The sequence below is a fragment of the Gossypium hirsutum genome, chromosome D09, assembly GCF_007990345.1.
Source record: "Gossypium hirsutum isolate 1008001.06 chromosome D09, Gossypium_hirsutum_v2.1, whole genome shotgun sequence".
In the NCBI taxonomy this organism is placed as follows: Eukaryota; Viridiplantae; Streptophyta; class Magnoliopsida; order Malvales; family Malvaceae; genus Gossypium; species Gossypium hirsutum.
The window spans coordinates 32,385,941-32,458,029 of record NC_053445.1 but is presented as its reverse complement, the minus strand read 5'-3'; the positions used below and the strand labels follow the sequence as shown (position 1 = coordinate 32,458,029).

The 72,089-nt window shown below is 30.6% G+C and overlaps 4 protein-coding genes and 2 long non-coding RNA genes across 6 annotated transcripts; 2 read left to right on the top strand and 4 right to left on the bottom strand.

Annotated features, from left to right (window-relative positions):
• Window positions 1–1,799: 1,799 nt before the first annotated feature.
• On the bottom strand, window positions 1,800–6,756 carry LOC107891917 (probable serine/threonine-protein kinase DDB_G0282963). Its single transcript, XM_016816840.2, has 13 exons — window positions 6,112–6,756; window positions 5,604–6,009; window positions 4,857–5,508; window positions 4,495–4,535; window positions 4,216–4,284; window positions 3,919–4,019; window positions 3,675–3,753; window positions 3,399–3,497; window positions 3,209–3,277; window positions 3,042–3,091; window positions 2,851–2,932; window positions 2,667–2,761; window positions 1,800–2,430 (listed from the first exon to the last, which is right to left on the bottom strand). The coding sequence occupies exons 1-13, from the start codon at window positions 6,537–6,539 to the stop codon at window positions 2,304–2,306; spliced, it is 2,298 nt and encodes a 765-aa protein (XP_016672329.1). The 5' UTR covers window positions 6,540–6,756; the 3' UTR covers window positions 1,800–2,303.
• Window positions 6,757–31,545: 24,789 nt separating this feature from the next.
• LOC107891918 (universal stress protein PHOS34) lies at window positions 31,546–33,258 on the top strand. Its single transcript, XM_016816841.2, has 4 exons — window positions 31,546–32,104; window positions 32,224–32,333; window positions 32,629–32,747; window positions 33,010–33,258. Exons 1-4 carry the CDS (start codon window positions 31,924–31,926, stop codon window positions 33,092–33,094), a joined length of 495 nt encoding a protein of 164 aa, XP_016672330.1. The 5' UTR covers window positions 31,546–31,923; the 3' UTR covers window positions 33,095–33,258.
• Window positions 33,259–36,653: 3,395 nt separating this feature from the next.
• LOC107891919 (universal stress protein PHOS32) lies at window positions 36,654–37,911 on the top strand. Its single transcript, XM_016816842.2, has 4 exons — window positions 36,654–36,977; window positions 37,084–37,193; window positions 37,304–37,422; window positions 37,620–37,911. The coding sequence occupies exons 1-4, from the start codon at window positions 36,797–36,799 to the stop codon at window positions 37,696–37,698; spliced, it is 489 nt and encodes a 162-aa protein (XP_016672331.1). The 5' UTR covers window positions 36,654–36,796; the 3' UTR covers window positions 37,699–37,911.
• Window positions 37,912–45,940: 8,029 nt separating this feature from the next.
• LOC107892967 (basic leucine zipper 1) lies at window positions 45,941–46,826 on the bottom strand. The gene has a single exon (XM_016817977.2). It carries the CDS (start codon window positions 46,525–46,527, stop codon window positions 46,057–46,059), a length of 471 nt encoding a protein of 156 aa, XP_016673466.1. The 5' UTR covers window positions 46,528–46,826; the 3' UTR covers window positions 45,941–46,056.
• A 4,646-nt stretch (window positions 46,827–51,472) lies between these two features.
• LOC107892968 (uncharacterized) lies at window positions 51,473–55,766 on the bottom strand. The gene is made up of 5 exons (XR_001682680.2): window positions 55,732–55,766; window positions 55,535–55,573; window positions 54,995–55,045; window positions 53,503–53,642; window positions 51,473–51,790 (listed from the first exon to the last, which is right to left on the bottom strand). It is a non-coding gene; the product is annotated as an uncharacterized lncRNA (long non-coding RNA).
• A 6,184-nt stretch (window positions 55,767–61,950) lies between these two features.
• On the bottom strand, window positions 61,951–68,441 carry LOC107891920 (uncharacterized). Its single transcript, XR_005918007.1, has 6 exons — window positions 68,185–68,441; window positions 67,961–68,078; window positions 66,277–66,354; window positions 64,727–64,808; window positions 62,564–62,935; window positions 61,951–62,488 (listed from the first exon to the last, which is right to left on the bottom strand). It is a non-coding gene; the product is annotated as an uncharacterized lncRNA (long non-coding RNA).
• Between the last annotated feature and the right edge of the window lie 3,648 nt (window positions 68,442–72,089).

Here is a 72,089-nt window from a genome sequence, read left to right as displayed (position 1 = left end):
CCTCTTTATATTATAAATTTTGTTGAATTGACAAATGGGTTTTTTTATAATACAATTTAATTAAAAAAAAACTAAGCAAACATGATATTAAAGCTTCAACACAATTTCCTTATCATATAATAAAAACACCAACTTCATACAATAATAATGTTAGATTTTTTTTATACAGGAAAATACATTTCAAACATACATAAACCCTAATTACATAAACCACAAACCCTATGCACCTCCGTCCTTCTTCGATTTAATCTTCTTACAAAGCTTAGGAATGGAGTTAATAAAATCGTCCCAAAACCCACCAATGTCTATATTCCCCATCTATGAAAAACAATGAGGATTTGGATTTCTCCTATGGATATGGTTACCTATAATCAGCTGGGAAGTTCTTTTGCACCATCTTTTGTGATGGCCTTCACAAATTCTTAGATTAAGATCTCATACCATTTTGTTCTATTTTTCTTGTTGGAAGATACCATCAATAACAAACTATCGAACCTAACTTTATGTTCAACATATATAAATGTTTCTCTTAGGAAACTATATTTTTGAACTTCTCACCTAAGACTAGTATAACATGAACAAATTAACTCTTGCAACAACGTAATCGTTGTTTGGGTCCATCTTATAATTTCGTAATTTTTCTACCAAAATGTCAACAGCCTCTCGTTGCTATTTAGTTCTTATCTTTTTTTCAGTTCAGGTATTCGTAGCCATTTTTCTATGCACAAAACATTTAAAAAGCATTAAATTTATTAAAATATATACCCTAACCCTAAACCATTTGACCATTTCAACCCTATTACGTACATTCTAAACCCTGTTATCTCATGTCACAAATAAATTTATATAATGTCATTTTACTCTATTCATAAACCGTAAAATCATAATATAATTACATTATAAAATTTATCTCGAAATTTGTCTATTCTAACATTGATCCTGAAAAAAGATCTTACTTCCACCAATTAATACAATGATGACCACTAATTGTTTATAGCATTTAATTTTTTTTCTATATTCAACATTTATAATTTTCCATATTTTTTTCTTTAATAAATCGATTTTTGTTGGAAAAAATAAAACATTTAAAATCAATATATCATTGTAACATTTGCAATTTCATGTTTTTTTTAGGTAAACAATCTTCTTTTTTCTAAAAAAAAAAGTTAAAAACATTTACAATTTAAATCTATGAATAATAATAAATTATTTCTACCAAAAAAAAAACTAGTTGCTGGTTTTCGACACTTTAAAATATTAATCCTCTTTCTCTAAGCAAACTATCTTCTAATAAATTTAAAAACTCTTTTAATTTTTTTTTCTTTCCTTCACTTACTCTCAATTTTTTTTCAACTTTCAAAATATTTTTCCAAATTGATACCAATATATCCCAAAAAATTGAGACTTTTTAAAGAGCCCTATGAGTGGTAGATCCAGAAATCCCATAACTTTAAGTCATGTTGGTACAGGAAACAAAGATTCTCTCCTCCTTAGGAGACCTCAAATCGACATGACAACTACCATTTTAGACTCCCTACACAGTAGAGAATCTCTACCCCTACACCATGACAAAACATGGAAAACACCATATTGGTATGATAGCAGTCGATTGGGATCCCAATGAACCAGGTGCTTCGATTTTAACCTCAAATTGACAACCGCTATGTTAATTTGGGATTCAATTTTTCTCTTATATTATTTTGATAAAAAAACCATATTATTTAGATAAATAATTATTTTTTTGTATTATTTCAGAAAGAAAGCCACATTTAAGCCTATATAAAATTAACAAAAGAAGGAAAGCAAGACAATACTCACTTTATTATTTTTACTCCAATAAATGTAAGATTGATGATTTGTATATATTCTGTACAACTTTCCCTAATTAGTGGCTCCTGACTGACATAATGACGTACTCTCTTTTAGAAAAATCATAGCTCATAAGAAGACTCCAATTCTCACAAACACCACTTGTGGCACTACATTATATATATATATAAAAAGATGCCACATTATAACAACACATCTCACAACCAGCCAATGAGCATCCAACTTGAGAGGGGCAGCAGCTCACATGGTGCCAACTACTGCCTCCTTTTTTCGTCTCTCTCTCTGTCTGCTCTCACCTTTTTTTTCGATGCCAATTGCAAAATGGCAACACCACAAACTTTGTGCCAATTTTGTGGTAACCAGCACCTCAACGAATAGCAATGGTGCAAAAAGATATAACAAATGCCCATGCTTCTACAACTTTTGCTGATATGGTTAAAAAAGGGCACAAAAAAAGAAAATATATATTTGGTTCATGATTCCCTTTGTGACCCATCTCCACCCATGTTACGTACTTGCTGATATTGGAGAATATATTGTCTTTGAAGATCTCTAAGCTTGTTGAGCAGTTCCTGGAACGTTGGCCGGCACTGCGGATCACTGGTTTTCAGGATGTTTTAGATTCATATATCAAACCATGTTTATATGACATGAGGGAAGAAAGAAAATCGGATTTACTTCTGAAGACTAGTACTACCCTAAGTCAATGAGCTACGAATAAACCTTCGATTTCAAACACATGAAAAAGTTGGCTTAAAATGAATATGCGACTCATCATGAAATCCCAAGATAATTTTGGTTTAAAATAATATAAGTATATGTAAAGTGATAAGCACCTGTGCCAGCAACTCTCAATTATAGAAGCCCACCGTGGATCAACTCCATTTGGTATCTCTAGTCGTTGGTTCATGAACCCTACAGCTCCTATCACCTATAAATATTCCAATGTAGGACCTTGTTTTTAGCAGAGAGCAGTTGGTTCAATGATTTTCAACTCTTCGGAAAAGATAAAAACTATACCTGCATTGAGTTGAGATTTTCCCAAGGTATCTTCTCTGTAGCAAGCTCCCATAATACCACTCCAAAGCTATAAATATCAGACCTAAGTGTTTTCGAGAAGATCGAGGTCAGCAGAGGGAGAAAGGCAAATGTGATGGGGCATGGGGATTTGTTGTATGTGAGTGAAAAAGAGAGGAAAGGGAGAAACATACTTCTCATCCGAGAGTTCATTACGAAGAACTTCAGGGGCCATCCATTGAGGCTACAGAAAAAGTCACGGTACGCCAATTAAGAAACTAAAAAGATATTCCTCGGGAAAATGATTAAGATATTAGATAAAATATTTATTGATGAAGCAAATGAAGGTTTCAGTAAATACCGTTCCTTTCCCGGTCCTTGTAGTGAGATATGTTTCGTGCTTGAGACGTGACAAACCAAAATCACCAACCTGTCCAAAATAGAATTACCAAAACCTTTTATTTCAAGTAAAAAAAAATGGTATCCTCAAAACCTGAAGTAAACTAAAACAAGATTTGCATTTAGAAAGATGGACATCAGTAATGGCAAACCTTCACAGTCCAATTCTTATCAACAAGGAGATTTGAAGACTTCAAATCCCGATGAATTATAGGTGGATTGCAATGGTGAAGATAATTCATTCCTCGTGCCTGAAAAAGTTCAATCAAAAAGAAGGAAGTGAATGAGGGAAGGGCTACCCCAGCGATGCAAGCAAACATGAAATAGAAACAAATGCAGAACAAAGGGTGATGGCACTACATCCATCATAACCAGTGAACCATCATGAAATTGAAGGAAAAGGAAAATCCAAATCAACCAATGCTTACAACATCCAAAGCCATATGAATACGCCGTCTCCAATCTAATTTGGTAGTATTTCTCTGTAGTAGTCTAAACAAACTCCCACTGCATCATTAAGATACAAATATAAGCATTCATCAACCCAAGTAAACCATACTATAATTTAAATCAACAAAACTACTGTCCCGCGGAGCAAAAGATATGCAATGTGAAAGCCGAAAAATGAGTGCCAGCATAAAAGGAATTTCAAAAGTAAAGTTGAGATCATACCGTGGAACGAACTCTGTGACAATGCAGAGACGTTGAGGTGAAGTCACAGCTCCCATGAACAGCAGAACATTTGGATGCCGAAGTCTTTTCATCAGAGATACCTTCAAAGAGAAGTCAAAATAGTGAGAGCAGCATTTGAAAGAGGAAGAAAGAACTCAGAACAAAAACAAATGCAGCAACTTCGGTCTGTTGGCCGGGGCATGTACTACATGACTCCACAATTACCAAAAAAGCAAAAGAAATCATGTAACGAAGTATGAAAATACGGTGAAAATGAAATGTAACAATTAAGCGCACCTCCTGTCTAAAGGCATGTATAATATCATCCAAATATTCCTGCTTTGAAAATACCTTGACAGCAACATCCTGCAATAAAATGAATATGGTTCGTTTATGCAAATAATAAGATGATTACAGTTTTTTTTTTCCTAGAGCTCCCTACCATTTTCCATTAATCCATGCCAGCATCTTTCCATTTTAGGCAAAACTTTACATGAGCATATAGATATGTTAGATAGAAAAAAAAAAGGCAAAGTAACAGAAAGGAAACAAAGGAGAAGGAGAATAAGAACGTACTGATCCATACCACAGAGCATGATACACAGTTCCACAAGAACCTGAGAGAAAAGGCAAAGTAACATCAAGTAAATACTAGAATAATATATATCCATGAAAAACATCATTAACAGAAACGATAGAGTAAAAAAAAAGTAAAACATGGACTGCAAGCTTTGAGTCAATTATCAATTTCTCAGTCACTCGCATAATTGTCTAATGGACATTTGGGTTTCGGTTCATGTGCTTTGATATTAGCCATATCAAAGAATGAAGATGATAGGATCGGCATAAAGTTCAATGCATAAAGTAGAGGATCTACTTATTAACAAGTTCATAATTCCATCACATCTCCCAGTTGCAGTTCAGCCAAAAGAATTTACCTTGCCCTATTTGCTCTCCAATCGTCAAGTCTTCCCACAAGATCTCGTAATCTAAACAATCAGAATCCATGTCAACTTTATTAACAGCACTACTGCTGGTGCTTCCACAGCTGCTGGCACTGCTTGTGCTGTTAACATTAATAGATGATGACCAGGAACCCGATGCCTCGTTATTAACGGGTCTATTACCTTCATTAACATGGCCTTCAGTTTTTGCACTAGAATATGGGCACTTGGGTTCAAGCGTTTCATTCTCTTGATCATTGCCCAACCAAGGCCAAACAAAACGTGCAGTCCTTGCCTCCGATCCTTCTCGATCATTCCCTTTCCAAGGCCATGATAACCCTTTCTTATTCATTAAGGTCATAATCTTTTGGATTGCAGGCTTTCCTTCACTCGCATCACCAGAATCTCTCGAGGTTTTAACTGCAGGCTTCTCCTCAAAAGGAGAAAATACACCAAAGGCAGATGGGTGTACATCTCCCCTCGGTGTACTGGCTGCACTCGAAGTTGCATCTTCTTTATGATCAAAACGTACGGCATCGGAGAAACCATGATCAGAATGATGACTATCTCCACTTCCCCCTTCCGAATCAATGCAATTCTCTCCAGTCCTAATGCTGGACTTTACTTTGTTGCTCACCTTGGACGCCTGCATTAGTAACTCTTTCACAATCAACCCATGACAAACTACAATAACAATAAAAAACCAACCAGAAACATACATGAAAGTTAAGGAACCAATACCAAATTCGTTATCTTCAACGCAATTGCAGCTTGCAAAGGTTGCTGAGGATCAAGACCGAGTTTAGCCGAAACAGCATTTTTGGACCGGCTGAAGGTCGAATCTCCTTCCAGTTGCTTTTCAGCCGAAAATGCAACTTGAAAAGGCCGAGAATCACTGGATACACAAATAATTCCAACCAAAGAACCATCATCATCATAAAAAGGAGTATCAGTTACAAGAGCTGAGAACCTCTCCCCCATTTTATTCTTAACAGGAAATTGCCCAGTCCAACTCTCACCCATCATAACACGATGAACTATATTATTCGCCATCGCAAAGTCCCTGGGATCGACAAGAAGTTCAACGGCATCTTGCCCTAAAGCCTCCGCCGCTGAATAACCATAAAGTTTTTCAGCAGTTCGGTTCCTGCAAAAAATGCCCAATTTAATAAGAATGCTACTTACATTTACTAATAACAAAGGTTAATCACTGACTAGAACATTAAAGGCATGAAAGAAACCCTCTTACCAATAAATTATACGGCCATTAAGGTCAAATATATGAACAGATTGTCCCATAGACTGCAATATATTTAAATACTGACTGTTAGTGAAATTAACGGCAACCGGACCGGTATTCCGGCTTTCTCCATCACCTCCGCCGCCGCCATTTCCGGTATCACACCTTCTGCTCTCTCTTTGCAACGGCGACGAATGCCGAAACGAGCAAGAACTTTTCTTCAAAGCAGCAGCCGTCGTAGCCGCCGCCGCGGCCGAATTCCCCGGGAAGCGGCGGCGTTGAGGGGAAGTAGAGTGGGATCTTTGACGAATGTGGTCGGGCTTTGACTGACCGGCGCCGGATTGTTTTAATCTAGACATTTCTTGCTGGAGATGCTCATGTCCTGCCTCCAGTTCTTGGATCTTCCTCAAAAGCTCCTCCGCTGTAGGTGTTTCCATGTTTGCTACTCTTTTTTCTTTCTTTTTTTTTTTTTTGTTGGTACACTTCACCAAATCAAAAAGTCAAACCATAGGAAGGGGCTTCAAAGTTCAAAGCTTTGATAAGATATAAAGATCTCACTTTCTGTAGAAACAAACACTCCTCCTCCTCTTTTAAGAGAGGTCAAAGACTCAAAGACTTTAACTTTTTCTCTTTTCCTTTTTTCTATTTATCTTTTCTTTTTTTCTTGCCTTCTTTGTTTTGGGACAGTTTCTATCTGGTTTTTTTTTTTTCCTTTTTCGGGTTAATTCCTTATGATGTTGTCGCATTATATTCTAAATTTTAAATAGGTTTCTAAATTTTAAAATACTTTAATTGAATCCAAGTATCAATTAGGTCTTTCATCAATTAGGTTTTTAACCATAAAATGCAAAGTTCTAAGCTAACAAGAAAGTCAATTTAAATGTGTGAAGTATATTTTAAAAATACATACATACTTTTTTTTATGTTGAGCTTTAAAACGATATTGTTGGAAATGGTAGCTTTGAATCCCGAACTTAAATAGTAAAATAAACATGAACAACACCAAAAGATAAAATATATATATAAAAACAAAAGTGAAAAAAAATGTTTTACATGTTTAAATGATCTTCACGTTAGATACAAGTTGATAGTTAACATTCAATTTAATGGTTAGACTAGTGAATTGGCTTAATCGACATGATACATTTGGTTTTTCGATTTTCAGTTGAGTAGGTTGATTTTTCAAACTTATCCAACAACCTCCGATATGAATCGAATTGACTAACCAACTTAAGTTTAAACCAAGATTATAAACGATTTAATCAGTAAAACCTTAATAGACACCAACCTAACTCGCCCTTAGATGATACTTCAAAAATCAGGACCAAATTAAAATCAGGTCTATAATTTCGGGAGGTGTCATAAAATTAGCCCCTTTTTTATCTCATCGTGAATCTGAACATAATGTTAACCAGATGCTTTAAATACACTAAGGAGTAGGGTAGCATCCCCACGAGCTAAAATTCACGTGATTGAAATCATCCAATTAAGTGATAGAATTTGAGGTGAATGTCCAATCGACGTGGCGCGTCGTCACAAACGCAAACTTCAAGGTTTCTCCTTGGATATGCAATGTTTCCGCTAAGGGTATTAATTGAAAAGTCAAAATCATTCTTTTTCATTTTTTATAATTTGTTTTTCCTTGTAACCAACAATCAAATGTTCTAGTTTTGTGGCTTTTTATGGTAAGTATTTGGTCCAAGGCTACAAGTTGCCCTTTCAAAGTAGAATATAGGGGATAATTTTCAATTCAATACTTCCCCCTAATTTGGTTTTTGAAGTCTCCGTTACATTTTATAAACAAATTCAATTATATCTAATAAAATTATTTAATTTATTTTAAAAGCTTTAAAAATCCTTTCAAAGAACTATCTTTTTTAAATAAAATAAAAAAAAACACTTACGAGTAGATGTCTAGAATAATGTGAATAAATGGAGGTTTGAGTCTTTTTTTCAACTTCATTCTACATGTATTTTTAAATAATTTTATATTTTTCTATAATTTCAAAAATAACAATTTTAAATGGATTCTCAATTTATATAATTTTTTGAATTTTTATGGATGAATTGAGATGTGCGTTGGTAATTCCTAATTTTTTTGAATATATATATTTTTTATGTTTTCCTAATTTTAAAACAAATAATTTAGAATTTCTTTACGATTACTATCCCTCGTTTAACTTAGTATTTCCTTTCATGTAAATATTATCCTTCTAAATAAACTCACAAATGTGGGAAATTATCAATGTTTGTTCTAAGTCCAATCAAAATGTTTATTTTCTCTACAACCAAAAACGAGAAATCAAACTAATCAAATTATTATCTTATAGTGACAATTTTAGGGATAGCCCCTATTTCAACCACATGACCCTTGAACAACTTTGGTGGTATGCCTTTTGTAAAGGGATCAACTATATTTAACTTTGTACTTATGTGTTTTATGAGCAATTTCATGATTTAATGTGTTCCCTAATTACGAAATATTTAATGTTAATGTGTTTACTTTGACACATCCCTATCATAGTGTCATAATATATCCATATGGGTCTAGAGATATATTGAACACTTTAAAACTCGCAATAAAACTTCTCAACCAAATATCCTGCAAGGTAGCTTCAAAACATGAAACTAGCTTAGCCTCTATAGTAGAGGTTGCTGCTAGTGTCTATTCAACACTTCTCCAAGATATGACTCCACTGGCCAACTTAAATGTAGATGCTGATTTCCAAGAATTAGCACAACAAACAAAATCTAAATCCGAATATCTGGCAACTTTTAAAATTTTAGATTACCTACAAGTAAGCATGTGAATTTTAGTTCCTTGAAGATATCTCATCATGTTCTTTGCAACTCTCTAGTGGTCTATCCTAGGATTGCTTTCATATTTTCTCAACATTCCCATTGCAAATGCAATGTTAGGTTTGGTATAGACTTGAGCATACATCAAGCTTCCAACGGCTAAAATGAGTTTTTTTTTTCATTTATTCCTTCCTAATTTCGAGTTTCAAACATTGGTTTAAATTGAACTTATCACCCTTAACAACGGGTGCAACACTCGGTGAACAATCTTTCATCTAAAACCTCTTAAGAACTATATTAATATAAGTTTCTTATGATAACCCCAACATTTGGTGAGATCTATCCCTTTGGATCTTAATGTCAATGACATAATATGTCTTTCTCAGTCGAAAAAATGTTTCTCTTCAATGTCTTTCAACACCTTTTGATTTTTCTATTTAAGCACATAATTCTCATCAATAACCTTGACGTTAATTTTATAAACCTGTTTACATTTGTCAAGCATGGTTTTGTATATCTTTATAAAGTCTTTTTTCTATTAAGCTTCACCATTATTGCTAGTTTCAGAATCAATTATAACTTTTGTCAGCAACTAGGAAGTAAAAACAACATAATTGTTTAAGTTCTCATCATCTTTATCATTCTCACTTGCTGAGTATTCATCTCTCTGAGTCACGTCAAAGATTTCTTTTTTCATAGTGTTTGCACACTCAGCTTGCACATGACCAAAACCATGACATTCATGGCATTGGATGCCCTTCTTCTTCTTTTTCTTGTGCTCCTCGTTGATCACAACCCCATTGTCTTTGTTTTTGAAGAAGTTTTTCGCAGTATCAAACTTATTTCCTCCTTGACAACTTCTTAAAAGCTTTGTTAAAATTTTGTGTTAGCAATGTCATTTGTTCTTGCAATTCCTCAGTGGTAGTGGCACCCTCAATTGTAATTAGTGTTGTCACTTATAGGGCTTGCCCGGCTCAATTTGTTTTTCTTAAGACTTTTAACTCAAGTGTTACTTAGTCTAGATAAATTTATATTAAAGTTTGAATGACCTTACTCGAAATTAAAGCTTAGTATCGAATTGTAAGAAAGGAGAGAATAAAGTAGTCCTCCTAGAAATTGACGGGTTGGTTAGGCTAAAAGGGTGCTAATGAGACCCTTTAGAATTTAACTATCTAGTTACAAACACATGAAGTCATAAGGGTTATTAGTGGCCCATTTAATTTATGAACTCATTTTATGCTTTAATTGGATGCATACAAAGATATTGGTGTTCGACCAAGGGATTTCTTTTATTATTTTTTATCTTAAGGAAAAAATGAGTAAAGAAAGAAGGGGGAGGACTGATAGAAAAAAAAAAGGAACACTTAAGCATTATTTTTATTTTCTTTTCTTAATATTCTCTTGACTTGTTCGAATGAATGGGGCAGAAGGATGAATGGTTTGCATGTTGGTGAAATGAATGTTCTAGCTTGATCAAGAGGAAATCTAGAGTTTTGGTGAGATTTTTCACTCTCCTCACCTATTAATTTTTTGTTAAAATTAAATTGGTAGTTTTTGGTTGGTGTGGCTGTGAGATGTGGGGGAAGAACATTCTTGCATAGCTAAAGGAAAACTTCTATTTGATGTTATAAAGCTTGTTGTTTCCTTGAGAAGTTCCATTGATGATAAAAATTGATTTGTTTAGCTAGCAAGGAAGGAGAGAGACCAAGCGGCAAAGGCAAGGCCAAGCTTGAGTAAAAGTTTCGACCCTTATTGGAAGATTTTCTTGGTAAGCTTTTGAGTTTAACTTATTCTGTTATAGGTAAATTGTGAACCTCTCTTTCAAGTTGTAGATGGTACAAAAACATCCCAAGTGTGTTGTTTCACTCGATTTGGTAGTGGTGTATTTTTGTTCATATTGTTGTTGTTTATTGTTATTTATTATTGGAATTAAGTTGTAAAAAGGGTGTTTTATTGTTGTTGTTCATTGTTATTTATTACTGGAATTAAGTTGTCAAAAAGGGTGTTTAATTATTGTTCTTCATTTTTATTTATTTTTGGAATTAAACTGTCAAAAATGGTATTTAATTGTTGTTGTCCATTGTTGTTTATTACCAAAATAATACTTAAATTGAGCTGGCTAAATGGTGAATAACTTGTTGTTGTTCAATGGTGCTTTGTCACCAAATTTAAGTTGTTCAAATGATAAATAATGATTGTTAAAATAGTGTTTGATATTTTGTCCAAGATATGGATAATTATTACTGTTTAAATGGTGTTCAGGCTTATTTAAGTTGTCCAAATGTGATGAAATTGGTGTTGTCTGAATGGTGGTAAACTGTTTTGTTTATTATTGTAACACCCCTAACCCGTATTCGTCGCCAAATTAGGGTTACGAGGCATTACCGAACAAAACATAGTTCATCACGATCATTTATTACAATTCATGCACAAAATTATAATGACTTCTTTACAATAGTTATCAAATTCAAATAGCAACCATTCACTCATTCATGTAAGTCAAATTCATATATATAAAGCACATAACCAAATAATTCAAACATGCATTATTAATCATATTACAAATACGAACCATGCTTCAAATTCAATCATATCAATGTCCTCCATTCAATCAAATTTTCGAACCAGCTAACATGCATCAAAGTCATACAACACGTTCTTTATAAATATGATTTTCGAACAATATGAACATCACATTCATGGTATTCGACTATCTAAATTAAAACTAAGCATGTATCATTTCATATGTGGTACCTAGCACATAGATTATGATCTTTAATTTTATAAATCTATTTCATTAGCAAATTGTCAAACGTACATTTTACATACCTATGCACATTCAAATTATTAAGTCAAAACAAGACACACCATACAGCTTAAATATCATCCATACATAAGACATTATCAAACATTACCAAACAATTAAATATGATCTTGTACTTTACTAATTCATGCGCAATTTACTATTTATGTTCATACCTAGATAACCATCCAATAAATTATAAAACATATTCGTATTTTTCCATCACAAACCGTACCTAAACAACAAATATGCAAGCAATCACTTATACATAACTTAGCTTATGGGAACATATGCATTATAGTAAAAACACATCCATCAACTAAACCGTTACTCAACCAAAACATATAACCAATACACCATACATATATACCATGAAACATACTTCCCAAAATGAGCTTATACCATGATCGAGTATACACAAACATTAGCATCATTATCAAGCCATTTTCGCATGACCACATATATACAGATCAAAATGAACCATATCGAAACTAGCCTATACATGCCATACGTCAAAAGTAAAAACTCTTAAAGTACTGAAATAGCAATCGATAGTGTGACGATGATCCTTGACGATCCCCGAGCTCGAAACTAGCTTTCAAAATCTATAAAATAATGAAAAGACACACAAAGTAAGCTTTGAAAACTTAGTAAGTCATGAGCAATTATATTATCACAATGACATTAATATTTCAATTCAAATAGGCCAAATTTAATCAATCTCATACACATATAAAATCATCTTACTTATATAATTACATATTACCACATTAAATATTACACTTACCTTGATCTTTCATGAATATACAAACTTCTCACATACCTGAACCATTTAGCTCAATTTCATATTTGGTCTTGTTTTGTCAATGCCCGAAGAACCATTCAGAATTGTTAAGGATACACAGAAATCATATAAAGCTCGTACAATGCCATATCCTAAATATGGTCTTACATGTTAACACATTTCGATGCCATTGTCCCAGACAAGGTCTTATACGACTCTTATACGATGCCAATGTCCAATACATGGTCTTATACGTTCTCTCACTTCGGTGCCAATGTTCCAAACATGGTCTTACATGAAATCACATCTTGGAAGTCCTTATGTCATGACATCCTTATCCTATACATTTCCTAAGGTTCATTCAGGGGTTTCGACTTCGTGATTAAATCAATTCATGCTCGAAACTAGTCATCCAATGCTCAAATCAATTCGGCAATATATATATCAATAAATACAATTCAATTCGGCTACATATAATATATATACACTTGAATTTGAAAACATTTAATTACTTATGAACTTACCTCGTACGAAAATGAACGGATCGGAACGACTATTCAACAACTTTTGACTTCTCCCGATCTAAATTTGATTTCTTCCTTTCTTGATCTAAATCAATTCAAATTTAACTTATTTAAAGACATGTTCATTCAATTTCATCCAAAAACACATAAATGGACATTTTTCACTTTAGCCTCTGACATTTCACATTTTCACAATTTAGTCTCTATTTCAAAACAGCACAAAATACTCAAAATTTCATTTAACCCATGTTTGGCCGAATATTCCTTAGGTCCTTAGCAGCCCATTAATTTCATTTATTTCACATTTAAACCTCTCAATTTACAAATTTCACATTTTAATCCTTAATAAGCATTTTTATCAAAAATTACTTAGTAACACATGATAATCTAACATCAAATATTTATTTTTCATCATCAAAAAACAAAAACATCAAGCTATCATCAATTGCAACTCACAAACTCATCAACCAATCCAAAAATTAAGGCATGGGCTAGCTAGAATACGAAGCAACGATCTCAAAAACGTAGAAATTATTAAAAACGGAGTTGAAACCGTACCTATTTGAGCAAAAACACCATGGTCGGATGTCAAGCTCTTCAATGACTGTTTTAAACCCTATTTTCGATTGTAAATGGATGGAAGATGATGATATTTGGCTTTGTTTTATTTATTATTAACTTAATTACCTATTTACCCTTTTACCCTTTAAAAACATTAATAATAACACCAATTGCCACTCCACTATCATCCACTATCTCATAAATGAGATATTTACTACATAAGGATCTTCATTTTTAAGTTCTATAGCTATTTGATACCTTTAGCTTATAGAACACAACTTTTACGCTTTACGCCATTTAGTCCTTTTTACCGAATTAAACACTTAAACGATAAATTTCTTTACAAAAATTTCACACAACTCTAATATCATGTTGTAAATTTTAAAATAATAATAAAATAAATTTTATGACCTCGAATTTGTGGTTCTAAAACCACTATTCTGATTTAGCTAAAACCGGGCTGTTACAATTATTATTAATTACTGTCTAATCGTGATGAATTCTAGTACAACCGAATTGGTTGATTGCCCTGGTCATGTTATCTAAATGCTAAAATTTTTATAATTGTTCAAATGACCTATTTCCTTTTATATGTTTGAACTTGATGTTGTATATTGTCAGAATTAGACTTCGAATGCGAAGAGTTGTGGTATGTTTGTTGATGATGATGCAAATCTTATTCAAAAGAAAATTATTAATGTTATGGCTTTGCAGAGGTTCGGATGGATGATAATATGGCTATGCAGAGTATGACCATTACGATAATACAACTTTGCTGAGGTTCGGATGGCTAATATTAGGCCTTGAAATGTTGAAATTGTAATAATAATGTGGCTTTGCAGAGGTTTGGTTGGGTGATAAAAAGGCGTTAGAAGCTTAAATTTTTTAAGAAAAATGATTGAATGATGTTAAAAGGTCTTGAAGAGACTCATTTTAAGACATCCCAAATAACACCTCTTAATGACTATCTGCACATATATGAGTATATGGGTGGATTAAAGAAATTTAGTTATCTTGTTTGGTGGTGAAACAATGTATGTTAATTTGGATACGTACTAGTTGGCTTGATTGTTGCATTTAATAAATTTGTATGCATTCTAGGAATTTGGCTTATCCTAGTGCTATAATGAGGATTGTTGATATGGTAATTAAGGAAACTTGCTATTTTTGAATCAGTTGGTAATCAATAGTTGTTTGTTGTTAATATTGAAAAAGAATTTTACATGTTATAGCCAATTAGCTAGCCAGAGACTATATCGTGAGCCTTTCTCTTTTTTTTGTGATATGTATTTATCGAGGTAAAGTTGAAAGTTGGTCAAAGTTACATTTCGTGTACAACTTTATGTAATTGAATCTTTTGTAATTATTTTAGTTAATTTTCATCAAGTAGTCTTTCTTATTGGCTCAATTTAAATAAGTTCAATAGCAAGTTTAACTTACAAATCAGTGGAATCATCACTTACCCAAGATTTTTGAGTTCATTTATTTTCCTTGTAACCTCGCCATCGAGTAGTCGGTCGACCATTCGGACCACAGGTCATTACAGGGCTATACTATTTTCACCTTTTGATATAATTTTCTTTTATTCATCAATATTCATTTCAAATGTTTGCAATGATCTAATGAGCTCATCTATCCGCATGTTGTCAACGTCCTGAACTTATTCAATATTAGTGATTTTGATGGCCAACCTCATCAATAGTTATCTAAAGACTTTTCTCACTAGTTTAGAATTTGAGTATTTGTTACCAATTGCAAATGTTTGGTTTGACATATCCTACAACATGACATAAATTTTTCTAATGGTCTCACTCTTTTGCATTCTGAGAGTTTCAAATTTAGTAGTCAACATCTCTAACTTTGACTGTTTCACAATGTGGTGCACTTGGATATCTTCTTGAATTCTTAGCCATCAACTCCATAGGATATGGCATTAAGTTCTTTGGAATTTGCATTGACCAAATTTTCCTCATAAGTTGTTTACGTAAGTTTAAATTTGGGAGTTTTAACTCTTAAGGTTTTAGTTGTAGACAACTCTCATCTAGTAAGAACTATATGCCAAGCCTTTCATCCATTAAGTTTATGAATACCTTCATCCTTGCCTTCTATTACATGTAGTTGGATCCATCCAACACTAATGGACATGAGACAAACGAACCTTTCATTGCTAGCAAAAATCAACACTAGAAACATCACTTACTACATCAAGTGTTAGACTCTAATGTCAAATGTAAGAATAGTCTATTTGCAAGTAATATTATTGAGCAGTTATACTTGAGGTGTATAAAAAATGAATAACAATAATACAAAAGTAATTGGTTATGTTGTTCAGTAAACACCTATGTCTACAGTGCCTTACTTAAAGAATCAACCCGCTATTTCAACCATGTACAGTGAATGATTTAAGTCTTACCACTCACCTGTGTAGCAATTGGTTTTAGTTGTAGGTGGCTCCTATTTAGTAAAAATTGTACACCAGGCCTGTTCATCCATTAACTTTATAAGTGCATTCATCTTTGCCCTCTAGTACGTGTAATTGGATCCATCCAACACTAAGGGACATGAGACAGATGAACCTTCCATTACTAGCAAAAATCAACACCAGAAACACCACTTACTATGTCAAGTGTTAGACTTTAATATCAAATGCAAGAATAGTTTAATTTTGTAAGTAATATTATATGAGCAGTTATACTTGAGGTGTATAACAAATAAAGAACAGTAATACAAAAACAGTTGGTTATGTTGTTCGATAAACACCAATGACTACAATGCCTTGCCTAGAGAATCAACCCACTATTTCAACAATGTACAATGAATGATTTAAGTCTTAGAACTTACCAATGTAGCAACCTCACACTTATACTTACGATTTAGATCACTCTCTGCTAAGTTTTCCCCCTAAAAACTTAATTTGTAAAACCAAGTGACTCATTTATTTTACTTACAAAATGCACTTACTGATACGAGTTCCCAATGAACAAAATAACATGCTAAATTCTCTTACCCTTTTTAACCAATACAAGCCTCACATATGTAAGAGTTTAAGTCTTGCTAAAATACAGATCAATTATAATACAAATCCCTGCCAAAGTAGCATGCAAAACAAGACTAAAAATTCCTATTAAAGTCTAAGATAAATAATAGATTTTCAAGCTATTATTTAAGTCTTTCGATCCAATCTCCATAAGGCACAAGATTCAATTTGTACGATTAGTTTTGACCCAATCCTCTTTGATTTGTTTCTCCATTAGAATGATCTTCATAGGTGGGCCAACACACTTCCACACGATCAACTTAGTCATGACCCAACTGTTTTGGTTCAAAAGGATTACTAACAACAAATATGGCAAGTCATGGTTTCTGAGCAGTTATAGGCACAATTGTAATTGATGCTATAACTGAAACCATATTAGCTCAACAATTTCTTCCAATGTTGAACAAGGCCTCCATATAAAGAGTTAGAGTCTAAATTCACTAAGTAAGCTTCAATCTTTTCTAATCTACCTAGATTTCATCAAATCAATTTCCCTTAAAGTATGAATGTAAAGAATTGAGATCAATCTTTATCAAGTAAGCCCATATCTTCTAGTGATTTCATATCTCAGTATATAAAGTAAATAGGTCATATTAAGATTCTTAAAAAGTAATATTGCTTGGTCCAATCTTTTCTCCAATTATAATATTGAGATTGGCTGCACAAAATCCTCAAAAAGATATAAGCAAATATCCAAGATATGTTGATCAAATATACCAACAAATAAGACAAGCTTTATCATATTACTACCTAAACCTCAAGTTACACTTGTCTCTATATCTAGAAAGTAATACATGCACTAACTTCAAGTTACTTAGCATCTTTTGACAAATGACTAGTTAGACGCAATGTACTTTGTTGTTGTCAAAGTGTTGTTTAGAACACTAAAGTACAAATTTCTTGGTATATGTATTCCTCTATGTATATACTTGATCTCTTAGACCTTGGATAATTGTGTACATACATCTTGGTAGTCCATTTTGTGTATTGTTGTCGAGAGGAATAAGATCATTAAATGTCTCTTAGTATTCCAACCATGTTATTTTTTCATAAATGGGTTTGCTTTTTGTAAACTGTCGGTGTAATTCTATTATACACATGCAGTATTAGGATCTCATGAACAATTATTATTACATAGAGACCAACATACCTCTTTATTATTTCCCATGCTTCTCACTTTCTCAAAAAAATTTAGAAATAATATCCTTTTTTTACCTTAAATAATTTGATTTGAGCATACGATTTATTAGCATATCATTGGTATAGACTGACTATTGCATAAAGGAATTGTGTTTGATAATATAAAAATATGAATATAATAAAGTCTCAAATCAATATTGCTTCACTTGTACAACTTTAGCACCATATGGCATCTTCAATGGCTAACATGCAACCCACCTATAAATAATGTTTCAATTTGAAGTCTCATCTTCCTCTCTTTAACTCTCGTTCTCATAGTTGAATTTTTCCCACAGAAGGGGGGGGGGCAATTTGAGGACATCAAATGGTTACTCAAAGGTGGATAATGAAGACCCAGAGGAGATATTCCATCTACAAACTCAATTCTTAATTTATAAAGCGCAGGAGCAAGCAGGTTGTAGAATAAAACCAACATCATTTTTTTTTTATTTTTAATATATGTATTTTAAAATTTATGTATTTTTTGTATATATATAATTTTCAGAAAATTAAATATTTTTATTTTATAAAAAATTGTATTATTTTTGAAATTTTTAGAATGAAGACTAAATTGATAGAATATATAAATTTAGAGCCAAATTTATTAAATTTTCTTAACAAAAGTGTGGAGAGAGGTATTGGCCTCTCCCAAAATGGTAAACCACCCATTTAGCCCCTTAAAAATTTGTTAAGTTGCAAATTAGTATAATACTAAAATTGTATTTTAACTCCGTCAAAAATTTATAGTTCATTTGTGACCTCCTTAAAGTAATTTCTGATTTCACTCCTGTCATCATTCTATATCAAAAATTTTTTAAGTTGAATGACCAAAAAAAAATACATTAATAATTAGATCACTACTACTAGTATACTTTAGCATAATGTAATTCATATTGTACATAACTGATTTTAGAACAGGATGCAAGTTGCGGCCTCCCTTTTAGCTTTCACCTTAAAAAAATCACTTCCAACAACGATATAAATTTATTTTAATTTTACAAATTTTTATTTATTTTTATATGAATAATATTCAATGATCCAACCAGGTGGTTTTGTTTATTTTATTTGCGTGCGCAAGGTGAAGAGGTGCATGCACCCACAAAGGATTTTAAAGGTTTGATAGAGACCATAGCTAAACCTATCCATGGATCCAACAGAGAGGGGTCTTTTACATTAAAGTTTGTTTTTAACTAGGCCTGATTCATCTTTTCAAGTTAATTATTCATTTAATATTAATATACATATATTTTAAAATTAAATTTAATTAAAAAATATTTTATAATTAATGAAGAATAATTGGAACTGATCCGAAATCAAAAAATCTTGAACCAATTGTAAAAGTCCGGCAACAACCACAAAATCTTTATTTTTCCTTTAATCCAAAGATAATATATACACACATTTTACTACTGATTTTATGAATTTTGAGACTCAAAAGTAAAAAAAGTATTTCATTTTAAGGGTCAAACCCCTAACATGTAATATCATCCCTCATAATGTGTGATTCATTTTTGTACGTTATTGAGTGGAAAGTCAAGTTCAAATGCTCAATTTTATTGGTAATATTCCAACTTTTATACTCCTTAGAATACGAATGAGTAGTCAGACAATTGAATCACTCCATGTCAGGAGGAGAAAGCAGCAGCCTTAGCCCCTAGTTAAATGGAATAACATTATTCAATTTAAGACAAAATTATATTTTTGACCAACCAATAAATTAATTTAAGTTATTTCAACAAAAAAACTTTTTTATCCCAGCTGCCTTAAATAAAATTCTTGTTTCACCCCTGCATGTTCGCCATAACTTCCAATATACATACACATACTAAAATTATATTCATGAATGAAAATGTATTTTTTGAAGCACAAATTTTACAAATTTAATGTCATATTGAGCTTACAGCGTGTTTGGTTCATCGGAATAAAGCAGTGAAGCGAAGGTTTTGCTGGAATGAGGTATTCCTCCCTTGTTACATGCCAGGCTGTAATAGCGATTCTGTGAGGGGACATCGAATAACAAAAGAAATGTTATGTACAATTTTATCTCACTTAAAACTGTAGGCAAACCCAATAGAAAGCTATGGAGGAATTAGAAAGAAAAGACCACAACTCGCTGAAAAAAATTAATACAAGAAAACCTTTAAAAGGCCATAAAAATCAACATCTTCCTCAAACACAAACATGCAATCATCTAAAAAATAACAAGGGACATTGAAGTGAAAACTTAAAAATACCATTAAAATCAGAATCTTCCTCGAACACAAACATGCAATCATCTAAACACGGTTGATGATCTCCAGTAGAGACATAAAAGTGAAAACTCGAGACATTTGGACCCGGCAAGTTTCTGGGACGGGCTTCGTCTCGGGCGTATTATATGCAGAGGCAGTTGCAGCAACGTTTTGATAGCTGCAGTTATGTTGGTAAACATGCTCTGCAAATTTTGGGTGTTTCTCAATGCAATTTTCCTTCTCTCTTTAGCTTTGATTGCTTGTGGTTTGACTTGTATCTTGAAGTTCTTTCAACTTAAAAATGATAACTTTAGCCTGTTATTGCTTGGTGGATTGTTTGTAATTGTAGCTTTCGTTGAATGAGGAGGAAAAAAATTGCAGACATCAAGGTTGGGTTTTGGTTGTAGAAAGTTGAGCTTCAAATCGTTATAGAGGAAAAGCAAATCTCTTAAGGATTGGAAATATGTTTAAATCTTTGATAACTTTGATTTGGGTTTGTAAAAATTTCTAATATTGTTATCATATGGAGTAATTTGAAGAAGAGAAGAAATGGATATGGAGTATGGACCCATTAAACCCTGTATAAATGTTTCATATCTATCTTTTTTTAATATAGATTAAACAAAGAATAGTAGTTGGATTAAATGGGAAGGGTTAGGATAAAATAAATAAAAGAATAATTTATATTAGCCATTTTGAACTTTTTTTTTATGATTTTTATACTTTTATAAATATATATATATATTTGTCATTTTGATTTTTTAATATTTATAAAAAAATATAATTTAATTTATTAAAAAACATATTTATCATTTAAAATTTTATATTACATATTTATTTCTATCAACCAAACACATAAATATTATTACCGTATTTATTTCATTCTATTTAATGAAGCCAATACCATACTTAATTCAATTTTGTTACAGCGTATTATTATAACCCTATTTCATTGGGGTAAGCCGAATAGCATTATTGTTGGGTTGGTAACGCAAAAGCAAAAATGAATGGTGCTGCTTTGCTCTCCAAATGGCGGACAACAAGATATAAGGAAAAACCATATAATAATAATTAATCAAATATAGAAAATTTTCTTATGACATTTGGGATCAATATTTACCGAAGAAGTAATAAATACAATTTATTTTCTAGAACAAGTAAAATATTTAAAAAAAAAACAAATTAACATTAGTATTTTTAAAAATTAATAAATAACTTTAAAATTATAAACATTTCTTCCGACTTAAAATTGACAAATTTATAACAACCAATTTGTTTTAGAAAAATACCAAGATTATTACATTATTAAATATCAATTTATTCAATCTTTGGAGGTACCAACATTTTCAACCATCTAAATGCCTTATATTCAGCATTTTTATCTTTTAAGTTTCAATATAAGTTTTTATATAAATGGTTTTATACAAATTAATGCATGTAAAAAAGCCAACTAATATTTACTTTATGAATTTTTTATAAATTATTAAAAAATTATATCTGATAAGATTTGACCCTAAAACATAATAATTTTTAAACTTTTAATTTATCATTTCAACTTTTTATATAAACTTTTAATAAATATATTTATTACATAAATTTTTATTTACTCACATTGTGAGTGTGTCACAAGAGATTGATTTCTCAATAATAGTAGGCGACAACAATAGTTTCTCTTGTTTTCTAACTTTGACATTGGGAATGTTGAAATGGTCAATTTAGTTATTGGTTAAATCCAAATTTAATTACTGAAATTGTTAATCAAATTGTAGTTTTGGTAAAATAATTAACAGAATCAAACTAATTTAAGCTAATTTGGTTAGTCTCTATTCAACTTAAGCCTACACCAATTTCAAATCCCTTTTTTAATGCATAATTTAGAATCCAATGTATAATAACTATCCTCTATAACAACTAAATTTGTTATACAACTTATTTTTTATATTTTATTTTTATCTTCTATAACAGAAACAATTATAAAATATGAAGTACACTTTGTATTAAATTAGCTCCCTACAATAGCCTATTGCCTCAAAATTTATTAAAATAATTATCTCAAATATAATTTGAATCTCAAATGTTGTTAGAGGTGTATAATAGCCACCTCTTTATAACATAAAAGATTTTAGTACGTAAATAAGATTATTATAAAGAGAGTTGATTGTATTATCTTAAAAGATGACTATTTAGAACACTAGCGGGGAATTTTCTAACTCTGTTTAAGAAACTACCATCGGACTCATTTATTATTTATTATTTTTCTAAATATAATCAAATAATTTAAACAAAATGAAGACAATTTTTCTAAAATTGTATTAAAAATAATTAAATTCTTTTATCAAATTTTATGATATTTAATTAATTTCTAATATTTTTTTATAAATTATTTTACCAATAAGCCTATATATTATAATGACTTCTTTGCAACATATAAAATTATATTGTTATATATTTAATATTGATTTAAATAAACAAATGCCACAAAAAAACTTATGACATATCACGACGAGTGTATACAGAAAGTCACAGAAAAACAATTATATAGTTGAAGTTTTTAGGGGTCACGGAAAGATGCTGAAAACATCATCAAAAGATTTAACATTGGTGAGATTCCAAACGTCACAAAAATCTTCAAAAGCGTCACGAATTGGTCACTCTTCCGTGATGTTTTAGAATGTCATGACTATTATACAAAAATGTCACTAAAAGTGCACTCTTCTATAACATTTATCTTTACTAATTTTTTTCGAAAACGTCATTGAACTATAATTTACCGTGACACGTACTAAAAATGTCATTGAAAGTCAAATTTTTTGTGATGTCTTTAAAAACTCACAAAAATGAAACACCCCAAAACCCAGTTGAAAAGTTTTGACTAGATTCCGTAGGTTACATTGGCCATCGAAATGGCCCAGACAAAATACTGTTCAAATTACTAAACTCCTTGTCAAAAATCATTTTCTCCTTAAGCTTAATAAAATTCGATTAAAACTTATTTTACGCTTCGAAAACAGTGAGTAAATTTTCGACAAGATTAAAGTAAAACCAATTTGATGTCTCTTGTTTGGTTTGCAAACACTTCAAGTTTTGCTAATTAGAAATCGAAATTTCAAAATTTCTGTAGCAGTGGAAAATCTGTCTTTTACTTTTTAACAGAAAACCATAAATTATCACTAAAAAAACGTACTTGGAAACTACGATTTTAGTTCGGAGACCAAAAAATCAAAGCTTGATGAAAGTCCAAAGGAAAATTTCATACCATTGTTCATATAAACTTATTACAATCCCAAATAAAAACCATTAATTATATCTTATGAAAACTTATTAAAAATCAAATCAAGATGAGAAAAATCCTGAGACCTCTGATTCGCTGAGTCCTACGCCTAAGCTTATGGATTATTTGAAAAGGAAAACTAAGGGAGTGAGCTACAAAAGCTCAGCATAATTCTAAAATAAACGTAATCACCCAGAGTCAAACAATTAACTAAATATTTACAAAATAACTTAATCGAATCGTTAACAGAAATCATATCAGATTGGCATATCGCATTTTTATAACACTTGACGGATAAGCTAAAACGAATACACATAGAACTACTCAAACTCGCAATAACTAAGATCAACACAATTTCAGATATCACATCAAATTTTAACGCATTACTTTATGTTGTCCTCATACAAACATGCAAATCACGTTCAAATGTAAAATGTCACAAAACCCCCACTTATCCAGCCTCTACACACCATCTCCAACCAATCGCCGCACACCAAAAATAGGGTTTTTCTAACCCTTCCATCCTCTACACACACTATTGGGATATGGTGGACCCATCCAACCAATTCACACCACAAAGTGGTCATTTTCCTCGTTATTGTTATATAGTCAAATTGCTAATGAAATTATAATGCAGTTTAACTGCCAAATCAAACTTTCTTCTCTTCAAAATCAAATCCCAATCCCAAATACAGATGCAAACCATATCAATTTGCACATAGATTTACAGAATCGACATACTCATGTTAAGTTTTCATATCAAATAACCATATTTGCAAATCAATTAGGTTAACAGAAATAGAATCAGACAAGTTCATATTCAGTTTTTGATAACTCGCATCATACTCATGTTCAATACAAGTTGAAAGAATCTACAGTTTGCAAAATTCCTGACTTCCACATCCAACCAATCACAACTAATTTAACGAATCATAATAACTATTACACAAACAACCAAAATTATTCATATATATTTAAACGCATAACATATTTCCAATATGTATGAATATTGAGCTAAACTTTACGAAAATTTATGAATAAATTACTCTAACAATACCTCGCCAACCGTAACATACATCAATGTTCCAAACACCTCTACAAAAGCTTATACGAGCAAGGGATCACTCAGGGACTGAAGCGGAACAATTTGGAAAAAGGTGAAAAATCTGCAAAAATGAAACCATGCGACAGTGTTAAAAGGTCCAAACCATTTGACAGGAATACACGATCGTGTGGCTAAGGGACACACCCATGTGACAGAGATACACGGTCGCGTGGCTGAATGACACGCCCGTATGACTGGGATACAATGTCGTATGGCCAGATCGTGTAACTCTCTATGCCCATATGACAAAATTACACATTCTAAGGAGCAGGGAAGACACGACCGTGTAACTGAATGACACGCCCGTGTGACAGTGATGCATGATTGCGTGGTTGAGACACACACCCATATGCAATCATTAAAATCCCAACAGAGGTCACACAGTCGTGTTACCAGCCCGTGTGGCACACCCTAGGCCGTGTGACTCAAAACCTTACCTAATTTCTAAGCGGCACACGATCGTGTGGATGCATGTGCGGTCGAAAACCCACCCTCAAAATTGTTTCAATATCACGAAAACTCACGAAAATAGGTACCCACTTACATATGTTTAAGGAAACACACCTGAAATACGCTTCCAAAGCACTAAGAATCAATCGATGCTCCTCAATTAAACCGATCTAAAAACTCAATTTTACAAATATACTTAATCGATATGACTTTCAATTTAAACTATGTATAAACAAATCCAAGAATCCAAAAACATCACTTACCCGTTTCAAAACCTTAATGGATGAAACTATGAACAAACGAGAGAAACTAGAAAGATGACACCAGGCTACTAAAACTTCGAGTAAGCTCACGATGAAACAAATAAGAAGAACCAAGAACAAGAAAGGTAGTGACACCAAGAAAATACAATGATCAACAGAATAAAAAAAACAGTAAAATTTGCAAAAAGAATGGAAGAGAGAAACTAACATGAAGCACAAAATGAGTGAACGTGAGAGGAGTTTCAGATTTTATGTAACGACCCGAAAGCCAGTGGTGTCGAAAATAATTATTTTAGAATTCTATTTTCCAATGATAGAGTCAATAAAAAAATATTATTTATTAATATTTACAAGGGTATTACAGTATTAAACTGAAGCTTCGTCTAATAATTTTGATTAATTGGAAAGTTAAACAAGGTACAAGTGTATTGATTTTGAAAATTGAGGTATCGAGACGTCGTTTCCATAAACAAGACCTGTAAATATTTTTATTAAATATTTATGGAGTTATATTAGGAACGAATTGAATTTCGGTTAAGTAATTCCATTAAATTAGTGTTTAATTTAAGTATAAAGACTAAATTACATAAGTGATAAAAGTATGAATTGATATTAGTTTATAAGGTGAAACATGATTAAGGGGCTTATTAAACAAATAGACCATTATATAAATGGTTATAATGATGGCCGGTGATGGTTTAGTATATATGTGTTTTATATTATAAAACTTAAGTTAAAAAAATTATATTAGTATAAAATAAAATAAAAACAAAATGAAGACAAATAACAAAGTGGGGAGAAAGAGAAGAAAAATTATTATATTCATTCTTTGCATGCCAAAATGGGGAAGGAAGAAGAAATACCATTCGGTATTTGAGCTTTAAGCTTTGAAGCTCAATTTGGTTAGTATAATTTTACCCGCTTTTTATAATTTTTATATTTTTGGGATCCCGTAACTTAATTTAGTTGACCCATGTTACAATTTTTGGTATTGTTAAATATTTATGATGTTTTCTATTTTTGAAATTAGAGTTTGAGTTGTGATTTTGATGGATTTTAAATTGATAAATGACTAACTTGTAAAGTCAATGGTTGATTTTGTACAATAGGGACTAAATTGTAAAAATTTTAGAATTTTAGGGTAAAATTGAGAAGTAGGGAGTTAAATTAGGCTTAAAGTGAAATCAGTATAAAGTTTTGGAATTAAATGGTAGATTACAAACTTGGATAGTTAAATATAATTAGTTTGTAAAATGGGTTTTAATGATTTTGATGGTAAGGATCAAATTGTGGAAATAATAAAATTGCATGGTAATTTATATGAAATTATGTTAGACATGAACTGTAGAATGGTCCTATAAAATTCGACTGTTTAAGATTTTTGTCTAAATGTGGATAAATTATGAGTTTTGGAAATTAAGGATTAAATTGCATAAAGGGGTAAATGACTGAGGATATTTTGTAAATATGTGATGAAGGAATTTATTAGCTTAAGTTTGATTAATTGAAGTGTTTAGTCGAGTTCAATAATAGAAGTTCAATTTGATCAAGAGAAAATTCAAATGGACTCAAACCGTGGAAAGACGAAGTTGGTAGAATAGACGTCTGCCTCGTTATTATAGTCGTTTTGTTTATGTAAGGTTGTATCTCTTTGACTCGAACTATTTAATTTTCATTACTTACAAACTTTGTAATATATATATATATGATAATTCTATATGAAATAGACTGTGAAAGTATAATGAAGAGTGAATTGAAATAATTGAATGATTGAGTAAATAGTTTTAAATGGTTGGTTATGGATAAATGATTTATATGTATAATTATGGGTTGTATATTGAATTGAATAAGTTGATAATGAGCAATATTGGTAAACTTGATTAGTTTAGTTATGATATGATGGAATAGAGATTATCTGATCTTATGTTGGAAGTGCAGGACTTTTATATGCAAACCATTGTCGATTTGTCCGACTAGTGCTAGGCGCAACTTTTGTCAATTTATCTGACTAGTGTTGGGCACACCATTATATTTGTTGATTTATCCGACTAGCGCTGGGTGCAACTTTCGTCAGTTTATCTGACTAGTGCTGGGCACACCATTGTATTTGTCTGTTTATCTGACTAGCAGTGGGCGCAACTTCTGTTAGTTCATCTGACTAGTATTGGGCACATTATTATAATCATCGGTATATCCGACTAGCGCTGGGCTCAAATTCTGTCAGTTTATCTGACTAGTGTTGGGCACACTCTTTATATTTGTCAGTTCATCTGACTAGCGCTAGGCGCAAAGTTTAGTTATGGTTTAGTCGCTAGGCACTGGGTGCCATTCAGTGAACGTTTTAAATCAACAAGGTATAAGTAGTTCACCATAGAAGGTTGGTGTATGAAAACTATTATGGAAGATGTATGAAAAATCTAGTTGAATGGAGTGGTAAATTCTATAAATATAACTATATATGCTATTGATTATGAAAATATGGATCATTAAATTTATTTGAGATTACTTAATATAGGATCGTTTCCTTATATGCAGGTTAGGTGCTACTTTGTGTTTAACGACTCAGCATCTAACAATCAAATCCCAGACTTAGTGTTGGTGATACTCTCTTTTTCATTTTGGCATGTACCTAGGATGATATTTTTGGGTCTTAGACTTTTAGTGCCTAGTTATGAATGGGTGTAATATGTCCTAGAAGTTGAGTATTTTAAACACGTGATTATAGGTAAGTATACATATATAAATATGGTGGATATGTGTTTGGAACTTGATTTGCAATGATTGAAATTGCTTGTGTATATGTTGAATGCTATAACTTTCAATGAAATTGGCTTTTGAGAAATGTATGGCATAACTTATTGAGTTGAGTTTTGGTTCATGAATTGTATGGATTAGATGTATAAAAGAGTAAGATTTGTACTAATTGAATGATTATTGAATTGTGGTGTCAATTAGGGCACATTGGTTAGGCACTTGAATTGTAGGTATTTGGTATGTTTGGACTTGTATGAAAGTGTTTTTGGTCATGAATTTGGTATGGTTTTAGACATGGTTTGGTTAACAAGTTAGGTGAAAATTTTACCTTGTTTTTGAAGCAATTTGTGGTACACACAGCTTAAGACATAGGCTTCCACATGGCCGTGTGTCTTAGTGTTTTTAGGTGCAGGTTTCACACGGTCTGCGACATAGCCTTGTGTCTTAAAGCAGTTAGTTACATGGTTTGAGACACGACTAACGACAAGACCGTGTGACCCAACATCAATTCTCACACGGGCCGACACACGGGCTAGGACATTACCGTGTGTCTGGACTTCAAGTGTCCATATGGCCTGGCCACACAGCCATGTGTCCCCTATTTCCATAACTTTTAAATTTTTCTCAATTTTCCTATTTTTTTACGATTTGACCCCGAAATGTTTCCAATCTATTCTTAAGGCTTCAGAGACTCGTTTTAAGGTTCATATATGTATATTAGTTTATGAATGGAATGTGATTGATTAATTGTAATCATGATTGAGTAATTATCATATGAATTGTTAAATGTTTGGAATGTTATCGTAATACTTCGTGACCCCAATCCGGCGACGGAAACGGGTTAGAGGTGTTACATTTTTGCTATTTTTTTCTCAAAATTAAAATTAAAGAAAAAAATAAAAATAATATTTAACAGAAACCAATCAGATTTTTTTATATATTTTTTAAAGAACTAAAACTAAAAGTAAACTAAAATAATTCCACTTAGCCCACACAAGGACTCGAAACTGAGACCCCAAGAAAATCTAGCGTTTAACTACTGAACCACTAGGCTCATTATTGACCCAAAAATGCAAGGAAAGACATAAGAGTCTATACAAAACCATTGACTCACTTTGTGAACCTTAATTCTTCTAACCCCAAATTCCGAAATGTTACAAAAAAAAAAGTCATGAAAAGCCAAATTTCTTATAGTGTTGTATTACAGGATCAGATTATGACATTATTCTTATATAGATGAAAAAAAAAGCTTATTACTACTTTTTCTTGTTGATTTATTAATAATCAGATGCCTTCAAGCTCATTTAGAATACCTGTATGCCTTTCATCATTGTTCCACCCCGTTCAATAAAAGTATATTATTCTCGACACTTATTTGATAACAAAAAAAAATGAATATATTAACTATAGTAATAAATAAATGTTATATTATCGTGACAGAAAATTGGAAAGGAGAGTTAACTTTTGGACGTAAAAATAGTAAGCGATACCATGTCCAGAATTAAAGGAGTAGACATCCTCCAATTTTAATGTTTTCTGGATCAGCCGCTTGGCACTTCTTTCAATAGAATGCTACCAAGACAATAAATCCCTAATTGAGGCTCCCAAATTCTTTTAGATAAGCTAGGTGTGTTAGTCACCTCAAATGTACCAGATTATAAGATTTATCGAGCATAAAAATACCCCCAATCAACCTCAATACGAATGCTCAGGTGTGCTGCTCACTTTTCACTGTAGTAGAAGATCTATCGAGGTGGTGGAAATCCTCTTCTAAATGGCCAATATTAATTTGGCCACCGCTAAACACATTCAAAACCTCTCCTAAAAACTTTTGGCAAACTCGCGGCCAATCTGTGACGTTGGCTACACTTGTACCAACAACCCCATCCGCTAGTAATCTTAGTTGCATTACCACATCCTCGAGTAAAATTTATGCACTTATTAGACGATAAATGGAATGTGTGCCATCAATTTCCATTTCTCTAACAATGCACTAAGAAATGCAGGCTTTAATTTACAACCACCAAACAAACACGACGTGTGTAGCATCTCGCATCCTTCGAGTATAGCTTTATACTGAGTGATGCTCTTTTAGTTAAATTGCGTATAAACTCCACAAAATATTATTTATAAACTTCTAATACTTACTATATAATTAATTCCATAATTAATAATAATATTAACTGAATGTGGTTTTGATCCGATCATAGCAATGGTGTTGTCATTTTCAAAACTGCAATTTTTGTTAAATTAAATTTATATGCAATTAATTAACATATTAAGTAATGAAGTTATATACAAATAATTAACATGCAAATAAATTTCTAATTAATAAAGTAATAATTTGATAGTTTAACATATTAATAAACTAACAATATAGTTTATTAATAAAATCTTTATCTTTCTAACATATGATTTACTATACAATAACAAAATAATTCAATTAATCTAATCTAACTAAACTAATTAATGAAAGTAACCTTAAATTAAATTAATCCAATATTAATAACATATAGCACTTAAAATAAATGCAATTACCTTAAATTACTTGACTAAATTAAGAAGATGAAAATTGAATAAAGCCAAGGAATTACTAATATATTTGGTAATTAAGAAAAGAAAGAAAATTTCCTTAAATTACTCTTCAAACATCTCGATTCGAGTCGTTTTTTAATTTTTCGATCATATTAGATATTTATATTAATATTTCTATAAATTTGTACCAATATTTATAAAAATCTTTATCATGATTACTCTAACAAGTCGGAGTGAACGTTCAATTGAATCAAGTGAAAACATTTCAAGTTAATTGAGTTGATGAGTCCTATTTTATCATCCTAACTCGATTTAAATTTTTTCGAATTGAGTCTAGTGAAATGAAATTCAAGTCGAGTTGAATCGAGTCAAGTAAAATTGTTCGAGTTGAATTAAAAAATTAAACATGCCAAATTAAAATCTTGTTATCAGAGCACATAAATTTGAAGCCATATATATTTGAAAACTTTTTCAAAGTAAAATAATAAAACAAAAATAAGATAAATACTTTAATATGATAAACTTCAATCATTAATTTATTTATTTAAATCTCAAAATTATTATTTTAGAAATTTTTTAACTTTATTTATATATTATTTAGAATTTATTTTAAAATTTATATATATATTTTAAGAAATATAAATTTTTAATTTTTTAATTTTAAAAATTATTTTGAAAATTTAAAAATTACTTTGAGTTTTTTTAATTTTTGTTAAGGGAGACTAATTTATTCATTTTTAAAATCAACATGAACCAAAAAAATATTTATACTAACTTGCTATTTGAATTATTCAAATTATTAAAATTCAATTCACCTTTTTAAATTAACTCCGATAACTCAATTCAATTAATTCGAGTTTCAGATTATTTTTAGAATCACTACTATTAAGAAGCGGTAAATATCCACGTGGTTTCGGAGTGTTTTGTCATGCACCAGACAATCATACAAAATATCCACGAGGGGTCACCGCCCGACAACAAGTAACAATCCAATACTTCTGGGCCAATCGCTAAACATTCACATCCACCGTTTGATCTTTCATCAAAATCTATGGTTCTCCATCAGTGGCTCAGAAACACCAAGAAAATCATACACCATCCCTTTCCCCCACAAAGTAAACTCCACTTACAAGCTTTTCTCAGCTTTATCTAAAGCTGATGTCCTTTTATTCTTTTTGGAATCACTGATATAAAAATTATTTTATATAATAAATTAATTGATAACTATAATTTTACAAAATAAATTTCATATTTTGATTTGTTTTGTGAAAAAAAGTATTATACCAATCAACTAAGGAAATACTTTATGATATTAATATTCTGAATTATGAAATAATATTATTTTATAATACTAATGCTTTGGACTAAAATATAACGCTTGTAATGATTAAAAAAAAGTAAATCCCAAAATTAAATATATTATCATAATTTTTTCAACTATAATATAAAAGGGTTCAAAAAGTTTAATACCAATATACACACAGGGTTAAACATCTTAGGGTGATCATAGAGAGAGAGGAGAGATATGGCGGCTGATAGGAGAGTTGGGGTTGCTGTGGATTTCTCTCCAAGCAGCAAGAATGCGTTGAAATGGGCTGTGGATAACATTATGCGGAAAGGGGATTATCTTATCCTTGTTGCCGTTCAACCTGAAGGTCATTATGAGGAAGGCGAGATGCAGCTTTGGGCAATCAGCGGTGGTTCACGTACATGCTCTTCTTCCCTCTTTTTGATTTCTGTTTGTTTCTCGAGAAAAGAATAAAAAAAAAGTCTTAACTGATTGGATTGTGCTTCTTTTTTCTTTTTTTAATTACTGTTATTGTAGCACTTATCCCTTTAAGTGAGTTTTCTGATCCTGCTACCATGAAGAAATATGGAGTAAAGCCTGACCCAGAAACTCTGGATATTGCTAACACTGCTGCTAAGCAAAAAGAAGTAATTTTTCTTCTCCCAAAATCCATGGAAATGATCTTCATTTAGTCTAATTATGCTCTTGATCCCTGTTCTGTTTATATATATATATGGAATTGAGTCCTCTACTTTTAATTCCATTTGGTTCAATTCTGCACTTTTCTAAAGAAAACATATGAAAGTTTATATATTTTTTCCCTTGACCGTTGTGTTTGTTGTACTATTAAATCAAAAGAGTAGGGGCTTGTAGCATAATTAGACTGTTTTAGTAATTGTTAATTATTAATAAATTGATATTATTTACTCAATCAATCATCAGGTCATGGTGGTGATGAAGATATACTGGGGTGATCCACGTGAGAAGTTATGCGAGGCCATTGATAGCATCCCTCTTAGCTGCATGGTTGTAGGAAATAGAGGGCTTGGCACGCTTAAGAGGTGACAACGTTTCATCAAACAATCTCTTGTTTCAATGTGTTAATTGAATCATCATTTGGAGATCAGCATGATAAGAGTTCCCGACTGGTTTCATCATTATCATCCATCATATTCGAATTTGGGTCTGAGTTAAAGACGAGTTTGAGTCATATTCCAAACACGAATACTTTAAAAATGTGGAGAGTTGGACAAAATATATGATCATATCCCTAGATTTTATCTGTTCTTGAATTTGCTTTTCTTTCCTCTTTGGCTTTTTCAGGGCTATAATGGGCAGTGTGAGCAACTATGTGGTGAACAATGGTTCCTGCCCGGTTACTGTAGTGAAGCACCATGGCCATGACTGAGTGTTGTACTTGCTTTGATGACTTATTTGGCCTAGTAACTAGTTCTTGTATGGGATGTTAAATAATGTTGTATGTAGGAAGTATGAGAAATAAGGGATGTTTCAACAGAAATATTGCATTTCTAAGAAAAAGAAGAGGAGCTCAAGCAATGAGCCTTTTTAGTCTCTCTTTTTCTAAATCAAATCTTTTTGTTTCCCACTCAATGAGCCGACTTCAGAGTCCCTTCCCATGATTTTTTGGTTTCAAGTTTGTTTATAATAATTAATAAATAGAAATAACTTTTATGCTACATTTTTAAAAAAAAATAATTACGAGATAAAAAAAAGGGATTTAAGATTACTTTTTTAATAATATCTTGAAAGAGAAAAAGCACTAATCAAAAATAAAAAGTTACATGAAAAATAATATATTGAAAACCATAATTATTTTATTATATAAGCATTCGAATATTTAAAATGCTTAATAAATATTTTTATTTAATAATCTAATAATATTATTTTCCTGGAAATTCAACTAGCCCAAGTAGCCATGCTCAACCGTGGACTGTCGGGGCCACGAAACTGGATGTACTCGGTTTTTTTCCTCTTTTTTTTAATATAAGTTTAAATTTGCAATTTTTCTTTCCTGAACCCAATCATTTTCTTATAAATAAGATTATATATAAACTATAAAATGAATGAAAATATTCGTACGAAATAAAAATCTTATGCATAAATTTATTATTTTAGTTTGATTTATGTAATTTCAATATTTATTTAGAACAATGATTTAAACTTTATCAATTCTTTCTTCCCCTTCGATATTGTAATGATAGAAAAATAATTTAATTTGTACAATCATATATATAAATTTGATTTTAGCTTAATTTTCATAAATCATTATGGCCACTTAAAAATTGATAAAATTTCCTTATAACACTTTTAAAATGTAAAAAGTTACAAACTAGTATAATAGAATCCTTTTATGTTTACTTATTGTATATTATATTTACATGAAATAAAGTAATAAATTCATTAATTTTAAAAAAAATATATAATTCAACCAAAATTAAAATTTTATATATACAATTCAATCCAAATTAAATTAAAATTATATATATAATTACATAAAATTAAACTTCACTGTGTATTGCAACTGTCCGTACCAAAATAAGTTACCAAGCACAAACTTAAATTTGACTTAGTCCAATATACTTGAATGACTTGTTTAATTGTTTATGTATTAATAATTGTCAAAAATACGTTTTTCTATTAATATTTTTATATGTGAATATATTCAAATCTAATGTAAATTTAATTAAATAAGTTATCTGACCATGAACAAATCTATTAGAACCTACTATTGATAATTGCAAAGAGAACATAGTGTGTGAACGGAAGTGATTGTTATGGTACCGATAGAAGATGACATTACGACAATAACAAAACAAGAACACGGTATGTTTATGCAATTCAATGTCTTAGTTTAGTGAATAAATCTATTATTTTCAACCTAATACAACAAGTGATATACAACTTACCTCAGGTTTTCTTTGAAAACTTAGACTGTAAAACAAACAATAAACTTGTTTACACTCTCAATATAAAAGTTTGAGGCTTACTAGCATACTAGGTCGATTATAATCAATTTACTTATAAAAAAATGCAGCTAAAACAACATACACAATAAAATAATGAAAGTTCAAGATAAAGTAAAATCGTTTGATATAATAAGTCTTCAAAGCAGTCATTATCCAATCTCAATAATTTAAAGGAATCCAATTGCTTAATCCGATCCAATCTAATCTTTCAAATAAGTTGCTTCAAATAGATTAGAGATGATCATGGACTAGGCTGGGCCTCAACATAATTTTAGGCCCATTTTCTCAGCTTGATCCAAAAAATTGGCTTAAAATTCTGTCCAAGCCTGACCCAGTCCACTCGTATTAAATTTTTTATATATAAAAATAAATTTAAAAAATATAATATATCAAATACACTAAAAATTAAAATAAATGTTTCCAACAAATTTAAAATAAATTTAAAAAAGTATTTAATATTTATGCCTAAATAACATTAAGATAGGTGCAACTTAGCAAGTAAATGCCTCTAAAATAGTAGCAAAATTAACAATAAAACAAGAGTTACAACAATATCCAAACAATAACAATAAAATAATAGCAATATAATAACGAAATGGTAGCAAAATAGCACCAAAACAACATGTTTTTTTTTTTTTGCAAATTTAGGCCGAGTCGGGCCCAAGATAAAAAAAAACTTACTTGAGACTCGACCCACTTATAAAACGGGCCTCATTTTTTGCCCAAACTAATTTTTTAAAACCTATATTTTTTCCCAAACCCTCTTTAACTTTTAGCCAGACCTTCAAGTTGGGCTGAATAATTTAACGCATGATCAGGTCTAAAATGAATTTGATCTTTATAGATAAATAATCATATTTCCATAATATCAACTTAATTTATAGCTCAAAAATTTTGTTTTAAAAATAACCTATTCTAAGAATAACAAGTTAATAGCAAAGAAAAAGGAAAAAAAGAAGCTCAACTCATCGCCATTACCTTTAATACTACGCCAGCGCCTCAACAAAATTTATCATATTCCCTCAAATCCGTATATTTATAAACCATGTTATTATAATTTGTAATTAACAGTGATTATTCTTACAAGTTAATCATTTATATGCACCAGACAAAAATTCAACAAACATTGATTGCCCACGTGGAGGTCACCACCCGACAACAAGAAAGAATCCGATACTTCTCAGACAATGTCTAAACATTCACAGTCACCGTCTGATCTCCATCGGTGGCTCAAAAAATGCCAAAAATCTTATGATAAAAAAAAAAGAAAAGAAAAGGCGAAAAATCATACGCCTACCCTTACCACAAAAAGTAAACTCCATTACAAGCTTTTCTTCAGTTTCTGGCCCTTTCTCTCTTTATCTAAAGTAGATGCCTTTTTATTCATTCCGACTCGCTTACTCGTATAAAATATAGGTCACTTCTCTTCTTTACATTATGCTTAATTATATTATATAATTTAATTATTTAATTATCAAATTTATATTTTAGATAAATTATTAATAAAGAGAATATGTGATGCATCATCAATGGTATATCCGGCCTGAATTTGATACCTTAAACCCAAGATTTGTAAGCTCTAGACTCTAGAGTTATTAATATATATTTATAATAGTTATAGTAAAATTAATATTTAATTTTGTTTAAAAAAATTATTAGTATTTATTTATAAATCCTCCATAATTTTTTGTTTTATTTAATGATGATGTAGCATATTATTATTCATAAATGATGCACAAGATTCGCACAATGATGTGCATCAAATACTATTCTTTATTAATAGCATTAAAAAAGTTCTACTATTAATATAAATTTAAAAAATGATTATTTTTATAACCATAATTTTACTAAATAAATTTCACATTGTGTGAAAAAAGTTATACAAGTTAACTAAGGAAATATTTAATGATCTTAATATGTTGAATTAAGACGTAATATTCTTTTATAATATTAGTGCTTTGGACTAAAATAATTATACAAAAAAGTAAATTCCAAAATGAAATTTATTCCCATAAAAATTTCAGCTATAAAAGGGTTTAAAATGTTGAATACAGATATATATACACACAGGGTTAAGCATATTAGGGTGATCATAGAAAAAAGTAAAGAGAGAGTGGAGAGATATGGCGGCTGATAGGAGAGTTGGGATTGCTGTGGATTTCTCTCCAAGCAGCAAGAATGCGTTGAAATGGGCTGTGGATAACGTTATCCGGAAAGGGGATCATCTTATACTTGTTGCCGTTCGACCTGAAGGTCATTATGACGAAGGCGATCAGATACAGCTTTGGGAAGCCACCGGTTCACGTACATACTCTTCTTCCTCTTATTATTTACCGTTTGTTTCTCGAGAAAAAAGAATCCAGGATAAGCTTAAAGAAATGACTTTTTTTATTTTACTATGTTAATGTAGCTTTAATCCCATTAAGTGAATTCTGTGATCCAATTATCATGAAGAGGTATGGAGTAAAGCCAGACCCTGAAACTTTGGATATTGTCACCACTGCTGCTAGGCAAACCCAAGTAATTTTCTTCTCCCCACAAAAATCCATGAAATTGAACTTAATTCATTTAGTTTCAGTTATTGTTAATTATTATTAGTAAGTTGCTATATTTTACTCACAAATCATCAGATTGAGGTGCTGATGAAGATATACTGGGGTGATCCTCGTGAGAAGTTATGTGAGGCCATTGATACCATCCCTCTTAGCTGCATAATTGTAGGAAATAGAGGGCTTGGCACGCTTAAGAGGTGAACCTTTTTCATCAATTAATCTCTTCTTTCGTTTTTAGACAATCCTATTTTATTATCCAGATATAAAAACTGAGATTAAATTATATATTTTTATGAGAGGACATAAACACTGACTTTTTTTTTTAAATAATTGGGGTCATAACAACATATATTATAATATCCCGATCGAGACTTTAATTTGTTTTTATTTTCAGGGCTATAATGGGCAGTGTAAGCAACTATGTAGTGAACAATGCTTCCTGTCCTGTTACTGTGGTGAAGCATCATGTTTAAGGTGATGCAATAAAGAACAGTTGAGATATGTAGCTTGATTTATGTTTTATTGCATGGGATTGTATGTATGGAAGTAATTAAAGCTTTTGTTGAAGGTGAACACACTTCATCTTGTTGTATATTGAGATGGGTGTTTGTGTAAACTAGACTTACCAATTGAGTGATGTGAGAATAAATTGTGTAGGCAGTTTCTAGGAACTGCTGGTTCTAACACATTTTATCATAATTGTTGATAGACGGATATTGGTATTAAAATTTTATAAAATTTTAGGACTTTTACGAGAATTTTTAAAAATTTTAACAAAACTTAATTGAAATTTTCAAAAAATTTTAAGGGTTTAATGAAAATTTTTAAAATTTCTTGGGAAGCCAATGGCTCTACATCAAAGCATCAACTAGTCTAAATTTTGTTTCAGTCAAAATTTACTTGTGTTATTGTCCATTTCATGTAATTTTTGATTTGTATCAATTTGTGCCGGTTGGCACAAGATTTTGGTATTCGAAAATTAATTTTTAATTTTTTTATTTGAATCATTTTTATTTTTAGAATTATATATAAAAATGACATATAATTATTAAACCAAATTATTGAATCTAATTAATAAATTTAAAATTCATATTTGTATATAAAATATTTTATTTGCCTAGCTATTAAATTATATTTGTATGTATATATAATATATCTATATTATTTATGGAGAGCTTAACTAAGTTGGTCTCACCCTTCAATCGAATCTCAACTCGGTTGCTAAATCTATACTATTTATAAAGAGTTTGACTAAGTTGGTATCACTCTTCAATTAGGTTCCAGCTCAGTTGTTAAATTACTAAAAGATCATTATTTTAATGAAGAAACAAATATTATTTTGAAAATATTTTTATGGTTTCATATAAAATCCAAATATATATATATGTATATGATTTGAACTTAAGAGTTAAGACTCCACAACACTCGCTCTCTCAATCATTTCAATCAAATACATATTTTATTTTTATATCATGTTTTAATAAATTTATTATATAATTATTTTCACATGCATCGTTAGTATGTCACAATATAGTATTATTAACATATTTAGATATTAAACTATAAGTATTTGAGGAGTGATCCACTTACATCGGTGTAAAACTCGAGTAATTTTACATACATCCATTGGTGTAAACCTAAAATGATACTACATCGAGTACAGTGTTAATGATTTGTGACAATTGAACTAAGTTTAATATTCATGTATCAAATTACATAAAATCAAAGTTCTTATATCAAATTGAATATTAAATCATAGTTCATGTATAACTTTGATATATACCCCTTAATTATGATATATTAAAATTTAGTCCCTGTACTTTAAAAGTTAAAAAAAATTTAATTCTCATCTTTTCAATTTAAAAATCTTAGTCCAATCATTATCGTCGTTAGTAGTTTTAGTTCAAATTAGCCAATGTAATATATTTACTTCCCATCAATCATATGCGACGTCATATGAGTGCATCCTAATCAACATGTCAAATCGACAAATTTTGATAGAAAATACTTACAATTTTAATATTTAGATTAAAATCTTTAAATTTAAAAAATAGGATTAACCATTGTTTGAATATGACTTTTGTGCTGCTAGTAGGTGACTTAATCCTAAACTCGAGATCATAACGATGTGGCATCAAAACTTGACACCATGGGCGAGAAAACCTTTGATGAGTAAATCTGAGACTTGCTTTGCAAAGCTCAGACTTAGTAGGAAGCAGGGGTGGTTGCATGAGAGGAACAAGCCGATGCAAAGCTAGAACATATAAGGGTCAGTCGTAAGTCAGCATATAATAGCCAGTTTAATTTCTAAACTTAGATATAGGGGTCGTACCGAAACCTCTTTAGAAATAAAGCCTTGTAAGATGCATTATTTGTATTTGCTACTTATTCAGCTTATTATTTTCAATATTAAAAATAATATTAAAAGACTTTGGTTTTAATATTAAAGTAAAATTATTTTAAATCATTTGCATGTTGCTCATTATTTTTATTCATAAAAATGATTGTTTTTAATGTTATTTTAAATATCTAATTTTTAATTTCTTTTGATTCAATAGAAATTCTATACGTACCTTTTAACATCAACATAAAACATAAAAGAGTAATTAAAATTTTTAAAAAAGTGATTAAATGTGTCATGCATATAAGCACTTTTAAGAAATTTTAAAATATTATTATTTTTATTTAAAAAATTATTCTCATCAAATTTATATTAGAAAAAATACAATTTAATTAAAAATTTTAACTTTTTGTATTCAAAAGTAAAAATTAAAGGCTACAGACTTATTTAACTACAACAATGATGTAGGCGTTTTTTTACTATATTAGTCTCATTTTTTATGTATTTTAATTAAAATTTTAAAACACATCTTTTAGCCTTTTAAAAAACAATATAATATAAATACATTTACAATTGACTTATACATCATTAATAAGAGAAAATTACTCTAAACTCATGCACCACAAACTGCCTATAATGTTCAATGTTACAATAAAGTAGTACTTGAAGTCAAACTACAAAAGATAGGTAACATGCTCTGAATGTTGAATAAAGAATATCTTTGAAAGTTAGCAACAATTCCGTTGTAGTCTAGGTGGTTAGGACACTCGGCTCTCACCCGAGAGACCCGGGTTCGGAAAATTTTAGGATTTTGTGTCTCTATTGGGTGCTTTATAGGCCCAACCCAAGTTCTTTTAGGGACAAAATTATTGGGCTACGGATGGGCATTTTAATTTATTATCCATAAATTAATCTATTTCCATTTGGTAAGATGGTTTTAATGATTGCATGTACTAATCTTAAATATCAATTCACCATTTGTAATTATATAAGTAGATTTTGTAGTTTTATTATGTTTAACTACTATGTATGAAGTTTTGCCGGTACAATTGTTTTATAATAATTTGATTATATTTATGATTATATTTGTTAAGCTTTAAAAAAATATTATGATATTGTTAGATATGGCTTTAGAACTATACTGGTTTTGATAAATATTAGATTAAAATTCGATATTTACATTTTTTCTTAATTCTCAAACAACCTCTTTAAATTGTATAAAACTAGTTGACGTCGAAAACTGTTGATATATTTTACAAATATTTAATATTCCCATCTTTAGGTTACAAATATTAATTAGCTTTAATTTCGCTCTCTTGGTTAATCCAATTGTAACCTCAATTAAGAGTAACTGAGACAGTTTCATTACAAGTGGCATCCTCGTTGTCCCAGTAACCGAGCTGACTTTGTAATAATCCCACAACATTAGTCACAATATTGGTAAATTTTAAAAGTTATAGGAACAAAGTTATAAACTGTTGGCAAAACTTACCTTTTAATTTATTGTAAGTGCCCATTTGTCATATATCTTTTTGCAATCCTAAGAACAAAAGTTTTAAGGTAAGACAGGAAGCTCCGCCTTAGCAAAGGAGAAGAAACCGACACGCCTGTTTTCTACGTGACAAAACATAAAAGGGATGCCACCATGCTTCCTTTCAAGGCCCTCAATTTCTACTCTTGATGGTGGACTGCACCTGTCAAAGCAGACAAGTCGAGCAAAGTAAGGAAAAACAGTCATTACTCAAATTCTTCCTCCAAAAAAGTTACCTCTTGGATCACCCGGAGAAGACTTTCTAAACTGCTGTTCAGAAGATAAACATTGTTCACTGGATGAAATAATTATTCAGGGACTGTAATAGAATTGAATAAACATATCAGTAGTTTGATTGGATAGAATAGAATGAATATTGTAATAGTACTTATTCGTTTAGTTGAGAGAAATAGATATGTAATAGTAAAAAAAAAATACTCCCGATTATGTCTTTTAACATTTTAATATATTTTCACATCAATTTACTATTAAAGAATAATATTTTCTATCAAAAGAATAATATTTAAATATAAAATATAAAATATTAAATAAACTATATAAAATATTATTAAAATATTTAATTTTTATATTTTTTAAAATTTGAAAATCATATTTTATATTAAATCATATTAAAAGATTTTTTTTTATTTTCTCCCTCTTCGTCTTCATTGGTCCCCTCTCTCTCGCCAAATTCATTTTTATCTTCCCTTCTAACATTTTTCCAGAGTCCAACAGACCACCGTTGTTGCTACTGGCTTTCGTCACTGTTAGCCACCAACATGAATTTATCCAAAATTTACCAAGAGCTTTCCTTAATCTCCTTTTTCATATTTTCCATTTTGGTTTTCCTAAAAACCTTTCAAAAGCCTAAAGATACAAAGCTTCTGTATCAAAATTTCTCCTTTATTTTTTTTGGTTGTTTTGTTTACTAGTATTTTTAAATATTGTTAAAGAAGTAGCAACAACATAATCCAATCACCATATCAACATCTAAATAACATAGCCATCGTATCAACATATATAAAAAGTGACAATATTAGTATCACATATTTTCATGTCAATATATCATCTTGCAATTACATACAAAAAGTTATATTACTCCACCACCATGCCCATTTACACATACAAAAAAGTTTCAACCTACAAAAAATCATATTCATCCACCACCACAACCACATCTTTAATTAGTAAAAATAATTTTTCTCAACCATGCTAATCGCATAGAAGGTGGTAGGCTTAGGAAAACGAACACTTACGTTGGATGATCATAAATTTTGATCAATGTATTAGTTCATTCATCATTTGTTAAACCTTCTATTCCACCTAAAGACATGGAGAGTTTGTACCTTTTCTTGAATGATCATTTTTACTTCTTTTGAATGAACATTTCTAGTGGCAGAGCTAGAAAATTATTTGAGGGGGGTTGGAATTAAATTGTATATTTTTATGATAGTAAAAACACAATTTAACTATTTTAATAGTCTATATCTTTATAATTTTTAAAGGACTACATCAAATTTTTATCATTTTTTTGGGGGCAAAGTGCAATTTTACCATTACTAATTTAAAATTTTATAAATTATAAAGGGCCTAAATGGAAAATTTTTCGTTTTAGGGGGGCCAGGGCCTCTGCCAACTGAGCATTTCGAAGGCAATGCTCCTAATTAATTCAAGGTCAACTGTCCTTATATTATCCCCTAATAACATGGCAACATCGATAAGTGAAGTAGAAAAATCTGGTCCACTAGCCCCAGAACTCTTTTTCCTCGATAAGTGAAGTAGAAAAATCTGGTCCACTAGCCCCAGAACTCTTTTTCCTTTTCTTTGGAAATGTAGAATCAACTTTGTTTGGATTATAGGGTCGCGATTGTGTAGCCGAAACATTCATCTCATCTAAGGAAGCATCAACTTCGCATCCATTGTCATTGCTTCCTTCTTCAGGATTCCTTTGATTAGCAACATCCTCAACATGTAATTCTTTAAAATATCAGTAGCTGTTTGAGCATCTTTCCCTGTGGCTCGATCTTTTGCGTATATGGAAGTAAGTTTCGCATAATAAGGGAAACTTCGAGTTCTGAATTGCCGAGCTTTTCTATGACTTTATAAAAAAAGATTTCATAAGCATTATATATAAAAAAAGATTTCATAAGCATTATATACTATATGAATATAAGTAAGTCAAACCAAGAAAAGAAATAGAAAAAAAATCTTACATTTGGTGGTAACTCTCACCAAGCTTACTCTTTGCTTGTCTTAATCTTTTCTTAAATATCGGAATAACCTGAGATAAACTCTTTAATTACTTCTACGATGAATACTTTATGCGCCAATCATCAATTCGCCAAAAACTTATAAATTGGTGGATTAATCACCTAAGTGCGCCAAAATAGATAACATTAACCACTATGCACCTTTCTCTTAGATTCACCAGATTTGGGATGTGAGCATCTTCCATTGTCCAGAATTTTTTTAAAACACCCAACAACACAATTCGTGATTGGGGCATCAATGGTGGATCAAACTAGACAAAAAAATGACATCCATTTTGAAACCTATTCCCATACTTCTTGCACCAAAAAAACCTCCTACTTGGGTTGTCATTGGACCAAGAAGTCCTTAAATTAGTTGGGTTTCCACAGTAGCACACATGAATCACAGTAGGCCAAGGGAAATCGAAGACAATATTGTGGGTTTAAACCCTTCTCTTATTACATTATTTCATATTATTGTTGATAAATTTCGAGGAGATAAAAATATAATTTCATTATTATATTAATTTGTGATTTTATAAAAATTGTAAGAATTATATTTTATTTTTAAGGTCAAGACCACTACTATCTCAATATTTATATATTAATAAAATGTTAAAAACATTGATAAATCCTTAGATTTTTTGATAAATTTTTAAAATGTTTAGTGAATCTCATAATAAGAAACGTAATTGATATATAAAATCATCTATTACAAAATGTGTATTATTAAACCACAATAGATTGAATTAATCAAAGTTATTTCAAGCAAGTTAATTTAGCCCTGTGAATGGTAATGGTTCCATAACTTTGAAAATTTAGCTAAAATGTTAACCTAATTGAAGATTCCTAAATTTGATTCAAGTAACTGTTCTTTTTTATCTTACAAAGAAAAAATCAAACCAAATATAATTATGTATATCCCCAATTGAAGACAAATCAAACATTATAATTTAAATCGGTTTTCGATTTTCTCATCTTTTTCCTAATGTTAAACCAAAATATTTCTAGTTACTGTATTACAAATCCACTTCCTTAAAAATAAATACATCTAAGTAAGTCATTAGTGTAGTAACAAAAGATTTATTGTTAGTGTCAATTACATGGGTCAACTGTATGTAATTTAACTTGTCTTTGGTAGGTTAGTGTAACTTGTAATTAAATATTTTTCTTAGACTTACTCATGAGTAAGGTTGAATTGGATTATTCTTCGGTTTTAAACTTTTATTTATATTTAAATTTAATTTTTGTTCGATTCATAGTAAAAATATCTCGTCTAAAAAATTAAATCATACAAACTAAACCTATCAAATCAAGCAGACTACTCACCATTAACATATTATGAAACATGCCTCACTTGGTCCAACTGTCTATCTAACAATTAAGCTCACTAGCTAAGCCTGGGATGTATATCTACTCCTATATTTACAAATAACTCAATGCCTTGTACTAAGCAAATTTTTTTAAATGACGCATACATGCTTTCACTCTTTGGATGCCATGTAAACTGAAGGGATGTCTCAAAAAGTTGGTTTGAAGCATTCCAAATTAAGTTTGTGGTTTTATTAGGCTTCATTCCACTAACAGATTAAGGCTTCATTTAGATGTTGGGTAAGAATTGAGGTTTTATTTAGATGTTCTATGAAAATGATTTTTATCGTGCTGTTTCGGGACAGATCTTGAACATGTAATGGTAGCAGCATTCTCACCGGTTAATCAAATGAAATCTTAGTTAACGGAGTTTATGTTCGAAACTTAGAAGTTGGAATTGAAGGTGGGATAACATTAATCCCCACTTGTACTACAAACGAATTTGAAAACTTCTAATGATAAAAGGGTAAAATTATCGTGTAGATTCATGTCTTAGTAATTGTATTGTATTTTGTTCCTACTAAAAATGGGACCAATTAGTCTTTATGCATTAGATTAAAGAGAAAATTATTTTTTTTTGTTAAAAATTTTATCTATTTTTACTGCTAAGTGCTATCGTGATTAATGGAGCAATTAGACAATAACTCTTGTCGTGCCATCTGTACCGTGGAGGGACTAATTCAAGCAAAATGGATGATATTTTTAATAGAAGAAATGAATGAAATCTTTAATAGACAATGAAATTTTTGATGTGGAGGGACTAATTTAAGCAGTCAAACAATTATACATCATCACTTAATAATAAAAATAATCAATTTATTCTCTGATCTGATTTATTTTTTTAAATAAAAAGAACAAAATATAACCTAATTTTCTGTGGTATTAATCGTATCAATAATAGTATATTATATATATTCCTATGTATATGAGAATGTTTTGTCGTTCTTTGAGATGATAAAGCAAAATACCCAAGTTTAACCTTCGGATCCTAACACTTTTATCAAGAAAAAGAAAAGAAGATAACTCTGCTGTTTTTGTTCTACAATAAAATAATTGTAGAGAGCATGAAAATTTGGACTCTTATTTCATATCTTTGATGCAAAAGCAAATTGACAAACAAATGAAAGGATAAGAAGAATAAGATAACCATAAACGACCTTATCACGTATGCCTTTGAAATTCGATTAAACACATAAAAAAAAAACCAATCTTTTAAAAGCAAATTTAACACACTCATAAACAATTTATTTATTCCATGTTTTTACAAAATGCAAAAAATCAAACATTCCCAAGAAACCCATTAACATTATCACTCTTTTTTTTTTTTTTTCTGTATACATCAATAGTTCAACATTTCAGTAGAGGCCATAATTGCAGGCTGATTTGAACCATGGCATTGCCAAGACTGAACTTTTGGGGGTTCATTAATGTCCACAATTATGTCACAAAGGGTTCTTCCAGGCTGATTCATCAAATTGAATTCCAACAATTCCATTTGAGTTTGCATCAGTTGAAGGTTTTTTAAGTATTGAGCCAATTCCATTTGTTGAACCTTCAAAGCATTGTTTTCTGATTCCAAAACCACAATCTTTTGCATCAAAGCTTCATATTTGTTAGTGTTGTTATGAATTTGAACCTTCAACGAAGCAACTTCCGTGACCAAATCTTCCAAAAGCTTTTGCTTCTTCATCCGTGATCGTTGGGCTGATTCTCGGTTCGATATCATCCTCTTTCGTTTTTTCTCGTCCACGTTAACGCCTTGAGCATCGGGTTCGGACCCGGAGCTCATCATCCCCGGAACATTCGACATTGGATCAGTGAGTGTAAATGACAAATATGGTATCCACCAAGAACTTGTTAAAAAAACCCTAAAATTTTCTTGAAAGTTTACAAAATTTATGTGAAAAGAAAATCAACCCAAGATGGAAGAGAAGACATAAAACCAATGGAGAATAACAATAGAAACTGAATGAAATAAAAGAGATTGTGAGAATGATGAAAGGCTGTTCATATCATATATCTTATAAGGAAAATCAATTCATATCATAGAAAGAAAATCTCTCAACAGCTAAGAATTTGAAAGGGTTTAACTATAAATGTTTTGAGAGTTTGAATGTTGAAACCAAAGGGTATATATAAACCAAAGAAAAAAGGAAAAAAAAAGGCAAAGGGTTTATCTTAAAAATAGAAAAATCAAAAAAGAAAAATATAACAAAGTTTATCCTTTTTGATCAATCAAAAGATTAAAAAAATGAAAAAGAAATGAAATCTTCTATGGTTGAGAAACGTGTGTCAATTCAATTATAGTTTAGTTTCTGTATTTGATTTTTTATTGGTCAAATCAAATGTATATAATGTAAATGCTAAATCAAAACATTCAATCCCAGCTGGTTTTGACTTTTTTTTTTCCATTTGATATAGGAGATTAATTGGTCAATTTGGTTCCATAAAGGGAGTTCCAAGGTAATAATTAATTAATTATTTTTTGTTTAATTTTATGGTATTAGTCACTACACTCTTGTGAATTTTGAGATTCAATCCATCTGCTTAAAAAGTTTAAAACTGAATCTTATTATTTTTGATTTAAAAATATTAGTCTATTTGTTAACTCGGGTACTTTTCTTTGTCAAAATTTATCATCAATACACCTATATAATCATGCTAATTTTAAAAGTAGAGCATTAGAAACTCAAATAAGCGGAATTGATGGTAAACAAATTTTGATAGAAATTAATTTTTTAACTCCATTCAAATATTAAGACTAACGATATATTTTGATCTAAATTTATATTTTTAAAATAGCCAAAATGCCAAATAAATCCACATAAAATAATTAAAAAAAATCAATTAAGTCCTCCTAAAATAATTAAAAAACAATTAAGGTCTCTAGCTTGCCGCATCATCAGTTGTCACGTCATCCCTTAATCGCCTGTCATGGCTTTAATGAATTCAAAGAATTCAATTGGATGACTTAATTGATTTTTAATTATTTTATAAGGACTTATTTAACATTTTAACCTTTATAAATAAATTAATTTAACTTCCTAATCTTTTTTTTAGACAAAGGAAATGAACATTGAACAAAGACTTTCCCGTTACTTTCTTTTTAGTTTTTTCACACCAAACAAAAGCCTAAGACTTGAACAAGAAAATAACAATCTGAATGGTACAATCAATTAAAAATTCATACTATCAGTCATCGGATAAGGCAATTAACATTTCTTTTGTTTTTATTCTACTAAATTAAAACCCGCAAAATAAAGTAATGGTAGCAAAGTCAATACAAAACCAACTTAATTTGGGGGCACCTAAAGTTTCTTTATCATTATCCCATTCAATTTCTAGTATTTTCTTCTTTTCTTGGGACTATTTATTAAACCAAAGGTTGGATCATGGTAATAAAATATTAAAAAAAAAAAAGTGTTTTTATACACTAAACTATTTTATTTAAATCCTGTCCATAGTTCTACTATAGACTTATCCATCTATCCTTTTTTTATTTTCTTTCTTATCCAATAAACATCATAGTTAGAGAATATAATAAAGGTGGATCATTTACTTTAAAATATTTTAATTATATTTTGTGATTAAATTGTTTACTTAGATTATATGCTACAAATTAGTTCAAATTTCATGTGTTTATATTAAGAATAAATTTTAATAAATCAAAGTAGGAGTCACTTTTCAATTTTTGTAACATAAATACAACGTAATAGAAGGTTAAAATTCTAAAATTCGAATCTAAAGATAATCATATCAACCAATTTGGGGTATTTCCTTTTTATTTTGTTGTCATCTTCCTTGGCTAAATTAGCTGCATTTGTAGACCAAACCCGAATCTTGCATGTACTTCGTTTGAAAATGGTAGTCGAATCGCATAAAATTGTTTTAATCAAAATCAAGGTATCATTTCTAATAGATATACAGATTGCAATGAAATTTATTTCATTTCTATGAATAGATATTAAATCTCGATCATATTATTAAAAAATAAAATAAGTAATCATTACATCACATTTCGTATTTGAGTAATATTAGAATATAAAATGTAAATGCTTTTGCAGATAAGTTAATAATGCCAATGGTCCTACACATGTACGTAAGTGCCCAACATTTTCATTTTTGTAATGTCGTTTTATGTATTTACGTCTCTGCAATTTGGCTGCGCCATCGCCAGCCAACCACCATGCTTTCATTTCGTCTCATCTCATCATACACTATGTATATAACTAATGATATATAACTTTTTATTAATCAAAATTAAATCCATGGATAAAATTAAAATATTATTTTAAATAAAAAATTAAATATGAAAATATATTTCTTCCCTTTTCACCATCATCATCTTCCATTATCAAAATTTTGTATACTAACGTTAGTATGAATTTTTAGAAGGTAGTTTAATTAAGGTGCTCCTGCTATATAAACTTGAGCCCTGGGTGATTTCCTCAAGCACTCGAAATCATTTTAGAGTAGAAAAATAAAACTTCGAATGGACTTAAGAATAATATCAATCAATTGAGGAGTCTATTGACTCTAGACAAATGAAACTTCAAAAATTTAGTCGACCTCTTCTCAATAAAAAATAATCAGTATAATAAAGAAATTAATTGGAAATGTTATAAACTAAAAGACAGAATAAAAAACAAAGTGAATGAGAGAGCAAAGAAATAGCGTATTTTTATTGATCAATCGAGATGTTTACAATACTTTTCCAAAGTCTCTATTTGTAGGCTTAAGAAGTATAAATGAAGTAGAGATCTACTTCTAATCACTATTAGAATTTAGAGTACATCAAAACTTATCTTGATCTTGATAGAGATCCACTTAATAAGATATTCATAACACTCCCTTTGGTAGATAATGTGTCTCGTTAAAACCTTACTAAGATAAAAACCCAGTGGGAAAAAAATTCCTAGTGAAGAAAAAGAGTACACATATCTATAATACGCATAATATGCTGCCTCATTAAAAACCTTGCTAAGAAAACCCAATGGGATAAAACCTCGGTTAAGGGAAAAAGAGTACATCGCGTATTTACTCCCCCTCATGAAAACATCACATACTTTCTCATATTATACGTATTCAATCTTGAATACTAGTTCTTCAAATTACTATTTGAATGTATTTGTTAAGCATTTATATCACCATTCTTTTGAAAGTCATGAGTGAGAGAAAATTTGGGGGAAATATATTTTGATCTCTTGAGGAGTTTCAACAATAATCATAGCAAACTTTAATCATGATTCTTCTATAAAAACACAAATAAGTATCTCGGATCATTTTATAATCCTCCTTCAACTACTATTCACTATGTCAAATTTATCACATATGTTCAAATTATTTAAATTCATATAAATGAACAATTTCCTGAGAATTTCAATATGCTTCTGGCATTCTAAATCCTTCAAGTATTTTCGTATAAACTTTACACTACATAGTGATTCATAAAAGGTTATAACAACAACCATTAGACACAAGTTAAATATTTTATGGACTGTCAGTTTAATAATATATCTAAAGGTTATTGCATTCACAACAAAAGAACATTATATCTTTTCATAATCAATGTCAGGACTTAGCAAAAACTTCATATTTTTATTTTGTTTTTGCAAAACTACTTCATTTGCACCCTCACTGGCTTTATACATTTAGATATTTAGATTACTGGTCCAAAAACCCCACGAATTTGAGTTGCATCTTTCTATTTTGACTAATCTATTCCATATCTATATTTCTCAATAGATTTATTCAAGATTCTCCTTTTATTTCATTATTTCAACTATAATATTGCATGCAAAATCATTGTCGACCGCTTTTATTATCGGTTAGACATTTTCTTGAATTGACATAACTTATCAAGATATCTTATTTTCACTATTTTAATCTTCAATTTCAGGTACTTGAATCTCTTCTGGAGTTTTACTTATTAGTTATGTCTTGAGTCTCTTCTGGAGCACCTGACTTCACTATATAACCATCTAGAAGAATTTTCATCTTTGGAACTTCTAATGAGTTATCCTTGTTGAACTACTAGTTTAAATTACTCTCCCCCTAACTTATTAAAAGTTATTATTTCTCTACCCCAATGTTGGGAAAACTATCAAATCAAAATAGTAATCACAAATCATGTCATAATTAAATCCCCAATACATTTAAAACCACAACACCAAAACAGGCCTTTAGCGGCGCTAAAAAGCGGCGCTTTGCTAAACGCCGAAAAAAACGCCGCTAAAGACTGCGTCGCTAACTTTAGCGGCGCTTTTAGAAAAAAACGCCACTAAAGACCAAAACCTTTAGCGGCGCTTGTCCCTCAAACGCCGCTAAAGACCAGGACCTTTAGCGGTGCTTTTCCTAGAAACGCCGCTAAAGGCTTGGACCTTTAGCGGCGCTTTTTCCAGAAACGCCGCTAAAGACCAATACCTTTAGCGGCATTTTTCCCAAAAACGCCGCTAAAGAACAAGACCTTTAGCGACGCTTTTCCTACAAACGTAGCTAAAGCTCATGACCTTTAACGACGCTTCTAAAAATGCCACTATAACATTGACTTTTAGCGACGCATTTTCACAAACGCCACTAAAAGCATAACTTAAAAAAAAACTAATGAAATAATATTTATTTCTATAATAAATATTATATTATATTATATTATATTATTGAAATTTAAACTTTAAACTTTAAACTATATAATTTTAAGGATAAAAAAATTAATTAAATTAAATTTTCTATTAAAAATTTAACTTTAAAGGTAAATATAAAAATTAATAAATTTAAATTTAGAATTAAAATATTATGTTTAAATAAATGAGAAATCTACCTCACAGCTTATTTGATCTATATTAACTCGGCCAAATATAAAAGAAACTACAAAACACGTAATAATTAACAATCATAATTAAATAAACTAGTACACAAGGTAGGTACAAAATCCTGTTTCAGTAACACCTAATTCAAGTTCCGACTAAGATAAACTACCATGGAATACAACATTAAATAACACTCTACTTGAAAAAGTGCTAAGCCTTGGCTTTTCCAGCTTGAAGAGATTGAATCCTCCACTACACCTTCAATATCTAAAGGATGCAAAACCAAATGATCAGATAAACCAACAAACTTGGTAAACAATAGAGATGTTAAAAATAAAAAAAAAAAATATAGCCATTAAGGCTAAAAAAAAAAAAAAACAATTATGTGCAGCTTTAGCTGCAGGTTGAACTATACTAACAAACAATCTCAATCATAGCTCTTCCATGTGTCACAAAGAGGCATTCTTTCTAATGATGGTCTAAACTATTTAATTTTTTAACAAGGAACATTAACAACTAATGCTAAGAAAATACGTAATTTATGCATGGAACGTGTCGCAGTCAACAATTCAATTGCATGACTAACCAGGAAAATATGATTCACAAACACAAATTACAGATAATAACCAAAAATGGACTTTAGAAGTTTTAAAATTGATAACTAACACATGGGAACTTCATAATGTAAGTAATAAATATAACTCCCAAGCTGTCATAAGCCACAATCCAAGAAACATGTATCCGCACAAAACTGAGAACATATAGATAAACCATCTACAGCACAATAAATGGTTACAAGTTACAGCCAGTACGTAACATCAGTTCTGATGAAGTAAACAAATGAGAAATTTAACATTGAAATAGGCACCATCCATCTATGTCCTAACACAAACAAATAAGAATATCCTACCCCATGCTGGTGACTCTCACCTTCAAATAAGAATATTTCCATTTGGTAATTCTTATATTAATTTTCTTTTATGTCATTTAATATTGTTTTTTATATCTTTACAAGCTGTGCCGTTATATTGTTGTTAACATTTAAAAATTGCTTCCTGTTTCATGGTTAAGAAATGAAAGCATCTAGATACCGAACCACAGAAAAAGATCGGTGAAGCTAATAAATATATTAACCATGTTAGCAGGCAGTAGAAAAGTATCAAAGAAAACTGCATTAAACAAAATACCAGACTCTTTATCTAATTATAAAGTGTCTAGAGCATAAATCACTCAAAATTAGCAACATTAACCTATATTTATTTACTGGCAAAGTAGTGTGAAGGATCTAAAAGCAACTCTTATTAACTAGGAAGAAACAAGTTGAAACTTCAAGGTTTTAAAGTTCAGAGACAAAAGCATAACAGACCATAAACAAATGAAAGAAATATCACTCATTTGAGTTGTACCTGTGAATTTATGGAATTCAACAAGGAATTTTACTATAAGTTGTTATAGCAATTAGGGATTAGTCATAAAATATAGTTTAATTTTGGTTCTTGGAAAAACCCCACATGAAAGAACAATGTTGTGGAGAGTAATGATCTACGTAAGTGAGAGTTTTTATGGCAGAATCAAACAACCCTAAGTATGAAAATTGGTGCTGAACAGCAAATTAATTGAAAAGTGAGGGGGTTTAAAGAAAAGTATTATTTACCTAGAGCTTGCAAATTCAAAGAGCTTGCCTCTAGGAGAAAAGATGATTAAAGCAACTTCAGCATCACAAAGAACTGATAGTTTAATTCCAGTTTTCCCTCTTTTTATTTTTGCATGTTGCCATGCCTATTTCCAGTTTTCCCGCACTTAAACACTTCAATTTACAACATTTAAACACTTCAATTTACAGATCCACCGACAATAAAGTAGCATCAGGATACAGTTCCACCACATTTTAGCACCATTTGCAAAACTATCATAAGTTTATATGCTCATAGCCGAAAACATATAATAAAACCTATAAAGCTAAAATATTAGAGACTGACCCTCTTTCATTTTCCAAAATTTCTTTTATGGGACAAGGTAGTGCTGCCTCTTTGCTTGTCGTTGAACAGTTTTACTAGCAGATTTCTACTCCATCTGTGGAAACTTAATCTTTTTCATAACATCAGTCTTCCCCTCAGAACTTGACATAAACAGTATCATTAAGCATTTCCACAATGAATTTCAAAAGATGAAAGAAAATATCTATGTACATATAAAACATGACATAAACATTTTCAAACAATGATCAGAGTCATATATGAAATCATCTGTAGATCATTAAGACATTAGGTAAACAAAGTTGACTAATGTTGCTGTCTTTTCTCTGAAGAAATTATTGGATTTAAACATGAATAACATCCAATTATATATACATAGATATTTTGCACTCTCGAAAGTCCTATTTCTTTATTTCTTGCCAAATAATTCCTTCTTCCACAAACAATAAGTAATCATTTTCATTCTTAAAGGAGAAATCTTTTCATGTACATCAAATAATTCCTTCTTCCAATTATATATACATTTATAAAGCATCTAAACTAAGTGATTGTCCTGAATCATGGTACATCAACAGAGCACCAAAGTTACTCAACAGTTAACTACTAAATATCTATTAAGAACAACAAAAAGACTTACCTGCAAAGAACATTTATAAAGCTTTTTTTCAATAAATCATGTACACATCAACTCAAGATGAAGAAAAATAGAAAATATTAGTCCAATGTTATAACTGAAAATTGCATATCCTTGTACAGCTTAATGTGCTTGTTAGCATGAGAAATACACAAAAAACAAACAAATAGGTCTGTCTATTTGTTTTGAAAAGAAATACACAAAATATTTGATATAATCTGCTCAGAAGATATTAATCATGTTACCTTTCAACCCCAAACAGCTTGAAAGGGTAAAGCAAAAAAAAGAAAAGAAAAAAGAACCCCATTAATTCGAGCCTATGAACTAGTATGTAACTAAGTGCAAATACTGTGTATAAGGCACATGTACATAGCACATGTGCATAAAACAACTTAAACTAGGTTATTTGCAAGAAAATACCATATTTTACTTTGTTTCATTCAATGATATTCAGCATATATATTGACATTTGGATACAAATACCCATGTTACTCCAACTCTTCATTTTCTGAAGTACCTGTGTCCGGCATCCATATATACATATGTTTTGGACATAAGAATTGGGCGGCAATCCTCCAAATGTATAGGAAAATATAAATAAAATTGAGCATACCGTGTTAGACATATACCCCACCCAACAGTCATCATTGAGTCTGAGTAACATAAGTCTTAACCACAATGCAAACTTAAAAGTGCCAGTTTCTTTTGCAATGCAACCAACATTTTTCATTGATCCACATGGAGGGCTCAGCTAAACTACGGAACATGCTCAAGGGTATGTCTAAGGGTATATCACATGTATGATCGAAGAAATAGTTACGTATCATTATATATGTTTAGAAATATTACAGTGCTATCTACCTTAATTTCATAACCTCTGAGCCGTCTCATTGTCAAATCCTGAGCAGGAATCTGCAAACAGAAAAATCACTAAGATAAAATCAATCTCGCAAAAATAATGTCCTTGAATATAGGAACTACCTAAGCAGGATATCATATGTTTCCAACAAAGACAGAGAACCTACTTATTAAAGCCAAATAGACAATAAACAAACAAACAAATAGATTAAGCTGTAAACAAATAGACAGACACATTAACCAACTTATTAAAGCCAAATAGACAATAAACAAACAAATAGACAGATAACCTACTTATTAAAGCCATATAAACCCCGTGTTGCGACATGCATTGGCAGGCCACCCTGTCAAACAAATAGACAGTATATCGATATTCTTCATACCAAAGCATTATTGCTCCTCTAAACTCAAATTGAAACATTGTGGGGGGAAAAAACATTAAGATCATACACACACAGACACCTACAAAAGCTAACATATATAATATAACATTTCAAAATAAGCAGGTAGAAATAATTCTATAGATGGGAAGAGATCACTCACCTGGAAACTTCCCATCATATATGCTTTCCCCACTAGTTCCTGGAAAAAGTATAGTTAAAATATCAATGTGCTTTTCAAGAGAAACTTCAACCAGCAGTCACATATATGGCAACCCTTAAAGAGATCTTATCTAAAGTAAAATCAATTAACAACTACAAAAAATTAAAATAAAAGTCCTCTTTGCAAAGAATGCATACCATCTCTTCTTCCAAAATCACCACTCTACAAAACAACATAAGATGTTAGTCCACAAGAGAAAAGACATTTATGTGCAAAAAAACTGGGTTGGACACAGCGAAGTTCAGTAAAATTTTGAGGATTCACAACATGGTAAATACAACCTTAAAAACTATATCACAAGAAAAGCAGGCATGACTATCACAACATGGTAAATACAACCTTAAAAACTATACAATAATTAATCTAAACCTTAAACCCCTAACCCCTCTTTTACAATTATATAAGAACTTAATTAATATATAAATTAAAAAATACTAGTTAATCTAAACCTTAAACCCTAACCCGACCCCGAATCTCTAAACCATAAATTAGTAACTCTTAACCTCTAACCCCTAACCCCTAACTACTAACCCCTAAACTTTATTTAATATATAAATTAAAAAATACTAATTAATCTAAACCCTAAACCCTAACCCATAAACCTTATTTAATATAAATTAAAATACACTAATTAATCTAAACCTTAAATCTTAACCTAACACTAAATCCATAAACCTTAAATCCCTAACTCTTAATCTCTAACCCCTAAACCCTAACCCCTAAATCACAATCCTTAAACCAGAATCCCTAATCCCTAATTCCATAATCTATAAACCTTAAAATTGTAACTCCTAAATCCGTCTTAAATCCTAAATTAATCATATACCCCAAACCATATACCCTAAACCATATATTTTAAACCCTAAACTATAACGATAATTAATTAAATATTTTAAAATTAATACGATCGTATCTTTTACAATTATATATGAAATTATTTAATATATAAATTAAAAATCAATCAGTCATGTACCCAAAAAAATTTAAAATTATTTTAAATAATAATATTTTAATTTTTCCATTTTTAACAAATATTTTTCTATTTTTTATTTCAAATTATTTCTACGTGTCATTATTTCATATTTATCCATTTTTAACAAATATTCAATTAAAAATAAATTAAATTTTAATTAATATAAATAAACAAATTAAATAGTAAATAGACAGATAAAATGTTTTTGCGACGCTTTTCCAAAAACACCGCTAAAGCCCTGAGCATTAGCGACGCTTTTTCAAAAATGCCGCTAACGCCCTAAGAATTAGCGGCACTTTTACAAAAACGCCGCTAAATCCCTGAACATTAGCGACGCTTCTCCAAAAACGCCGCTAAAGCCCTGAGCATTAGCGGCGCTTCTCCAAAAACGCCGCTAAAGCCCTGAGCATTAGCGGCGCTTTTTTAAAAACGCCACTAAAGCCCCGAAAGGTTAGAAAACGAAATGCCGCTAATGCTCATTAATGCTCGATCTATAGCGGCATTTTGTGTAAAGCGCCGCTAATGCTCGATTTTTAGCTGCGTTTTTTGTCCAAACGCCACTAAAAATGCCGCTAAAAGCCTGTTTTGGTGTAGTGAACATATAATAATACAAGGAGACTCATAATTAATATATATACCCAACTTTCTTTAAGTATTCACTTATCTTTGTTGTGTTGGAGCAATTGGAACATATACGCATATTCAAAAATTCAAAGATGAAAAATATTTAGCTTTTGACCAAAGATCAATTGTAATGGGGAGTATTTATAACTTATTGACTTGATGCATACAACATGTAAATCAATATAATCTCACGTTTTAGTTTTCGTAAGTAATGGTTTAGACATTAATCAGATGCGTTCAATCAATAATTTCTCTATGCCATTATGCACATAAATAACAAGCTTTTACAAAAGTTTTTCAAACTCAATCAATAAGAGACTGAGGTATAAACTCATCAGTATTAGCAAGATGAATTGTCTTAATTGCATGATCTGAAATTAATTATTTAAATAAGCAATCTTGCAAACGACATGTTGCAAGTTGATAACACATACGTGATTATTTTGTAGATGCATCTACCAAAATCATATGATATCAAAATAATCCACATGGTGAATGAATATTCATTTAAGAAATGCAAGACATTAAATCTCAACTTTAGCTAGTAAGTTTCTAAGAATCAATTTTCATTGAGAATAAGCAACAAATGAGAATTCTTTAAATTAAAAAATCTTTTGCTTCTTTAATGAATGTCCATATGAATTTTCTATTAATTTTCGCATCATATATGATCCATGATGGTTTAACTGTTCCTGCCAAGTAGTAAATGTATTTATCTTAGTAAACTTATGGTTTACTTTAATATGTGTTTTAATTGTACTAAATTGTAACAAATTGATATTTTTACTATCTTTCATTTTACTTTGTATCCACATATAAATACTATTGTGACATTTATTACTGGAAATGTCTAAATCAATGTGAAGTCTATAATGCCACTAAGTCAATAAGTATAATTTCCAAATAATTATATGCAATATTCGCTTAAGGGAATATGCCAAAATTTTCAAATATAAAAAATATATATTATATTTATTGACGACATTCACTTCAAGGAATGTCCAAAAAGTATTTCAAACAATATATGTAAGTATATATCATATTTCTTAACAATATGATTACATAGATATCATTTGCTTCAAGGAATGATAAATTAATATAAATAATTAAACATTCAGTACTAAGAATAAACATTTGGCAATATTTTGAATCATCCATCTTCTTCTTATCTTTTTGTCAATAATGATAATAAGTTAAATTTTCATAGTTGTTATGAATTGCTACATTCACTTCAGGGAATGGAGCAAAACCGGTGGAACAAATAACTCGTCATTTTGTTTAGCCATAATGAGATATGAGATCAATTCAAAATACTTTTAAAACCCTTTTAACAAGAGTTTTGCATAATCAATAAACTATCAAAAAAATTAACTAGGTCATGTATAGAAAAAAAACCCTAAATTAAACATATCAATAAAAGTCACATCTCAAACATAAAAATATGACATAATGAAAAACTATCAAAATTTTTTTCATAACCATCATCATAAACATGCATAAAATTTAATTCAAAACCCAACCATTCATGCTCATAGAAATTTTCATTTATAGTTGCTCATGTCATTTCTCTAAATAATTAACAAATGAAATAATATAAAAGTATGAACTACTACTTTTAACAAATTTTTGAACTAAATCAAATCCGAATAACCATAAAATTCATTGGTTTATTAACACAAATTTTCATACTAGATATGTTTTAATCAAATATATTATTTAATTATAAAACCTACTATAACAACATAAATAAATCAGCTAATATTCATTTTCATGAACAAATGAGATGCTTAAAATAATATGTAACCTGTAACACCCTGAATTTTAGGGTTAGAAGTTTTGTGATTTGTAGGTAGGGTCAGTGGCTAGATCGGGCATTTGAAGTCGTTTCAATGTTTTAGTGTTAGAATGGGTCTGCTGGTCTGGTGGTTGGTTGTGTGTTAGTTTAGCTTGGGGTTATGGGTTTGAGTCCTCATGTGTGTGGTTTGGGGAAATAATTTTAATTTAGTTTTTTTTAAAGTCCAAAATACCTATTTTAATTTTTAACTTTTATTATTTTTGGAAAAACTTCCCAAAAATCACTTTCATGTTCTATTTATTTCTCTTCCACTTTCTCATATCGATTTTATTTTTATTTTTCTTCTTTTATTTTTCTCCTCTTTACTTTTCTTGGGGATTTCAAAATTAAACGTTTTCTCTGCCATTGAGATCTTTCTTTTTAAATTTTTTTTCAAAATCGTTGGTGTTCGGGGAGTTCAAGGAATTGAGCGGGCGAGTTTTTAGAATTGTGTTGAGGAGGCGAATCGGTCGGGAGTGAATGCTAGAGATTTCTTGTCAATGTGTGTTTTAGAACCTGTAGTAACCAGGGATTACATTGTGGCTGTTAATTCACGTCTTGCAGGCTGTTTTGAGGTGGTTTCGGGATCACTTGAGTGGCCACATGGGCGTTGTCGATTCACACGGTCGTGTGGAATTAAGAAATAGGGTTTTCGGGAAAATTTTGGTGCCACACGACCCTGTGGGCAATTTAGGAATATTAGTCTATTTTCACACGGCCGTGTCCCTTGGGCACACAGACGTGTGTGTTTGGAAATTAGGGTTTGGCTCATTGGGTGCCACACGGTTGTGTGGCTAATTTGGGGATTTAGGGATCCCACACGGGTGTGTGAGACCCTCACACGGCCGTGTCTGCCCTGAACCCTATTTTAGCATTATCAGGCAGAGAGTTACACGGCCTGTTCACATGGCCATGTCTCTTGGACACACGGGTGTGTGCCTCCTTCCACTTAGGTGTGTGCCCCTCCGCATAGGCGTGTTGACCCCCCACACGGCCTAGGTATTTCCACACAACCGGGGCATACGTCTGTGTGGCCTTATTTCGTAAATTTGTTACTCTGAGCTATAATTTGTCTAGTTTTAAATATCTGTGCATCCCATTCTCAGGTAGGACTCTGTATCAAGATTAGATTTGTGAGTGTATTTGTAATTACCGGGAATACGACTAGTATTGCCACTTTTGATAAATGTGCGAGAGACGTTTACTCGTTAACGTATTTTGCAAAAAAGTGTACAAACACTAACGATTTTGAATTTGGTTGAATGATTATGTGCACATTTGGTTCCGTCTATCTGATGTATGACTATTTGTATGCCGTTCTTGTGAGATTGTTCACATACATGCATTTGAATAAACTAATTTTTGGGGTTGGTTGTGAAGAGAATGAAGTCTGTATTATGTTCTGATTTGGCAGCTTCAACTGCATTACAGCAGTATGGCAGTTTACTGCACAGTCTTGCACAAATGTCAGCTTTGCTACATATTGATATCTGAGTGGCCTAGTCCACATACCAAGTGTGTAAGGTTGGATGGGCCTTTTGAGGTCCTATGGGGTGTGCATGGTTAGTTGAGCTTCATATAACTCTTATAGGGTGTGAACGGGGGACGAAGATGTGTTTGGCAGGATGGGTGGGATTGTTTTCTAACATGTGACATATCATCTGAATCTGTGTACATATTGTTTGTTTGATTGTTGGAGGTTCTAGTACTGTTGGGTATTAGCAATATTACTCTTTTTCTGTGGTTAAGTAATATGTGTTCTTGAAATTTTGTAAGTGCATTCTATATGATCTGAGGTATCATTCGTATATATATATCTAACCGTTTATAAGATGGATATTTAATTCCTTATTTTTACTTCAGTTTAGACTCACACTAAGCTCGTATAGCTCACCCCTTAGACCACGTTTGGTTCGCTGTAATGGAATAGAGGTGTAATGGAATAGAGGCGTAATAGGTAATCCTTTTGTTTGGTTGAATGGAATGGAATAGAACTGTTATAGTATTCTTGTGTTTGGTTGAATGGAATGAAGTTGTAATAGCATAAGGGAAAAAACTAAAATGACTAGAATACCCTTAGCGGAAATTTTTTTAGGTAAATGATTATTATTATTGTTATTAAATTTTAATAAGATTATTAATATCAATAATAAATAATTTAATCATATTTTAAATAATTATTATTAAATATATTTGAATTAAAATATATAATTTAATAAAATTCTTAATAATAAATATTCTTATATGAATTTACTAAAATCATAATATATAATACTATAAAATATAATTTAACATAATTATTATTAAATATAATTTAATAAAAATATATAATTTAATAAAATTCTTAATATTAAATATTCTTATATGAATTTACTAAAATCATAGTATATAATACTATAAAATATAATTTAACATAATTATTATTAAATATAATTTAATAAAATTCTTAATATTAAATATTCTTATATGAATTTACTAAAATCATAATATATCATACTATAAAATATAATTTAAAATAATTATTATTAAATATATTTTATAATCTACTTTATTATTTTTAAACTGCAATACATATTTAATGTGCTAAAATATCATTAGTGAAACAAATAATTTAATTATTCTACAATAAAAAAAATATTGGCAGTAATAAATAACTTGAGAATTATATTTTGCATAATCATAATTTTCATATATTAACAAAAGGTTAGATGAAAATGAAATTCTACATCATAATCCATATGTTATACAGTTTTACAACATCAAAAAGTTTGAACATTGTAGTGACATACCATCCCAAATATTACAAACATAAAAAGTTACGAAAATATCATCAACAGAACCATGATTTTTAATGGTCAGCAAGAAATCTTCTGACCCATTCCGACCGCACATCAGAAGGTAAACTAAAGAAAACGAGCATTTGAGTTGGATGATCTAGAATTTTACTCAAAGCTCGATACCGCTCATCCACAGTTAAACCTTCTATTTCACATAAGGTTGGATATAAATTTGTACCTTTTTCTTGGATGATCTGGGATTCTTCTGACTTCTGTTGAACTACCACATCGGAGGCAATACTCCTACTAATTTGTTCGCCAATGGCCCGCATGTTTTCCACCAATAAAGTGGCAGCATCATGAAATGAAGAAGAAATATTATCACTTGCATCAGAATTCTTCTTTTTCTTCTTTGAAGAAGAGGAACCCCCTTGGTTTCTATCTGGTTGCGGCTCCGTAGCAGAAACATCCATGTCATCCAAAGAGACATCATCTTCGCAGTTATAGAATTCGTTTCTTTCTTCATTAATATTTGTAGTAGGTACATCCTAAACATTTATTTCTTCAATAACATCAGCGGCTGTTTGAGCATCTTTACCAGTCGCTCGATCTCGTGTGTAGATGGCAGTAAGTTGGTCGTAGTAAGGGAAACTACGATGTCTGAATTGACCGGCTTCTTTATTATTCTATAAAAATGATGAAATCATATTAGTTATAAGTTTGGTAAAAATAAGATAATAAAGACTTGAAATAATTCTTACATTTAAATAAGAGTCCCAAACCGCATCTTCAGCAACAACGAGCTGCCTATGCTCATCCCAACCAAAACCACTATTGTTTTGGCCATTAAGTATGTCATACACGATTGACCAATCCCTTTTTAGTAACCTAATCCTCGATTCAATATTAGGTCTAGCCTTCAACATTGCATTGGGTAAAGCCTTTTCTAACATTTTTTCTAACTCGATTAAATAACCGGCTTTGAACCTGGTATCAGCATTAAATGTTCCAACATTGTGCAAGTCCACCATGCATGAAACCAATGCTGCATCTTCTTCTAGAACCCATTTCCTTTTGGTTCCTCGAGAAGCTTGAGAAGAAAAATTTGATTCTGAAACACCTGACATAATTATCTTAAGAAAAAAAAACAAATTAAAATTAAGTTTAATATCATGAATCAAAAGGTGAACACTTTATAAAATTAAAATTAAGTTCAATATCATGAATCAAAAGCTCAACACTGTATAAAATTATAACACATGATGAATGAAAATAAATTAAATTATAATTCAACAAATTTAGTACAATACAAAAAACAATTCAAACACCACCAAAGTTTCACAAACTAGATACATAAAATAACATAAACAAATTAACTCAAACTCATTTTGTCCCTAAACCTAACTAATTTCTAGATGCTTGCCATTCATTGAACATTTGGTTGGCTAGTTCCATCCTCCAAGTAGCCCAAGCATCCGATGGATGAATATTTACGATATTCGGTTCATCGTCATCTACCACATTACTAGGTGATCCTTCTCCCATCTCCACTTTAATAGAATCAATATTTATATGGGTTCGAATAAAATTATGGAGCAAACAACATGCAATAATGATTCTATTATGCACCCTTACAGGATAGAATGATGGACTCCTAAGTATTCCCCATCTAAGTTTTAATAACCCAAAGTATTTTTCAATAACATTACGTGCTGAGGTATGTTTCATATTAAAAAATTCTTGCGAAGTACTTGGCTGATAACCCTGACGCCACTCATTCAAATGATATCGTTGTCCTCTAAAAGGTGCAAGAAATCCCTCACAATTTGTGTATCCAGCATCAACTAGATAATAATAATCTATAAAAAAACTTTTTTTAAAATGATTAAGAGTCCAAAAAAAAGTTTGATCTTAATGAATATTTCAAAGTCCTCTAACTATCCACTTTACCATGAGGAACTTTTAGTCCATGTATCCTACTAATGGCATCTCGAAGAACCCGTCCATCAGGAACAAAACCTTCCCAACCAGGAAGAACATAAACAAATTGCATATCAGGTGTACAAACACCTAGCATATTTGTTGCTATGTCACTTTTTCGCGTTCGATATCTAGGTTTATCAACTGTTGGAACCCTAATCTTGATGTGGGTTCCATCAAGAGCACCTAAACAATTCTATATCACATGTTATAAAACCTTGAGTTAGGATACTAAATTTAAATCTAAATCAACTAAATTATGTACAAACTATATATAAAACTCAGTCCAATACCTTAAACCATTTCTACTTTGTGTCTGAAGAATTAGCTGTAATTGGCTTTGCCTTTTTAAATAACACATCTTGTAAGCGTATGACAACATTTAAAACACTATGAAATGATCTACTAACAGTTTCCCCAGACCTATTGAAGTGATGCTTGATAACTCGATTTTTAAGGTGATGGGAAATGATATGTAAAAACAGTGCCACTTGCTCATCAAGAAGCATATTCCTTGACGACTTCAATCCCCCTAACATTTGTAACATCTCACATAGTTTAAAAAAGGCAAATCTATTCATCCTAACTTGTTCAATACAGGTCTCGTCACTAACATATATAAGTCTTTTCACATAATCCCGTTGTGCATAAAAATCTAAAATATAAGACCTAATCCTTGGTCTATAAGTATGTAGGCTATGGTTGGCACCCAATGTAAGTAAGAACCAACTCGCAATTCTACAGATTTGCAACCATATTGTCAATGCAATACCAATTCTTTTACGCCTCACACTTTGTGTAATTAAAGGCAGACGAGCCATTACTGCAAGATATTATTAATATGTTCCATATTGTCAAATCGTAGTAAAAGGGTCACATTTCTCCAATCATAATTTCAATAACAATAAAATAAAATTAAATAATTTAATTGCCAAAGAACTTACAGTGATTGTGTGAAAAGAAGACGCTCAACTGTGGGTGGAGGAAGCAATCAAACAAGCCGCTTCAATAGGAAGTAATAACACACTATCAAAGAAAAATGAACAATACAAATTTAGAATCTTTACGAAGCAAAAAATAGAAATTAAAATTATCTTTGCAACTTAAAATTCATTTATTTATATGGATATATGTTTCATTAATTTTATAAATAATTTATATTAATTACTTAAAAAATATTTAAAATTTATATCTCGTGTATCATTGTATTAAATTATTTAAATCTCATGTAACTTAACTATCTTTTACTTTGCACTATCATCTCTAAGAAGAACATTTTAACATTTAACCGTATTTTTTGACAACGATGTTACAAATTTAACATTAACAAACCACATTTTTCTTTAAACAATTTTTAAAAACACTTTCAATCATAATAACAATGAATAATTAGTACTTAAGCTCGATTTGGAACTCAACTTGAGACACCCAAAAACTTCATTTAAATTTCTTAAAATGCTAAAATATTAAAAAAATACACTATACAAGTAATTTATCCTGCATTTTAGTTAATTTTAATTAGGATTATTATTTGGTACCGCAGCCAAAATTATGAAATCAACATGTGTCTCATTATTTATTTTTATTTTTAAATCAAAATTAAGAGTAAAGTGATAGTTTCTCAACTTCAATGTGGATTTGAAAATTTTTTACCACTAATATATTGAATAATTGTTTTTTAATCAAGTTGTTTACTTGATTATATCTAATGATCCAATTTTTATTTTATTTTATTTACTCATGATTGGATTGGGTTTAATTTATAATGGTTCAAAAGTTGATATATATGTAATATTATTAAAATAATATTTTTAAATTTAATTATTTAAAAATATTTTTAATTAATGCGTTGTATATGAATATACACATTTAATTAGTTTTATTTTTAATAAAATATTTCTAATTAATTCCTTCAATTTTAATCACCTTACAATTTATTCATTGTATTATATCTAACGGCTCATCTAAGTAATCACTAGTGGTTTGATCCTATAATTTCGTACAGGTCTTGTAATTGCTCGATTACAATTTTCGAACTAGCTCAACTTAAGAAATTCGATCCCAAATTCAAATTTTTCAATACCAATAAAAATCAACTTATTACAACACCACTTGCAAAATATAAAGAAAAGCATTACTATGGAGTAAACCATAAAAAAGCAGAACATATAGTTCTCATAGACACCGAAACTTGAGCTAAATGATGAAGTATCATAATTGAGCCCATGATCCCTTAAATACTCATCATGATCGATATAACTCCTCAAGGGAGCAACATCTATCACTCTATCACTCTATCAAAATCATATATATATAAATTGATTAAGAAAAAATAAATCCAACACCCTACATTGCTATCCCATTCCTACATTGCTTCAAAAAAAGGTACCTTCCAGAGGCAGAGAATTAAAGCTCCATATAAAATATTCATTATAGTGCACCATTACAGCTTCATAAAGGGAAAAAAGAAGAGGGAAAATCTTGAAAATAATACCTTTTCCTTTCTGGTAAGCTTGCAACCTTCAACAGGATCAAAACCAGGAGGCAGATTTCCACTTGGGATTGGCTCTATCTGCAGAATAGAAAAGTTCCATGGAGGTTCAAAACTCCCTCTAAATGATAAAATGTACCTATTAAAAATTATAACCTACTTAAGTTCCATGCAGCAAAGGAAAAGCATAAGAATAAACTAGAATTAAAGCTGGATGACAGAACATTTGCTTCTGATAGAAATATTGACAACATCAAAACAGAACACATTCAAATTTATGGATTTTTTATCCCAAAAGTTGTAGTTTCGGATTTTATACAACCAGGTATTCCGTATTAACAGAACGGATAGGAGAACTTATAGAGTATTGTAAAAGGAAAGAAAATCCCAACATTATTTTTTGCTTTAGTTTACTTTTGTAGTTAAAGTGGGAGCAAATATTCAAACTAATAGTAAATTGAGAAGAGGGAAAAGCTTGATTTCCAGAAACACAAAAAATTAAACAAGACGACTTACATATATAAATTAATAATAATTATCATAGTTCCCTCCAATTCCCTTAACCAAAATATAATCATACATCACAGTCTCTCTCTCAGCAGCAAATCCTGGCTGTGATTTGTTGGATCCATTAATCCGACACACCCATCTTGTTGGTTGTTGTTGGCCTTGACCCTTTCAACAACCCTCCTCCCCCATTCCTAATTTCCTACCCTTCTTTTTTTACTCTCTTTTATTTTTTTTAATGTAATTTTCTCATTTTTCAAACACTCTTAATAAACTATAAGACTTGCATACAACAAAACAAAGCTTAAGTGATGATACTAATTTTGCATGGCACCCACAACAATTTTGTAAAAATCAAACCTCCCCTTTCACATCATGGAGCAAAGAAAGATAGCAGGAAAAAGAAAAGGGTGAAATAAGGACAAAAAAATTTACCGAAAAACATTGGAAAAATGCCAACAAAATTAAACCTCTCTCTCTTTCTTACTCTCGCTAGCAAACCCCTGTACAATAATGCTAGATCAGTCTCCATATCCTGATAGGCTGATTCCCATCCTCAATTTTCACCCTAAGCTACTCGATAAGTTTAATACTGAAAACCGGTAAGTTTTATAAAAATCAATACTAGTTTTAGCTGAAAGGTGCTGCATAATTCGCGCAGAGATGATTTGGATAAGTCACTGTAGAGATGTTAATATCAGCTAATTGTAAAATTTTAGAGTCAAATATAGAAATTTATTAAGGTGCCTCCTTTAATCAAATTCAACCATAACTCATGCACTCATAACCAATAGAGCTTATTTTAATCTCAATTTACCATAATAATATTACAGTTACATATACTGCAACAACTGTTCTGTATCGCATATGTGCATAAACTAAAAATCAAGAATTACTGCAAACGAAGTTGACGCCAATCAAGAACCGAACAATAAAGTCCACGGAATATCCAAAATCAAGTAATAATATGTTGCAACTAAAAATAGAAAGACTATTCAGAAAATCTACATAAAACATACAAAATATTATCACAGGCACATCAAAGCTATGTTGCTCAGATTCGGGTATAAATGTTTGATACCCCGAACCCATGTCTAAAAACATGTCGAACACGAAAATTTCAAGAAAAATGAAGAGTTGGAACACCAAAAACATAAAGAAGATGAGGAAGAGTGCTCACTTCTCTGATGAAGCTGGCAGCAGGAACAGTAGATTTGAGGTCTTCTGGTATTTCCGAATCTCTTGAAGAGCCCTAGTTCCTGCTCGAAAATAATGAGGCCTCTTCGATTTTCCTGGAGCTTAAAAAATAAACAAGAAAAAAAATCGACGGGCCTCAAAATTATTAATTGAATTGATTCATTGTGGGAAAAAGAGGGGGAGTTATCAGATCTGAGAAAAACTCACTTAGTGTGGCCAATCCTCTAGTTTTTTTTTTTTTTGCAGTTACCTTCAGGAACAAATCTGACTCAGATTTCTTTTGCACTTGTAATAAAGAAGGAAAATAAGGGAAAATGTAAGGGACAGTTCTGTTTGATGTTGGGAGGGAGAGGGTGGAGGTGGCTTTCGGGTTGGGAGGGTAAAACAGGGCAGATGAAATCGGGAGAACCAAAACAGAAGCAAAACTGAGCTTTCCTTTGGGAATAGAAAGCAACAGATTTTAGGAATAGGGGCGTAATGTAATAAGCCCCTAGTAGGGCATTACACCCAACCAAACGACGGAATAGGTTGGGCCCACGGAATAGGGCTGTAATAGCATATCTATTACATCCAACCAAACGTGGTGTTAGTGTTTCCCTTTTTTAGATACGCTCGTTTTCTGTATCTGGGCGTAGTATGCGGAGGTCTCGGAAGCATCATGTTGTTTTTTAAAACAGGCTATTAAGATGTTTTCTGTAAATCTGAGGTTCTAGTACTGTTGGGTATTAGCAATATTACTCTGTTTCTGTGGTTAAGTAATATATGTTCTTGAAATTTTGTAAGTGCAGTATATATGATCTAAAGCATGATTCGTATATATATATCTGACCGTTTATAAGGTGGATTTTTAGTTCCTTGTTTTTACTTCGGTTTAGACTCACATTGAGGTCGTGTAGCTTACCCCTTAGTGTTTCGCTTTTTTAGGTATGCTCGTTTTCTGTAGTTGGACATAGCAAGCTGAGGTTTCGAAAGCGTCATGTTGTTTTTTAAAGCAGGCTATTAAGGTGTTTTCTGTAAATCTGAACCTTTAATAAATGGTTTTGGATTGTAAGTTCTGTTTTGAACACTGTGGTATGAACTTTGTGTTTTACGCACATAAGCTTTATTTGGATTGAAATTTTAGCAATATCGGGAATTTGATAACTGAGAATTTTTACGCTACTTAAGTACTGTTTGATTTCTAGTTTGTTAAACTAAAAGTTTCCTACTATCACTTCGGTGATCAATGTAACCTCCGAGATTTGGTGCAAACTTCTAGGCCGGGTTTTGGGCCGTTACATAACCCATGTAATCAAAACTTAAGAAAAGAAGAAAATCTCAAATATTTAAACCATATATCAAGTCAATTTAATATGTAAAGATGTATGTCTTTTGTTCTACGTTGAGTCTTGACAATAAGAAGTAAACAAATGAAACTCCATTAGTAGACTTTGAATCGAATCAAAATTTATTAATAGCAAACTTTGAGAGTAAATCTTATTTTCCAGATGTACAATAGGTACATAACCGATGACTTTTCATACATAAGTTTTCTCTCTTGCAAGTTCTCATCAGTAATATTTTTCCACGTAATTTTAATTGAGAACTTATTTTGAATACTGTAAAGTTAAACTCACAGTTTTAAAAAAAACTTGCAACTTCAGGTGCATCCAACCATAATGAGATTTAGATAGAATTACCATATTCTATTGCTCATAAGTAGATCTTTCAGAGTTAAATATTTTGCTTTCAACCCCTAAATGGGGATGATGACAAAAGATCACAAAGATAGTCAAAATCAATTCAATTTAATAACAATAGTAATCAATAACTCAATCCTCTTTTGGTTAATATGAAATATAGTATTTTTCTCATTTACAATCTCAATATGAGATCCATGATAAATATATTTTAAAACCAATGGATTAACCATCACAATATATTCATATATTAGCTCTTCTGGAGCTTTCGACTAATTTTGTACTACCAAATATTGGAATGATATTTATTTATATTTTCTTTTGCATTCACTTCGGGGAATGCAATAGATTTATTATGACAAACTTATAAACGTCCCAAAAATATCTTTATTTCATAATCACCATCGCAAACATGCGTGGATTTCAAATCAAAATCTATTTATTCTTGTTGTTATAATTAGTCTCCAATTATAATAAACATGATAGAATAAATAAATCATAGTAATATATACCTGAAGATCTTTAACACCATCGTCATCACCCTGACTATTATAACAAGCACTGAGTGGTTAAAAGATCTAATGGTTACCCACAGTGTGCAAGCCTCAATTGAAATAGCAGCAACTCTAGGAGGTAATCGACAATAGCAAATTTTGGGATATTTTTGTGACTTATGGAGAAAAATAATTAAAAGAGAATCGTGCTGATAACGTGTTATAAACTAAAAGACAGAGAATAAAGAACAAAGAGAATGGAAGAGTAAAGAGAGAGTGTATTTTTATTGATCAATTGAGATATTTACAATGCTTTTCCAAAGTCTATTTATAGGCATAAAAAGTATAAATGAAGTAGAGATCTACTTCTAATTACTATTAGAATTTACAATACATCAAAACTTATCTTGATCTTGATGGACATCCACTTAATAAAATATTCATAACAGAAAAGAGTTAAAAGAGAATGAAACTAGAAATTTCACATTTGTGGGAAGGGAGAGAGAAAAAGAAATTATTAAGGAAGATAAAAATGGCAAAAAGGAAAGAAATATCTAATTAACTAAATCTTTTTAACTAAAATAAAGTTTTAACATTAACCATTAATTTAATTTTGATTAAGGGTACAAAAAGTATAAAACCTTTTATTTGACATTAGTGGAAGTGGAGCCCTTACCATTTACAAATTACAATATGTTAATAAATTGAATTTATTTTTAACTAGATTAGGTGAGATACATGTTTATGGAAGACGCAAAAAATTGTATTGGGTCAAAATAAAATTAAACAAATCCGGGGATCAAAGCTAAAAATATATGTTAAAATGATTAAAATTAATAGTTAATTTAGAGAGACGAGAAATGAAAAATTCTCATCTAACCAAAGTTAAAAAGAATTAAATTGAATTACAGATTTTTATGGGGGATTAAAATTGCAATTGCACCTTTTAACCAAGGGACTACCCTCGACTTAGTCCCTATCCATCGTTATGGATAATGAAAAAGAAAATATATAAATGATTGAACCTGCAACAAAGTATATCTTAAATCTTCTAACTTAACCCCTTATCCATTTTGAAATTATTTTTTAAAGCTGTAGTTTAATTTTTTAATTTTAAAAACAATATAAAATTATTAAAAGATATAAATGGCATGATAATAAAATTTATTATTTTTAAAAATTTTGAGATTTTTTATTTTTTTCCCAATTGAATTGATGTTCAATTAATTCATGACACTAATTCAATTAAAAAAAATTATTAGTAATACAAATGCACTAATTGTATAAGTTCATATATTGTCAATGAATTATATGATGATATCCATTAAAAAATTAAACTAACTATTAAAAATCTAATTATTTATATTTGTTTTAAGGGATTTTTAACGGAGTCATTCGCTATTGATGTATAAATGTTTAAATTAAAAATATATCAAATATAAACCTTTATTAAATATAATTAACTATTGGAAAGTTTAATTATTTGTTTTGTTTTGAAAGGCACCTAACGAGTACGTGGTTTATTTTGAGTGTATAAATCTATCCTCTAAAAGTTAATTATATGATGATGCAACTGTTAGAAAAAATTGAATGAATCAAGAAATTCCAACTTTTTTAAGCTTAAGGTATGTTTGGTAATTCGCCCTACAACTTTGTTGATGCACAGCACTAAAGGAAGATAAGGGGCAGTGTCAAAAGAGGCCGGCTCACTCATTCCAGAGTCGAGAGCCGAAAAGATAAAGGGATTTAGTTAAAACTGGTAGTGTATTTGGGTTGAGAATGGAGAGGAGTCCCCCTACTAAGTGGTATCTTGGGGTAGTTCAATGAGAGGGGAGGGCCTAATGGAGGGCCCAAGCCCAATCGGGTCCAAATTGAGGTTAGGATATAACAATAGTCCCCCTATTCGAGAGGTAGATTATAAAGTGATCGTGCTTCATGA

Bases quoted from the DNA above. Each gene is read 5' to 3' on its own strand.
- LOC107892967 (XM_016817977.2), bottom strand. From the start codon at position 46,527: ATGTCGAATGTTCCGGGGATGATGAGCTCCGGGTCCGAACCCGATGCT.
- LOC107891917 (XM_016816840.2), bottom strand. From the start codon at position 6,539: ATGGAAACACCTACAGCGGAGGAGCTTTTGAGGAAGATCCAAGAACTG. The intron at 6,010-6,111 runs GTAAGAGGGTTT...CATTTTTTGCAG, and splicing joins AATGGCCGTATAATTTATTG to GAACCGAACTGCTGAAAAAC. The intron at 3,498-3,674 runs GTAAGCATTGGT...GAACTTTTTCAG, and splicing joins TTCATATGGCTTTGGATGTT to GCACGAGGAATGAATTATCT.
- LOC107891919 (XM_016816842.2), top strand. From the start codon at position 36,797: ATGGCGGCTGATAGGAGAGTTGGGATTGCTGTGGATTTCTCTCCAAGC. The intron at 36,978-37,083 runs GTACATACTCTT...ATGTTAATGTAG, and splicing joins TTGGGAAGCCACCGGTTCAC to CTTTAATCCCATTAAGTGAA. The intron at 37,423-37,619 runs GTGAACCTTTTT...TTTTATTTTCAG, and splicing joins GGGCTTGGCACGCTTAAGAG to GGCTATAATGGGCAGTGTAA.
- LOC107891918 (XM_016816841.2), top strand. From the start codon at position 31,924: ATGGCGGCTGATAGGAGAGTTGGGGTTGCTGTGGATTTCTCTCCAAGC. The intron at 32,105-32,223 runs GTACATGCTCTT...CTGTTATTGTAG, and splicing joins GGCAATCAGCGGTGGTTCAC to CACTTATCCCTTTAAGTGAG. The intron at 32,334-32,628 runs GTAATTTTTCTT...ATCAATCATCAG, and splicing joins CTGCTGCTAAGCAAAAAGAA to GTCATGGTGGTGATGAAGAT.